At 47.0% G+C, this 71,643-nt stretch overlaps 5 protein-coding genes across 5 annotated transcripts; all 5 read right to left on the bottom strand.

Moving 5' to 3' along the window:
* Window positions 1-15,867: 15,867 nt before the first annotated feature.
* On the bottom strand, window positions 15,868-16,815 carry LOC120398187 (olfactory receptor 52K1-like). Its single transcript, XM_039525342.1, has one exon. It carries the CDS (start codon window positions 16,813-16,815, stop codon window positions 15,868-15,870), a length of 948 nt encoding a protein of 315 aa, XP_039381276.1.
* A 16,044-nt stretch (window positions 16,816-32,859) lies between these two features.
* LOC120394900 (olfactory receptor 52R1-like) lies at window positions 32,860-33,786 on the bottom strand. Its single transcript, XM_039519131.1, has one exon. The coding sequence runs from the start codon at window positions 33,697-33,699 to the stop codon at window positions 32,860-32,862; it is 840 nt and encodes a 279-aa protein (XP_039375065.1). The 5' UTR covers window positions 33,700-33,786.
* A 368-nt stretch (window positions 33,787-34,154) lies between these two features.
* On the bottom strand, window positions 34,155-35,102 carry LOC120371081 (olfactory receptor 52R1-like). The gene has a single exon (XM_039486575.1). It carries the CDS (start codon window positions 35,100-35,102, stop codon window positions 34,155-34,157), a length of 948 nt encoding a protein of 315 aa, XP_039342509.1.
* Window positions 35,103-47,456: 12,354 nt separating this feature from the next.
* LOC120371083 (olfactory receptor 52E2-like) lies at window positions 47,457-48,404 on the bottom strand. The gene has a single exon (XM_039486588.1). The coding sequence runs from the start codon at window positions 48,402-48,404 to the stop codon at window positions 47,457-47,459; it is 948 nt and encodes a 315-aa protein (XP_039342522.1).
* A 17,136-nt stretch (window positions 48,405-65,540) lies between these two features.
* LOC120394834 (olfactory receptor 52R1-like) lies at window positions 65,541-66,488 on the bottom strand. Its single transcript, XM_039519033.1, has one exon. It carries the CDS (start codon window positions 66,486-66,488, stop codon window positions 65,541-65,543), a length of 948 nt encoding a protein of 315 aa, XP_039374967.1.
* Window positions 66,489-71,643: the final 5,155 nt, after the last annotated feature.

The following is a 71,643-nucleotide window of genomic DNA, read 5'->3' on the forward strand; positions in this document are numbered from 1 at the left end:
TACATGAATGCTTTTACTAGGTACTCATGAATCAACACTAGAGAAGGTCCAGCCAATTCCACCCCGCCCCCAGCTCCCCAGCCTAGGACTCCAGAGCTGCACTGTCTTACCCTGGTCAGAAGCCAGGCAAGGGTAAGTTTATTACTCTGTCTGCCCCACCCTTAGTGTGGAGAGGACAATGCACCAGACAGTAAACTGGCAGTAATCCCATCACGCCTGAAACAAACTGGAGCCAAGAACTTTGCAATGGTTGTATGGAATTGATTCCACTGAACCCATTTTAACTCTCATCTATATTTCTTTCTTGTTATAAATAACCTCTAGATTTTAGATTCGAAAGGATTGACAACAGCATGATTTGTGGGTAAGATCTGGCTTTTGTACTGACCTGGGTCTGGGCTTTGGTCCTTTTGGATCGGGAGCAACATTTTTCTTTTATTGGGGAATTGTTTTTCATAACCATTCATGCCCGTAAGGAGTGGTGCTGGTGGTGATACAAGGGAACTGGAGTATCTGAGGGAATTGCTTGTGTGACTTCAGGTTAGCCAGTGGGGTAAAACCGAAGTCTTCTCTGTCTGGCTGGTTTGGTTTGCCTTAGGGTATGGCTACACTTGCAGCTGTACAGCACTGCCGCGGGAGCGCTTTGAAGTGCGAGTGTGGTCAGGACGCCTGCGCTGGGAGAGAGCTCTCCCAGCGCTGCACGTACTCCACCTCCCCGTGGGGATTAGCTTACAGCGCTGGGAGCCGTTCTCCCAGCGCTGGGGCGCTGTTTACACTGGCGCTTTGCAGCGCTGTAACTTGCTGCGCTCAGGGGGGTGTTTTTTCACACCCCTGAGCGAGAAAGTTGCAGCACCGTAAAGCGCCAGTGTAGCCAAGGCCTTAGTAGTGATTGAACCCCAGCCTTGGGCTGTGACTGCCCTGCTCTAAGCAATTAGTCCTGAATTGATACTCTCAGTAGTGTCCCGCCAAAGGCTGCCTCCTTACAACAGGCTAGAAATCCCTTCAGCCTGGGACCAAATCCCCAGTTCAGTCCTTGTTCCTGAGGTGTTTCCAGGTGTTGAGTTATGGGGGGAGTGAGGGCAAGTGATTTTATTACTTCCACCTTTTATGGCTCCTGTCATGTGGAGGGAACGTCATTTTTCCAAGCAAAAGCCCCCAGTGCAGTTAGTGGAAAAGTACAGGCACAAAAGGAGTCCAGTGTCACATGAACTGGTCACATGCCCTCGCACGCTTTCAGAACTTCAGGTGGAAAAATGCTACATGCATACAAAGAGGGTAATCATATTCAGCAAATCATAACTTTTTCATTGATACCTTACATGATATACTTTGTGTAAAATACATCATAATCACATCAACATGTTCAATATGGGAGTGCCAAGGTGTTGCTTTGGGCACAGAATGTCACACCTCCCCCCTTAATTTTCTGCAGGAGTGTTAGTCACTGACTAGTTCGGAGGCAGTGTGCCCAAGGCCTTCTTAAGGTTTGGAACATACAATGTTCAAGTGTTGCAAACATGTGTTTTTAAAAAGTTCTGTGTGCCTTCTCTGGGTCACTAGAAAGCCTCTCTTTGTATCTGTGCAGCATTTGTCAACCACTGAGCTTTTCCAACTGGTGACAACTGAATACAGATATTCACCAATGCCATGCAGTGGTGTGCCTCAGTTTCCCTTTCCCCTCACAGCAGACCAGATTTATTATGGTTTCCCTGCTGTGACGAGCTTTGAGCCTGTTTACACATGTTAGCTGAGAAGCCGTATCCCCATAGGGCTTCTTGTTTACTATTTGTAGCAGGTCCGAAAGCTTTTCCCCAAAATTGTGCATGTTACACCTTTTCATAGGATTTACCATCAGTATCAAATTCTTTGTTATAAGATTTCCCATTAGCAACAGACATTGCATCATGAGATTTAACAATAACACCAAATCTTTTATCACAGGTAGGTGTTTTCACATATTTTTATTACACCACACCTTCTGCTTGGACACTTTGATTTATTCAATACCCATTGTGTCTTTCAACTCCTCCCTGAACCTTAACATGTGTTTAGTTACTGGTTTTCCTTTCCCCTAAGTGTCCCCTTCAGTAGGGATCTCAGTCTAAGGTCATCTTTGGGGTCTTGGTATGCTGGGGTCTGGTGAGGTAAGGATGTAAGGAGACTTTGCATGGTGGATAACCCTCTGTGGAGCTGCTTCCCAACCCCAGGGTTATGCCCATGGAAAAAATCCACCCCTCTCTTGGACCTTCCCTGTGATTCCCCACTCCCAACACTTGGACTTTCCCCTCCCCCTTTCCTAGAGGGTTGTGATCTGTGCTGTCTGGGCTAACAGGTGTGTCTTTTCACAGCTGCTTTCTGTGTTTTCCCAGCCAGGGGAATTTCCTCCTCACCTCTTTCAGTTGGGTCATTAGCATTTCCGCAGACAGCCATTTATTCGGTTGGACCTGCATCCTGTCTTAAAGAGAAAGTTTTCACAAGCACATAGGGAACAGAGTCCTGAAAAATAGCTACCTAGATTGGTGTGCCCTCTCTCCGTCCCTGAGAGGTCAGGTGTGTCACAGCTCTGCTCCCAGAGGTCCGTTCCCTGTCAAAGCCTGAGTCACAGGTTGGGTGCCTGGGAGCACAGATGCTGAATCAGCCATTCTGTTCTGGGTATCCTCCCCCATGTGATCAGAGAGGAGCAGGGGCGGCTCTAGGCACCAGCAAAACAAGCTGGTGCCTAGGGCGGCAAAATCTAGGGGGCGTCCCCTGCGGCCGGGGGGGGGCGGCAGGCTGGGCCGGCGGACCTGCCGCAGTCATGCCTGCGGGAGGTTCACCGGAGCCCCGGGACGACTGGACCTGCCGCAGGCATGACTGCGGAGGGGGCGCTCGTCCCACGGCTCGGCTGGACCTCCCGCAGGCATGACTGCGGCAGCTCAAGCGGAGCCGCCGGACCCGCGAGCCGTCCGCAGCCGCGGGAGGTCCAGCCGAGCCCCGCGGGACCAGCGGTCCCTCTACAGTCATGCCCACGGGAGGTCCGCTGCTCCCGCGGCTCCGGGGCGCCTCCCGCGCATGACTGCTTGGGGCGGCCAAAAATGTAGAGCCGCCCCTGGAGAGGAGACATTCCTGTACCTCCACTATTCCTCCCCAGTTTCCTCCTCTGGGTCCCCTCTAGGACACATACCCCTATGCTCTCTAGAGGGGGAACTATCCCCTTGTCAGCCGGGAATGGCTCACAGCTAACAGCCTGGACAGTTGACTCAGGGGCAGGCTACACACCTCCCCTCCCGTCATCAGGTGGTGTTACCTCCTGCTGCAGTGTTAAAGGAACCCACACCCACCTCCTGAGTGGTTTCTATGAGTTTATCACACTTCTCTGGGCTCCCCTCTGGGACACATCTCCCTAGCATTGGGTTTGTCCCTTGTTTAGCAGCAACATGGACATTTTTCTCCCTGAGGCAGCGCTGCCTTCAGCTGAAGGGCAGGAGTTGGTCTCAACTACTCCTACCCCTGGAAGCATGCAGCTTCCCCCTCCTGCAGGGGAATCAAGGAGACTCTCTCTTTCCTTCAGCAGTTCCTGGGACTTTCCCCTTTCCCTCTGAGGGCCCAGCAGAACGCTCCTTCTTGCTGCAGACGGACACTTTAACAGCCTGAGCAATATGGAAGAAATTCATTGCCAATTAGCATGTCAATAGGGTTATCGTCTACAACCCCCACTGATCATACAGCTTCCAAACCCTCTGTTTTGATGTGCATGTGAGCCAAAGGCAAAAAGGTTTTGTAACCACCAAATAATAAAACCTCTGCCATCTGTCCTGTCAGTATGTCACCTTGTTGCACTACACTCCTCGTAACCACTGAAATTTCTGCCCCTTTATCTTCCCACGCAAGGTGTTCCCTGCCATTAATGCTGACAGTGCTTCATCCCTAGTTGTGCAGAGGCTAATTTTACAAACCTAGAATGATAAGTGACAGCTGCCTGAGGTGCTTGTGCGATCAGAATCTCAGCATTGACCTGGGCTATCTGCTGCCTGCTTCCTCTGAGCACAGGGAATTTATTCTTCAGGTGATCAGTGAATTACAATGGTAGCACCTTCTGGACTCTCTTGTTTTTGCATCAGATTAGGGTTGGGGATTAGAGGAATGGGGTAAAATGTGTCCATGCTTCCCACCCAGTATAAACCCCTCTGGCTGTAGTTTATTTACAATAAAGGTGTGTGTCTGCTCAAAATCATCAGCTAGAGAAGCCATCTCATCCACAGTTTTGGCCTTTTTGTCCCATAGACACTGTTTTACATCATCTTTATCTATATTTCAGAAGTGCTCCTGAGAAACAAGGTCAAACATTCCTTCAAAGCATGTAACACCTTGACCCCTTACCCATTTTCCCATCAAATCTTTCATTTTGTTTACATATTCCACTTTATATACCAGCACCCCTCTTAAGATTCCTAATTTTCACTCTATATGTTTCAGGGCTAATCTAAAATTGTTTCAATTTACAATAATTTACAATAATCTAAAGCACCATCATTTGGCATTTTATTGACTATATCCAGTGCTTTACCAGTTAAATCAGCAACTATAGTGGGCATCTTCTGGTCATGAGGAATCTTATGAATCACACACAGCCTCTCAAAGGTAGTCAAGTATTCAGCAATATCCCCTGCCTCATTGTATGCAGGACACAGCTGTTCCCATTTGAGGATTTTTGGAGAGCTGGGAATCAGTGGAGTGGGAAGGTTCTGGTTCTGCTTTTCTAGGAAGTCCAAATGGTGATTCCGTGCTCTCTCTTTCTCCTCAGTTTCTTGTTGTTTTGGTTCCATATCCCTTCTGTGTTCATCCTCTTCTCTGGCAGCCTCTGCTGGGTTTAGCTGCAAAATTCTCCAATGTTCTTTTTCTACTGCCTGCAATCTGAATAGCTCTGATTTCACAATCATTTTGCTGTTTTCACTCTTTTCACTTTGGTGCTTTCCTGTCTGTGTGTCCTTTTCCCAAAATAAGCAAACAGAAAATAACAAACAGATAACCTCTTTGACTGATCTCCAGCCACCACACTTAAAATCTCATTTAAAATCTCTACACCAGTGTAAGAAGTGCAAATCTCACTCAGAACAACAAAATTGTGCATTTCGTCCTGCTCGCTGTGCCGGACTTTCCTGGAGTGCAACCCTGAAATGGAGTACCGCTGAATCCTTTGGCACACTAATCTGAATCCCCTCTCACACTGTGATTATGTGAAAAGTTGCAGACCCCTCCAGGTCCTGCACTCAGCCAAACATTCACAGGCAGGGACACACCCGGATGAGTTGTATGAATGCTTTCGCCAGCCACTCATGAGCCAACAATAGAGGGGTTCCAGCCAATTCCCCCCAGCTTGCCATTCTAGGACCCCAGAGCTGTACCGTCCTGCCTTGGTCAGAAGCCTGACCAGTGTAAGGTTATTACCCAGTCTATCCCTCCCTCAATGTGGAGAGCACAATGCACCAGCCCCTCTACTTGAGCAGATTTCCCTTTTGCATTTCAAACAACACACTGTATTAGGTAAAAAATATAAAACAGATTTATTAACTACAGAAGGATAGATTTTAAGTGATTATAAGTAATAAATGTACAGATCAAAGTAGATTACCTAAGAAATAAAGCAAAATCGCAATCTGAGTTCTATGAAGTAGACAGGGTGTGAATCAAGCAGTATCTCAGTGATGGTACAAACAGTTCACCAATCTTCCATTCACAGGGCAGGATTTCTCCTTTCTCCTGGGACCAGCTCCCCAGTCAAAATCTTTTCCCTCTAGCCATGTTTTGAGGTGTTGAGTTGTGGGGGGAGTGAGCCCAAGTGATCATGTCACTTCCCCCTTTTATAGCTTCTGCCAGGTGCAGGGAATTTCATTGTCACAAACAAAGTCCCCAGCACAGTTAGTGGGAAAGTACAGGCACAAGATGAAGTCCGGTGTCACATGAGCTGGTCACATGCCCTTGCGTGCTTCAATAAGTCATAGCAGGGACCATACCTGTATACTGGCTACAACGTCTAGAGGAAAGTCCATCAGGTGGGGGCAAGCTTCTCCCATGGCCCATTGTGCTCACTGATGGGCCATCAACTTGAATAGTCCATTCACAGTGTGCTGGCTCGCCTGGATGTAAACTACCTTGTGGAAGTTACTACAGGAACAAACACATTTGAAATACAGGTACAGAGTCAATATTCAAAACTTCAGATAGAAAAATGAGACGTATACAAATAGGATAATCATATTCAGGAAACCACAGCTTTTCCATTCACACCTCACATGACATAGTTTGTACAAGTTTTGTGGCAACTATATAAAAGTGGTGAATATGGGGGTACCAAGGTGTTGTTCTGGGGTACAGCTTGTCACAGCAAAATATTTATCAAACCAGAAATCTCTGAGATCCAATTTTGTATTTTATCAAGGACATACATCCATGTCCTGAAAAAGACTACATTCTGGTCTGTACCAGAGTAGAAAAGCAAACCAAGCTACAGAGCAAAAACAACTGAGAGAGTGTTTTCCGCACTACCCATCACACACACAATATGTGACCCCCTGAAAATGTTCCTCTCACTTTCCTTGTTCAGCGAGTGTCACCTGTAGTTTCTGTTTGTCAGATCTCAGCCTCACACAAATTACTGGATCAACAGACCTTTTGCTACAGTATCTGGGGAACCATTCGTCCCATCAGGCATCATCATCATCATGGCAAATCCCAAAGGAACATAGTCTCCTTGCAAACTGAGCGCTGCCCGGATTGATCTTTGGGAAGGTGTTTAAGGGGGTCAGGTTGCATATTCACGCAATGGTAGGTCTGTTGTGCCACCAAAGCTTTTGGCACCCAGGTGATCAATGGCCATATTGTGGCATTTCTCGGTGTGCCCCACTTCAGGACTTGCTGGTCTTTCACTCTAGCAATGTGTTCCCAACAAGAAAGCTGCCAAAACTGACACAGTGCAGATGGGGGAAGTTGTGGGTTCAATATATCCTCGCTGCTGATCTTGATACAGAGAAGCTGCTGGTGTGTGTGTGTGGGGAGGGCGGGGGGGGGGGCGGTTAGAAAGGAAAGGAGAGAAAAAGAACCAAAATGCATGGAGGGGGGTGGGTGGGACGAAATCCAGTAGAACAGGGATTCCCTGCCTCTTCCATTCTGGGGAGCACTTTCCCAGGGAGAGACAAATCCTGTCCCTGACCCCAAACCAGCACTGCCTGGTTCAGGAAATGTTTCCTTCAGGGATTCTGGCTGGATCAGTCTGGGAACTGGAGCACTCGGGGAAACACTGAGGGCAGAGGAGAGTGGGCCACATTAGGGTGAAGAGAAGATCTTGTGTACACTTCCCTGCAGGTTTGGGATCACCCAGCTCCACTCCTGGTCAACTCCCAGTCCCCTAGCATCCATGCACCAGCTCCAGGTTTACTGTCACAGCCCCACTCAAGCTCCCGCACCCGGACACCTGCCAGGCAGCCGTGTTTGGGTCCCACACACTGGACCCAGGTGTTTTTGAGTTGGAGCAGGGTTCAGGCCCTACTCTAAGTCTTGTTTTATAGGCCCACTCTTGGGGTGCAGCTTATATCCTAGAACCTCCCTCTGGGAGCGGAGACCTGCACGCCAAGTGCCAAAGACATAAGGGTACAGATCGTTCATACAATCAAACACGAGTTAATAGGTGTGACATGTTGCATCGCAGGCGTATATGAACAAAGCTCTTCAGTCAGTTTGATTGGCAGCAAAGTCATTTATTTCTCTCCAGCATACATCTTTATACTCTTGAAGCAGGCAAGCAAGCAGTTGCTAATTGGTTAACAAAATTTACACAGCCGCAGCTGTAACCCCATAGGGTAATTATCATCCTAACACCTGTTTGACTTATCATCCTATTTACTGCCTACCAGCAGATAAAAACTAGCCTCGACCTTGAAGTCTAAACACTTCAGCTCTCACATACTTATCTGCCAAGTTCCCACATCTCCCGCCTTTTCTCAAAATAAAAAAATTAAAAAAAAAGAAAAAAGGCATAAGCAAAACATTCCCAACTCATAACATCATAACACTACAATCTATCACAAACCAAAATTAAAACTTTATAAAACCAACCTATATAACCATGCAATTCTTAACATAACCCCAACAACACCAAACAAAAACAAAGCACAACAAATAAATGGTGTAAATTCTACAGGATTCCCCCCTTCTCTATAGCACACCAACTTGTGGCAAACTTCTATTACCAAATCATCCCTCAGATGTCAGGCGATCAAACTGACACTGAGGGAGGGGGGGTCCTAGAAAAAACACAACATAAACCACATAAAATGCAAAAAACAATTCTGGCCAGAAACAAACAAAGAAACAAACAAACAAACATAAAACACATAACATAAATTTAACTCTGTAAACAAATGCATGGTATATCAAATACTAAGCAGCTAACATCCATATTGCTCAATTATCTAAAATACAAAAACAAATATACCCCTACTGGGCAATCAATCATTACTTAAAATACACAAATACCCTTATTAATTTCAGACAAAACAGGGGAATCACTTCATCAAGTAAATCATTTACAGGAATACAATTGCATCTTGGCTTACTTCTAAGTTCAAAGCTATTAACAGCTTAAAAATTTTTTACTTTTAACTTCTACTTTTAAACACAAACAAAAAACATCACCACTTATATGCCCTTAAGCCTAATACAATTTCAATTACATAGCACTATATACATTCTTCAGCTAATACAACAAAATTATTTATAACCAAACCATGACAAACTAATAACTTTACCTAAATTTATTTACAAACATTTCAAAAACACCAAAACTTTACTCTTTAGCAACTTTGCAAAATTCAACTGCTGTTCCCTCTAGCAATCACAGAGTTAACTTTTACTCTGCCTAACATTACTCGCTTGTAGTTAATTACCTTCTCTATCAACTACACCCTCAAGGTTATCAACCAGTTTTCGAAGCTTCTTGTCTGTTGCCCGCCGCCTGGGCCCGATCCTTTTTTCCTCTTCAAGTTCTCTATCTATCGCGTGCCTGCCTGGGCCCGATCCAAAGCACTTTACATAAAGGTATTTTGGGTCACATAAATTCAAAGCCATTCTCCCAAATTACCTAAATTTATGCCTAAATAACACCATAAACTCCCCCCCCTTTGAGAATACTCAACAAACCTTTTGGCTGAGTTTTCTCAAACTTTAAAAACAAAAAACAATTAGGCTCTAAAAAACAGGGGTAGTAATGGGGGGGGGGTAATACCATTTACAATCCAATTAGGGAGGGCAATACATGCTAAAAAAAATTCCACAACACAGGGCGCAGCCTGTAAAATAAACCCCAAAATCCAATCAATACCACATTTTTTAGCAGGAGTCCCAAATTTTTTCCTGCCAGTGTGCAATTCTTTGCTTCTTTACCAGGGTCAGTTCTCAATGCCCTTTTAGTCAGGAATTTCTAGACATTGGCAATATCAATGATGTGAGTGTTTTTTCTTCTGTTCCACCACCATCGTGGTTCAAGTTCTACGGGGGAAATTATCAGGATATCATCCTATACATTCAGGCAAAGCAAAAATTATTTCAATCAATTAAATCATTCAGGGAGGATCAAACAAAAAGGATCCTGGCACAGCTAACAAGCAGTTGTCCTCCAGGGGCTCAGGGTGTGTACATCTTGTTGCTTTCTCAGTCATTCCATCCACCATTGCAGCAGTCATCTCTGATACTGACACTGGTGCAGTTTCTTCAGTCCTACTGTTTGCAGCCTCAAATCCCGAATGAGCAGTGGTAATATCTTGGACTAGTTCAGGAAATAGTTTTCCAGGCACTGCTTCTAAAGGCTTTAAAGTTTCAGCTGAGGTTTCCATAGATGTTACAGTTTCTGCAATGATTTGTTCTTCAATTGCTGCAGCTGTAACAGGCACAAATGTTTTTTGAGCCCCAGAGCTTTCAATACTAAAAATGGGTGAGCCAGTATCTGCCAGCTGCACAGCTAAATTCTCTTGCTCCTCTTCGTCTCCCTTTCCACACACAGGCAGTTCTTGAGGACACATGGCGCTCTGTAGAGGGGCCCCATTTACAACTGCCCCTGGGCATTCTGATACTAGGTTAGATGGCGCATCTCCTACATCATTCTGCATGGGGGGCCTCAGCTGCAACCGCTCCAGTGGGCGCTGATTCCAAGGTAAACACAGGATCTTCTACCTCTGTCGTCACAGGTGCCTCAGTTACCCCACTCTGCATTGCATCCCCAATAAAAGCTCCCTGAGTGATCTGCCGCCCATCGGATCCCTGAAGCCGAGCAGTTCGGGTGGGCTTGCGCAAAGTGATGTCCATAGCAAAGGCAGTGTGGGGAGGGCCAGTGGATCCAAACCCTCGAGACCCGCGGTCAATCGGGGTCGATCGGGGCACACATCCCTTGAAAGGTATTAACTGAGCAAGACGTGTACCAGCAGTTATAGTCACAGGGGGACAAAGGGCACGTACCATTATCCCAATATTCCCCGTATAGTCGGCATCAATAAGGCCAGGCAAAACAAAAATACCTTGTTTTGATGTTGACGAGCGGCCAATCAAAAGGGCACTCAGGCCAAATCCTAATGGACCATCGGTGTTGGAAGGAAGAACTTGAACCTCGTCAGTCTCTAAAACTACATCTGTCGCTGTGGCCAAATCCACTCCGGCACTGCCACGGGTTGCTCCGGTGAGGTGTTCCAGGCAGCCGGGTTGGCGGGTGGAGGCACTTGTGTCGTCGCGCTCCTCCGAGGGGCGCTCCGTGATCCGTTTCCCGGCAGCGGTGTTCCATCCTTCTTGTAACGCGCCCAACAGTCGGTGGCGCGATGTCCAAACTTATCACATCGTGTGCAAGCGCCAGTTGCAGCTTCAGGTAACACATCAGAGGCCCGCTGCTCATTTTGCATAGGGCAGTCCCGCCGGAAATGCCCGGGTTTTCCGCAACCAAAACAGGGGCCGGCTGGCCGGGTCGGTTTTCTAGCCCCCCGCTGTCGCCCGAGCAGGGGTTGTAACGCCACGGCCAGTGCAGAGGCCTGTGCCTTAGCATGAATTGCTGCCTTATCCGTCTCCTCAAGCATAGCGGCCCTACCACATGCCTCAATCATTTCCATCAGGGTCGCAGTCTTGGGCAAGGTGGCTAATATACGGCGGCAAGTGGGATTTGCATTCTGGGTTGCAAGATCAAGTCCAACTGCAGTTCTGGCCTCTGGCGTCAGATTAGGAGATCTATCAATAGCCTCTCGAAGGCGATCCAAAAAGGTGGAATACGGTTCCGATGGGCCTTGCATAATTTTAGCGTAGGGAGGGCTCGGCTTTCCCATCTGGGGCACCGCTTTAAAGGCAGCCAAAGCCAGTTCCTGCGACTGCTGCAGGATCCGGGGATCGAGGCAGGCTTGCAAATGCGGGTCAACAAAGCGACCGGCTCCCAAAACATATCAGCAGTGGCCACGCGCCGAGGATCATCATCCGTAAATCCAAATTGCGGACAAGAGCCAAGTCAACTCTCTTAGCCCAATCATCTTTCCACAACAATTTCTGTGTAGGTGTAAGAAGCATGTCAGCTAGCTTAATCGCATCATACGGACACATTGCTTGGCCAGCAAATACCTGTTCAATGATAGACTGTACATACGGATTATCTAGTCCATAAGCCATGATCGATTTCTGTGCCTCACGGATCAACTTCCAGTCCAAAGGAGCCCACCGTCTATGATTAGGGTGTTGAGGGTCTGGCGTAATCACCGGAAAGGCCTCAGGTGTTAGACCTTCAAGGATGGCTTCTCTTAAAACTCCATGCCAGCGCTGTACCGGATCCGGAGGGTCCCCAGTTGGAGGGTCCCCGGGGCCAGGCGGGGCGGGGGGGCGAGTCGAATGAAAGCACTTGTGAAGATGCGATCGCGATGATCCAGGTGGAAGACCTTCCAATTGGTCCAACTTGTCACATATATGCTGCAGCTGTCGACCCTGGCGCTCCATCTCCTTATAGAAGGCATCAGACTGAGTAAACTGAGTAAACGTAGTCAAATCGGGATATGGGTTCGATGGCACATGTTCCACCCGAGCCTCCTCTGTCCCCCCGCAATCGTGGCACCCCCAGGCCCCATGGACATGGCATGGCTTTGGAGGGGGTGCATACGGCAAGGCTGTCTCCATAGGCTCGGGCGTATCGGGGGGTAACGGGACCGTAGCAGGATCAATCATGTCGGGGCCAATAGCCACATTGGAGGGTAGTGGAGCCGTAGCAGGGGCAACATCATCCATGGGGAAGGGGTCGGAAGACAAAGGTATCACCGTGTCCTCACCACCGAAAAACTCTCTGGCTCCAACCGGCAACACAGAAGGCATTCCGGGCGTTGGGCGGCAAAGCTCAGAAAGGGCCGCCTGCACTCCTGCCTCGGCCGTGAGAGTTTCTACTATCTCCTTCGCCTTATTCCATACTGGACTCAGGGAGAAGGCCTCCTTATCGCCCTGAGCCACCGACTTCCAAAGCTCGGAGCCTAGCCGCTCCCAAACAGTTTTATCAAAAATTGTACTTGGTTGAACAGAAAGTCCCCTTCTCCGTCCCCACCGCAGCAGACGGGATAACGTATTAGAGGGGAGCTTCTCTCCCTGCCGCTCCGCGATGCGCATCAAACATTCATGCACCGTCCTTTCTTCCGCTGATGCAGTGGTTCCCATATTAGCTGCTCACCTCTGGGCTGGGGTGTGCCTCCCTTTTCAGACGCCCTGCGGCTTGCCGCTCGACACTGAGCTCAGGTGCGCCCCTCTTTTCGGACGCCCTGCGGCTCCTAGCCGCTCAACACTGAACTCAGGTGCGCCCTTCTCTTCGGACGCCCTGCGGCCGCCGCTCGACACTGAGCTCAGGTGCGCCCCTCTTTTCGGACGCCCTGCGGCTCCTAGCCGCTCGACACTGAGACTCAGGTGCGCCTCCTTTTCTTCTTTTCAGTTCAGGCCACCAACACTGTCCTCATTCAATCACGTCGGGGTCACCATTTGTTGCATCGCAGGCGTATATGAACAAAGCTCTTCAGTCAGTTTGATTGGCAGCAAAAGTCATTTATTTCTCTCCAGCATACATCTTTATACTCTTGAAGCAGGCAAGCAAGCAGTTGCTAATTGGTTAACAAAATTTACACAGCCGCAGCTGTAACCCCATAGGGTAATTATCATCCTAACACCTGTTTGACTTATCATCCTATTTACTGCCTACCAGCAGATAAAAACTAGCCTCGACCTTGAAGTCTAAACACTTCAGCTCTCACATACTTATCTGCCAAGTTCCCACAGTGACAGACGGTCAGAAAGGGTTATGCAACTAGAAGGCTAATTGACCCAAATTCAACCTTTAAAGACATATTAGAGAAGTTTATAAATGGTAGTTAGGGCTATTCCTCATAGATAGCAATATAAATGGGAAGTGGAATAGAGCTTTGAAATGCAAACCTGTATTGTTAGAGAATTAGAGGTAATACTAACTTTATGTGTTTACTTATATCTTGTTAGATGTTAACCATGTAAACAGATGATTCCTGTCTGCTGGTATGTCAGTTGACTCAAAGATCAAAAGAAAATATTAATGTTTAAATTAAACTTATAGACTAACAGACGTTTTGCAGCATGAGCTTTCGTGGGTGAATACCCACTTCTTCGGATGCAAGGGAAGTGGGTATTCACCCACGAAAGCTCATGCTGCAAAACGTCTGTTAGTCTATAAGGTGCCACAGGATTCTTTGTTGCTTTTACAGATCCAGACTAACACGGCTACCCCTCTGATAAATTAAACTTGGGTGCAATAACTTCATTGTCTGTACTCTCTCTGACCTTTCTAGTAAATAACCTAGGAACCGCTTTATGGATAATTATCTTATGCTGATGAATGGAAGATTTACTTGTGTATACATAGGAACTAGGTAATTCTACTTCAAAGCAACTATTCTTCATTATCATAGCCTGCCAGTGGTCTATAAAAGTTTACCTGGGCCCTGATCCTATAATCTCAAATCTGCTTAAGCTTCATCAGGGGAAGCTCAAGTCCCAAGACTGAGGTCTCCAGTTCCATTCTGGATCACCCCGATATTGGACATTGGACTGCAACCTAAGGATTAATTCTGAAAGAACTCTTTGCAACTCTAAAGCTCACCATCTCTACCATGAAACTGACTTAAGAACTCTATACATATCTGCACGGTATAAAGATGTCGGTTTACTTCAGGGTTGGGGGAGGCATTGGGTCATTAATCGGGGCCACCTCCTACCTGCAGGCAGGCTCCTTGTCAGGCTGCAGCAGCTCCTGTCCCAGCCTTGGAGCACAGGGAGCCCAGCTTGGGAGGCTGAGTAGGAGGTGGAGATTTTGACGGGATGTAACCCCAGGGTACAGCCTGGAAGCTATTGGAACCGCTGTGCCCCCAAACCATTCAGCTGGGTTGGCATCTCCCCCTGCTCTCCTGGTGACACACATCCAGCCCCTCCAGGCCCTGTTATCACCTAACACGACAGCAAGTGGTTCCACACACCCAACTAAGTTACCTGAGTGCTTTACCTAAGCCACTCATGGACCAACAATGGAGGCACCAGCCAATTTTCCAGCTCCTCAGCCTTGCACCCCCACTGGAGCATAAACCCAGAATTAGACCATCTTGCACTGCACAGCGATCTGTACAGCGTAAACTCATTAATTAGCCTGCTCCCCCCTTGATGAGGAGAATATCTGCACCGGCCTTTGCTAACAGAGCTAAGATTCCCAAACACTTCTCTCAAAAATGCGCTGGTTAAGATAAAACATAAATCAGGTTTATTAACTACAGATGGACAAATGTTAATTGATTATAAGAGATAACAAACAGATCAAAGCAGGTTACCTTGGAAATCAAACAAACTTGCAACCTACGACTTGTACAGACTAGATAGGACTTAAATCATCAATATCTCGCCTTAACTGATGATACAAGCAGGCTTACAGAGTCTTGAGGCACAGGCTGCATCTGCTTTGCAGTCTGGGTTCCCCTCCCCCATTCAAAGTCTTTTGTCTTACAGAGCTTCTTGCATGTGTTGAGTTGTGCGGGAATGAAGACAAGAGATGATGTCACTCCCCATCCTTTATAGTTTCTTCCAGTTTGCTGGAAAGTCTATGTATGTGACATGGGTGGACAAACATTCTCCATTGTCTCCGTACTCCCTCCGAGTAGGCTTTCTTATACAGAGTTTCTGAGCTAGTGGTTTCTTCCCTGGATGAGTGTTGACAACAGCAATTAACAGTGTCTTGCGACTGCTTTGACATACCTAAAAGGCTGGTTTTGGGTGTTTCCAGCCAAATATAACACTTAGTAACTCACACATAGCAGGATTTCATAGCTTCACATACAATGAGAGTGCATACAATCGGAGGGGATATCAAAGTTTGGCAGATTAAGACTTTAAGAATGATACCTCATAGGGCATATTTTGTACAAGACATACCATAATTACATCACCATGGTAAATATGGGGTGCTTTGGGGTGCAGAGTGTCACAGGGATGATCCAGAGAGTGACAGGGGGTGGGAAGGAGAGGAGTGAGTGAGGGGTGGGGCCTTGAGGGGAAGAGGCAGAGCAGGGGCGGAACCTGGGGGAAGAGGCAGGGCAGAGAGGTGGGGCCTGAGGCTTCCAGTTACCAGCAATTAGAAAGGTGGCAACCCTGTGAGTTGTACATAGGCAGATTCGCCAGTTTGTCAGGCTGACACAGCACAGTAAGGTCAGGAAAGGATTTAATGTCTCTTTGACTGGCCAGTCAGTGATTCAGGGAAAAGGGCCCAGTGCCGTGTCACCAGCCAGCTCTGCATGGAGCTCAGTCTGAGATCCAGAGACCCAAGAGAAAACTTTAGGTCCATTTATGAGTAAAGAGCTGGAGCAGCCTATCCTGAATCTGTTGGGTCCTCACTCCATAGATGATGGGGTTTAAGATGGGGGGCACCAGGAGGTACACATTGGCAATGAGAACACGCAAATGCAGGGCCATGTTTTGCTCAAACCGTTGTGTGAGGGTGGCGAAGAGATGTGGGATGTAAGAGGCTAAGATGACACAGAGGTGGGAGCCGCAGGTCCCAAAAGTCTTGAGCCGGGCGTCCTTTGTTGGGAGGCTGAAGATGGCCCTGAGGATCTGGATATAGGACATGGTGATAAAAAACACATCCAGACTGATCACCAAGAATGCCACAGAGAGGCTGTAGTAACTACTGAGGCTGATGTCGGCGCAGGCCAGCTTCACCACAGCTATGTGCTCGCAGTACGTGTGGGGAATGATGTTGGTTCTGCAATATGGCCACCTCCTCGCCAGCAAGGGATAGGGCAGTATGAGCATGATGCCGCGCAGCACCAGAGCCAGGCCAATTTTGGCCACCATGGGGTTTGTCAGGATGGTGGAATGTCTCAGGGGATCGCAGATGGCCACGTAGCGATCAAACGCCATGGCCACGAGGATCCCAGACTGCATTGCAGAGAAGCTGAGAATGAAGTACATCTGGGTGAGGCAGGCACTGAAATTGATCTCCCTGGAGTAGAACCAGAAGATGCTCAGCATTTTGGGCACAATGGATGTAGACAGGACCAGGTCGGTGATGGCCAGCATGCAGAGGAAATAGTACATGGGCACATGGAGGCTCGGCTCTGTCTTTACGATGAACAGGATGGTGAAGTTCCCCAAGATGGCTATAGTGTACATGGTGCAGAAGGGGATGGAGATCCAGACATGGGCTGCCTCCAGGCCAGGAATACCCAGCAGGATGAAGGTGGAGGGGTTGGTGAAATCGCTTGAGTTGGAATCTGACATGGAGTAGGGGAGAAGGTGTCCAATGTTGAGGCAGAACATCATCTCCTGCATGTACCAGACGTTCCCCTGATTTCCTGTATGTGCCCAGGGTCTTGGGTGAAGGTCGTAGGACAAACACCTGGATGGAGAATAAATGTTAATAGCTTTTTATGCAAAAGTTTTGTTGCCGAAGTGCCAGTGTAGACAGCTGTCATAGGTTTTTCCCCCACTTGGAGCTTTTGGGTTCACAAGATGGGGACCTGCATGGACTCCCCTAAACTAAAATCCTAATTTAGATCTGATACGCTGCCACCGGTCAGTTTTCTAAGTGTCTGACACACTGCCTGTTTCCCCAAACTTTCCCTGTGGAACACAGATTCAATCTCCCTGAATCTCTACACACAGGGAAGCAGCCCACTTCCCCCCTCCCTCTCTCCTAGCCACTCTGGAGAGATACACACCGATTCAACTCTGTGAATCAACCTCAGGAGGAACTCACTCTTCCCCCCTCCCCTTCCCTTGAATCTCCACAAGAGATGGAATTAACCAAGTCCAAAGAAAAGAAAAGAATTTATTAAAAAGAACAAAAAAAAAAGAAAGTACACTATCTCTGTCATACCAGGATGGAACAATACACAGAGTCTAAATTATAAACCTGGAGAGAACTCCCCCTCCCCCTTTCTTTCTCAGTAAAAGCAAAGTACAGCAATAGAAATAAAGAAATTACTTCAGCAAAACACACAATTGCCAATGCAGAAATAAAAGTAAAAAAAATACTAGTTCGCCATTCTAATACTCACTAGACTGAATAGAAGAACAATACTGCAGAAACCTGGGAGGACTTGATTAAGATGTCTGGACTCCCTTAACTCCCAAGAGAGAAACTCTAAAACAAAGAACAGAAAGAAAAACTTCCCTCCACAGAGATTTGAAAATATCTTGTCCCTGATTGGTCCTCTGGTCAGGTGGTCATCAGGTACTGCTTGTTAACCCAGTACAGGTAAAAGAGACCTTAACCCTTAACTAACTGTTTATGACAACATCATACTTGATTTCATCACTTTAACTGGTGTCTGGAAGGCACCCCGCAATGCCCATCCTAATCACTGTGGTCAGGACTTTCAACTCTTCCCCCTTTAAAGGCCCAGGAATTTTGAAATTCCCCTTCCTGTTTGCTCGGCATGGAGTGTTCACATCACATCTTCCGAGGTGGCCATGGTGGCTCCATGCAGCAAATGGTCTCTCGCTTGGACCACTGTGGAACTGCTGGATCTGCTCAGTATTTGGGGAGAGGAGGCTGAGGAGTCTCAGCTGTGCTCCAGCTGTAGGAATTTCAATACCTCTGGGCAGATTTCTTGCAGCTTGCGGGAAAAGGGCTATGATTGGGACAAGCTGCAGTGCAGAGCAAAGGGGAAAGAGCTGAGGCCTGCGTACCAGAAGGCAAGGGAGGCAAAAGGTGACTCTGGTCCTGTGCCCCAGACCTGCCATTTTTCTAAGGAGTTCTCTGCGACCCCATTTCCACCACCAAAAGCCCCGTGGATACTTCAGTGGGCTGGAGCTCATGGAATCTGGACCTAACCCAGAAGAGGTCGTTGATGAGGAGGTGGAGACATTAGAAGATGTGGTGCCCATGCTGGGGTTGCCCAGTGCTGCATCCAGCCAGGAGCTGTTCTCCACTCTGGAGGTGTCCAGCCAGTCTCGGCAGTCACAGTCAGGTGAGCCAGAAGCACGGGAGGAGACCCCCGGTAAGCGGTTTTCCTCTGTGAAGTGCAGAGGTGGGTGGAGGACAGAGAAATGTACAAGGCTGGCTTTGTTTGTGTGTGCTGGGCATTTCCCCGTGCAATCCTCTGCTGGAGGTTCCTTGCAGAGTTTCTTTGTTCCTTCCCCCATTGAGGGAGCCTTTCTCGTGCCATTCTGCAATTATTGGGGGAAAGACCAAAGCAGCACACAGGCGAGCAGCATAGGGACCGGGGCGGAAACTGCAAGCATGTAGTAGATGCACCTTTGCTTCCTTGTTTACCCTCAGGAGAGAGATATCTGCCACAATGTCCCCCATCTGTGGAAAAACGTGGGAAACTTTAGAGTGTTGTCCCCTGAGAAGTGCCCCGCGACCCCTTTCACACTGCTTTTCTCTCACGCACAACGTCCCCCGCCCCTGAGAACACTCACCATGCTTGTAGTGTTCACCGGCATGTGTGCTTGTCAAGGGTCAGCAGGAAAGTGATAGGAGTGTTACCAGCAGTGTATTTTAATGTAGCGTTTCAATGCTGCCCGTGTACTTAACAATAATGCTTCTGTTTATTGTTACTTGTGCTTCACCAGATATGTCCTTGAAAGGAGGCAGCCCCTCCACTCCAGCCAAGTGTCTCCGCTGGATAAGAAAGTGCCCAAGACGGAGCAAGGAAGATACGTTCCGGGAGGTGCTGCAGTACTCTGATGCAGACAAGGCAGAATGCAGGCAGTGGAGGGAACGTGACAATTAGGAAAGAAAAGAAAATGAGGCATGCACTAGAGATGCAATGGAGATGCTGATAAAAGTTTGGGAGTGGCAAACCACCATGCTGCAGTCACTCCTGCTGCTCCAATCTGAGCAGATGGGTGCCTGCCCTCCCCTTCAGCACATTCACAACTCTTTCCCATTTCCTTCCCAAACTCCACCCGCACATTCCTTTCCGATTTCTGGGACTTCTCACTTTACTGTTCACTCCACCTCCACAGACACCTTTTCAAATGAAAACTGGACTTACGCTCAGCTGTGTGTGTGTGCATGGTGTGGTGGGTTTTTTGGCAATAAAAGCAAAGTTATTTGACTATTAATCAGTCTTGATTTGTTTCCGCTGAAGTTATGATAGCAGATGGCAGCAGCAAAGCAGCAGGCAGTTGTATCATTTCCTTACATTGAACTCTGGGCCTGAACAATCACAACTGCTTCCCACCTACCAAAACTGGACTTCATTCTGCATTACAATCCCAAGCATAGCAACAAACATTACTCGTTCTCATTTTAAAAACAGAAAGCCTCCCTGATTCGACTTGCCCCCCATCGTGCCCCTCTAATAGCCTTGGTATCTGGCTGCTCAAAATCAGCAGCCAAGTGTTCTACTCAGCAGTGCACCCTGAGCAAACTTTGCACCCTTACTGTGACGGGTTGGATCACAGAAACCCTCTTGGGAGCTGCCACCCGATGTGCCGACTACTTCTACCCCTGCTTTCCCTGCCAGCTCAGGACCCCAGCACCCTGTTTTGCTGAGCCAGACACACCCGTCTGCTCCAACAAAGACCCAGGGTCTGAATTACTTGCCCCAAAGCTGCAGATTTACCTGAGAGCAGCTCACAGAAATGTTCCTGTCTTTAACACTCAGATGCCCAACTCCCAATGGGGTCTAAACCCAAATAAATCCATTTTACCCTGTATAAAACTTATGCAGGGTAAACTCATAAATTGTCCGCCCTCTATAACACTGATAGAGAGGGGGGTCTGGAATATGCGACAGACTGAAAAATCTGGGACTCTTTAGTGTAGAGAAGAGACAAATAAGGGAGCACAGGATAGAGGAGAACAAAATAAAAGAAAGGAACCAATTACATTGAAATGGACAAACAGAGAACAGCTCCCAACCAGTAGTAGCGATCTACAGATACCCTTCCAAAGGGCTAATTCCCCAAAGCTGGGACAAATTATGATTGGGAGGAAAAATTTAGACAAAAAAATGGGAATTAAACTCGAGAGTTCTTTAAGAAGAGTTTATGAGAGACCTAAAAAGCCACGATTCCACAATCAAGAAAGTGGAGAACTTTGGTTAAAAACCCAGTTCAGTAGCAAAGTGAAGGCAGGAATTAAGGGCGGAAAAGCAACATATAACAAATGGGAATAAGGGAAAATAGCTAGTAAGCAATACTAGCTGGAAGTTATGAAAATTGATACAGGACGTTAAAGACATTAGGGAAATCCATGCTTTGCAGGGCTAAGGAGAACAAAAAGGAGTTAAGTATTTTAAGAACAAAAGAAATCCTAGGAAAGGTAAAGGCCAATCCCTAGAGGGAGAAAGGAAAGTTGCTAATGTTGCGGAAAAGGTAGATGTGTTCAAGAATTATTTTTGTTCTGCATTTGGAAAGAAGCAGTATGAGGAGTGCTGTGTGCAATTCTGGTCACCGCTCTGTAGAGAAACCGGAAAGGATCCAGAGGTGAGCGACAAAGATGATCCAAGGGATGGAATGCAAACCATGGAGGAAAGGCTGAAGGAATTGGGTATATTTAGTTTGGGAAAGAGGATATTAAGGAGGGACATGATAGTGGACTTCAGACACTTGAAAGGTTGCCATTAAAAAATGGAGAAAAGTTGTTCTCTCTTGCCACAAAGGTTAGGACAAGAGGCAATGGGATCAAACTCCAGCAGAGCAGATTTCAATGAAATCTCAGGAAAAACTTCCTAACCGTAGGAACAGGAGGACATTGCAACAGTCACCTAGGCAAGTTGTGGAAGGTCCTTCACTGGAGGTTTTCCAAAGGAGGCTGGAGCCGTCTGTCCTGGATGGTTTAGACACAACAAACCCTGCATCTTGGCAGGGGGTTACACTAGCTGACCCTTGCAGGTCCCATCTCACCCTGTCTACATCTATATGTACAATGTAAAATCTTAGTGTAGACCAGGTCTTAGCCAAACACAAGTTATGGTGCTCAATACAAGAGTAACTGGGTTAAAAGTAATGGCTTGTGTTATACAGGTGGTCAGACAGGATGATCTAATTGTCCCTTCTGATCTTAAACCCTATGAATCTATTGATAAAGAAAGTAGATGAGGCATTTGTATTTGCTCTGTCTCATAACACACGAACAGGGGAACATTCGATTACATTGCACATCTGAACATCTGAACATATAACACTGAGAAAAGACTTGTTTATATAATCCATATTTGGAACTCCTTGCCACAGACTTTATTGGCGCAGAGAGCATAGCTGAATGGGATTCACAAATGGATTGGCCATTGTAGGTGGTGCTGGTGGCTAGTTAAGGCTGTCTGACACCTTCAATTAGGAGACTTCATTTTCAGTTGGTTATAAATTTGCCAAACTTTAACTGTTTGGACTGAAATTTCTCACACTGGGTGTCTGCTTCCGGGTGAATTGTTTTTTGAAAGTTTCAGCCATAAAGGTTCAGCTAACATTTCGAATGAAGTCAAGAGAAAAGACGTCTTACCCATGTTGAAAAATTCATACCATTATTACAGTGAGGAGCCCTAGCACCTCCATGCTTTCCATCAGAAAGTCAGGCGAGAGGCCCCTAGGCGGAGGTGAGAGTCCCTGTGCATTAACTCACACACAGCTGGCTCCTGAGGTCTTTACTCAGTTCTTACTCCAAGGGGATATTTGCCTCAGTGGGGCGTGAGAACATATGGGCCATGGCCTCAGAATCCCAAGTATTGTCCATCTACTACAACCTTTCATCCTGAAGGATTCTCTGTGCCACTGAAATGCAGCCACCTCGGGGCTGGAGCCCATCAGCCAGGGGCAGAGCAAAGAGAAACATTTTGGCCAGTGATATTGGAGCAAACTCATCCCCTGTGGCAAGGGCCCTGGGCTGGTTAATGGCTGTGCAGAGTGGAAAGGACCACGGACTTACTCTCTATCCCATCACACCCACATTGCACTGGGTTTGTCGAGCAGGTGAGCTCCTCAGCAAGAGCTGGGTACCTGTGAATTCTGAGCCAGACGTGTCTTCCGTGGGAATCCCCTGCAGGCAGCTGTTTCCCACACCTCTCTCACCCCAGCAGCTGCAGCAGCTGCCCACGCCGAGAGCTGACACAGCAGGGCTGCACTGTTTATAATATAGCTGTGTGCAATCCCCGGGGGGGTTTATTCAGTCTCTCGGGGGGAAGCGGCATCTGAATGGAAACTGTCTGGAGATCGGAGACACTCTAGCCAATGTCTCGCTTTCAATGTCTGTACTTCTGTGCTATTTATCCAGCTTTAGGAGTAAACAGTAATTAAGGGACCTTCCCAAAGGAGGTGAAAACTCTTGGGCTCTCCTCTGAGTCAGAAAGGAATTGGCTGCTCTGTGTATATTTTAAAAGTGTTTTTGATTAGTAAGAAAACCAGGGATAATGGCCAGCTCTCCATAGGGTCTAATACTCTGTAAATACCCAGTATTAATGGGTAGCTAGTAGTCAGAGAGATCTGGAGATGGATGGCTGAAGGGAGATACGAACACTTTCTGCAGGCAAATGGGGCTATCGCTAAGGGATCAGAGATCAGTAATTCTCATCAGTAACTATCATCATACTGTGCAGCACCTTAAATCGAAGGCTCTTCAAAACATCTAGGAAAGGAAATTTGCTATGAACATATAGCCATTATACTGATAGGTAAACTGAGGCAAAGGGAGACGTGACTTGGTGAAGGTCACACAGAGAATGACAGACAGAACCCAGGAGTCCTGGCTTCCTTGCTGTAACCACGGTCTCTCTGTTAGTAACTGAGCACATGACAAGAAGAAAATGGACTTGCAGTCTATCAGGGATTGTTCGTTAGGTGGGTGTGATGGACTTGCCCAGGATGCAACCTGGAAAGCTGAGCCCTCTGGCAAACCAACATGGGCTCCCCCTCACACTGTGAGGCTGTGACAAGCTGCAACCCTCTCCAGGTTTTGCACGTCCAAATGTCATCAATGAGGAGACATTCCTGTACTCCCACTATTCCTCCCCTGGGCCCCCCTCTAGGACACATACCCCTGTGGTCTCTAGAGTGGGAGCTCTCCTCTGGTCAGCCGGGAAGGGCTCACAGCTAACAGCCTGGACAGTTGTCTCAGTGGCAGGCTCCACACCCCCCTCCCTTCATGAGGTGGTGTTACCTCCTGCTGCAGTGTTAAAGGAACCCACACCCACCTCCTCAGTCGTTTCTATGATTCTATCACACTTCTCTGGGCTCCCCACTGGAACACATCTCCATATGCGCCCTAGCATTGGGTTTGTCCCTTGCTTAGCAGCAACATGGACATTTTTCTCCCTGAGGCGATGCTGCCTTCAGCTGAAGGGCAGGAGCTGGTCTCAACCACCCCCACCCCTGGAAGCATGCAGCTTCCCCCTCCTGCAGGGGAATCAAGGAGACTCTCTCATTCCTTCAGCAGTTCCTGGGACTTTCCCCTTTCCCTCTGAGGTCCCAGCAGAACGCTCCTTCTTGCTGCAGATGGACACTTTAACAGCCTGAGCAATATGGAAGAAATCATTGCCAATTAGCATGTCAATAGGGTTATCGTCTACCACCCCCACTGATCATACAGCTTCCAAACCCTCCTTTTCTATGTGCACTTTAGCCAAAGGCAAAAGGGTTTTGTAACCACCAAATAATAAAAGCTCTGCCATCTGTCCTGTCAGTATGTCACCTTGTTGCACTACACTCCTCCTAATCACAGAAATTTCTGCCCCTGTATCTTCCCATGCAAGGTGTTCCCTGCCATTAATGCTGACAGTGCTTCATCCCTAGTTGTGCAGAGGCTAATTTAACAAACCTAGTACGATAACTGACAGCTGCCTGAGGTGCTTGTGCACTCAGAATCTCAGCATTGACATGGGCTATCTGCTGCCTGCTTCCTCTGAGCACGTGGAATTTATTCTTCAGGTGATCAGTGAATTACAATGGTAGCACCTTCTGGACTCTCTTGTTTTTCCAGCAGATTAGGGCTGGGGATTAGAGGAATGGGGTAAAATGTGACCATGCTTCCCACCCCGTGTAAACCCCTCTGTCTGCAGTTTATTTACAATAGAGGTGTGTGTCTGCTCAAAATCATCAGCTAGAGAAGCCATCTATCCACAGTTTTCAACTTTTTGTCCCATAGACACTATTTCACATCATCTTTGAGGATTTTTGGAGAGGTGGGAATCAGTGGAGTGAGAAGGTTCTAGTTCTGCTTTTCCAGGAAGTCCAAGTGGTGATTCTGCACTCTCTCCTTCACCCAGTTTCTTGTTGTTTTGGTTCCATAGCCCTTGTGTGTTCATCCTCTTCTCTGGCAGCCTCTGCCGGATTTAGCTGCAAAATTCTCCTATGTTCTTTTTCTACTGCCTGCAATCTGAATAGCTCCGATTTCACAATCATTTTGCTGTTTTCACTCATTTTGGTGCTTTCCTGTCTGTATGTCCTTTTCCCAAAATAAGCAAACAGAAAATAAGACACAGATAACCTCTTTGACTGGTCTCCAGCCACCACACTTAAAATCTCACTTAAAAGCTCTACACCAGTGTAAGAAGTGGAAATATCATTCAGAACAACAAAATAGTGCATTTCATCCTACTCGCTGTGCCAGAATTTCCCACCGTGAAACCTGAACTGGAGTACCACTGAGCCCTTTCGCAGACTAATCTAAATCCCCTCTCACACTGTGATTATGTGAAAAGTTGCAGACCCCTCCAGGTCCTGCATTCACACAAACATTCACAGGCAGGGACACACCCGGCTGAGTTACATGAATGCTTTCACCAGCCACTCATGAGCCAACAATAGAGAGGCTCCAGCCAGTTCCCCCCCAGCTCTCCAGTCTAGGACCCCAGAGCTGTACCATCCTGCCCTGGTCAGAAGACTGACCAGAGTAAGGGTATTACCCAGTCCGTCCCTCTCTCATTGTGGAGAGCACAATGCACAAGGATAGATTTTAAGTGATTATAAGTAATAAATGTACAGATCAAAGTAGATTACCTAAGAAATAAAGCAAAATCGCAATCTGAGTTCTATGAAGTGGACAGGGTGTGAATCAAGCAATATCTCATAGATGGTACAAACAGTTCACCAATCTTCCATTCATGAGGTGGGGTTTCTCCTTTCCAGCCTGGGACCAGCTCCCCAGTCAAAATCCCCAATCAAGGGGCGGCTTTTCCCTCTAGCCGTGTTTTGAGGTGTTGAGTTGTGGGGGGAGTGAGCCCAAGTGATGATGTCACTTCCCCCTTTTATAACTTCTGCCAGGTGCAGGGAATTTCATTGTCACAAACAAAGCCCCCAGCACAGTTAGTGGGAAAGTACAGGCACAAGATGGAGTCCGGTGTCACACGAGCTGGTCACATGGCCTGGAGTGCTTTATTGAGTCATAGCAGGGGCCATTACCCGTATTCTGGCTACAATGCCTAGAGGAAAGTCCATCAGGTGGGGATACGTTTCTCCCATGGCCCATTGTGCTCACTGATGGGCCATCAACTTGAATAGTCCATTCACAGTGTGCTGGCTCGCCTGGATGTAAACTACCTTGTGGAAGTTACTACAGGAACAAACGATGTGATGTCGAGACTTGCGCGTGAATTGGATTAAAGTGAGGGAGAGTTGCGCAACGTCAACCTCACTCTCTCTTCCCAGTTCCTATCTGTATCCAGTGGCAGGACAAGAGTCGAGACGGCTGGAGATAGGGCAGGGCGCAGTGGATGACCAGGACGCCTATGTGTCTTGTCGTGCTCTTGAGCGTTCCACAACGCTTGCTGTCACCGCCTTCCTGACCATTGAACCAGGTTTCCTCAGTCAGCCGGATCCAGCCTTCGCATGCAATGGGTAGACAGGCCCTAACTCACCGAGGGTCTGCCCCAGGTTGCAGTCAATGACTCCATGGATGCTTCACCAGAAGAGGACGAAGTGAAGAAAGCCATCAACCAGCTGTCAAGTGGCAAATCCCCAGGGTCAGATGCCATACCAGTAGAGGTGTACAAAGTCGGTGGACCAGTGCTGCTACGGAAACTCACTGAGCTGTTTCAGTCCTTCTGGAAGCAGGGATCCATTCCACAGGAATTTAGAGACGTGTCCATCGTGCACCTCTATAAGAGGAAGGGCAATCACCAGGTATGCGACAATTACCGTGGAATCTTGCTGCTCTCTACAGCGGGGAAAGTTCTTGCACGGGTTTTGTTGAACCGACTGATCACTCACCTGGAGCAGGGCTTACTGCCAGAATCACAGTGCGGCTTCCGCAAGGGGCGTGGGACTATTGACATGATCTTCGCTGCGCGTCAGCTACAGGAGAAATGTCAAGAGCAGATCCGTGAACTCTACACAACTTTTGTGGACCTCACGAAAGCATTCGACTCTGTCAGTCTCCAGGGCCTGTGGAGGATCATGTCCAAATTCGGCTGTCCAGACCGATTCATACGAATGGTACGTCAATTTCATCACGGTATGATGGCTCGTGTCCTGGATAACGGTGAAACATCTGAGGCCTTCCCAGTCACCAACGGCGTCAAGCAAGGGGGTGTTTTAGCACCCACTTTGTTTAGCATGATATTCTCTGCCACTCTGACTGATGCCTTTCAACACTGCACTGAAGGAGTAGGCCTGAAGTACAGAACCGATGGGAAACTATTCAATCCGAGGCGACTGCGTGCCATCACCAAGGTGAAGGAAACTGTACTTCGAGACTTTCTCTTTGCCGATGATTGTGCTCTGAATGCTAGTACAGAGCCAGAAATGCAAGCCAGTATGGACAAGTTTTCATCTGCATGCAACAGCTTCGGCCTCACCATTAACATCAAGAAGACTGAGGTCATGCACCAGCCAGCTCCCCACACTCTGTACTCAGAACCGTCCATCACTGTAAATGGACAGAGACTTCAGGCAGTGGACCACTTCACGTACCTGGGCAGTACCCTTTCTCGAGCAGTGTCAGTCGATGAAGAAGTAAAGTGCAGAATTGCTAAAGCCAGCTCTGCATTTGGCCGATTGCGCTCCAACGTCTGGGAACGTCGAGGGATCAGCCTACCAACGAGGCTGAAGGTCTACCGAGCAGTGGTGCTTCCAACTCTGCTGTACGCCTGCGAGACGTGGACTGTCTATCGGAGTCATGCACAAAGGCTCAATCATTTCCACACTTCCTGTCTGCGAAAGCTTCTAAAAATCAGAAGGCAGGACAAAGTGCCAGATACTGAAGTCCTTATCAGAGCCAGTCTGCCGTCAGTTCACACACTGCTGATGAGAGCCCAGACCAGATGGGCTGGACATGTCATGAGAATGTCAGACGAGCGCATTCCTCTTCTACGGAGAACTCGCCCAGGGAAAGCGCTCCCATGGAGGACAAAAGAAGCAGTTCAAGGACACGCTGAAGACCTCTCTGAAGTCCTTTGAGATTAACACCACCACATGGGAAACCCTCGCACTGAACCATCCAGCATGGCGCAGCCTCATTCACACAGGCAGTAATACCTCTGAGGCGAGGCGTACTTGCTGAGGCTGAAAGAAAGCGTGAGCTGCGCAAGTCCAGAGCTGCCCGCACATCATCGACAGTGCCATCACATGTCTGCCCAACGTGTGACAGGACGTTCCATGCCCGAATCGGACTGATCAGTCATCTTCGGACGCAGAGACCGGTCATCGAAAGAATGAGTTGTTGAGGTCTTCATCGACAACGATGGACGAACATCATCACAGGAACAAACACATTTGAAATACAGGTACAGAGTCAATATTCAAAACTACAGATAGAAAAATGAGACATGTATACAAATAGGATAATCATATTCAGCAAACTGCTGCTTTTCCATTTTCACCTCACATGGCAACTATGTAAAAGTGGTGAATATGGGGTGCCAGGTGTTGTTTTGGGGTACAGCTTGTCACAGCAAAATATCTATCAAACCAGAGCTCTCTGAGATCTAATTTTGTATTTTTATCGAGGACATACATTGTGTCCTGAAAAAGACTAATGCAGACCGAGCGCCTCCCGGATTGATCTTTGGGAAGGTCTTTCACTCTAGCAATGTGTCCTCAGCAAGAAAGCTGCCAAAAACTGACATAGCGCTGATGGGGGTGGTTGTGGGTTCAATATATCCCCACTCCTGATCTTGTGCTGCTGATCTCAATACGGAGAAGCTGCTGGGGACCATGAGCATTGAAAACATCAGCCCAGAGTTCCTCAGCCTCCCACAGTTTTCTTTCCCCATTGTTCTATAGAGCTGCAGCTTGGTAGCCTCATTCAGCCATGACATCCCCCCAAAGGCAGCACTGTATGAACAGAGCACCCACATCTTTCAAGCAGCCTCCAGCCCTGTCTATGTAGCTACCATCTGCCCAGCAATCCCTCTAGACAGGTTAATACTGAGCTGGTTGCAGTTTGCACTTGCAGGCTGCTTGATGGTAATGGCCAGGGACTTAGTTTTACCTGGTTAATAACCAGACTAATGCGCCCGGCTTCTTGCCCAGCCAGATCAGCGCTCAGCGGCAGCGGTTCACAGTGCTACACCTGCACTTGCCACTGAAGTGGACGGAATAACAGACCCTTGAGTGTTTGTAACTGGCACCTAGGGTAGGATGCACATTAGAAGCGGCAGAGAGAGGGAGGCATGTGTGTGTGGGGGAAGTTAGAAAGGAAAGGAGAGAAAAGGAACCAAAATGGATGGAGAGAGTGAGAGAGAGAGAGATGGGACGATATCCAGTAGAACAGGGACTCCCTGCCTCTTCCATTCTGGGAAGCACTTTCCAAGGGAGAGACAAATCCTCTCCCTGACCCCAAATCCTCTCCCTGACCCCAAACCAGCACTGCCTGGTTCAAGAAACGTTTCCTTCAGGGATTCTGGCTGGATCAGTCTGGGAATTGGAGCACTGTGGGAAACACTGAGGGCAGAGGAGAGTGGGCCACATTAGGGTGAAGAGAACATCTTGTGGACACCTCCCTGCAGGTTTGGGATCACCCAGCTCCACTCCCAGTCCTCTAGCATCAGTGCACCTACTCCAGGTTTGCTGTCACAGCCCCACTCAAGTTCCTGCACCCGGACACCTGCCAGGCAGCTGTGTTTTGGTCCCACACACTGAACCCAGGTGTTTGTGAGTTGGAGCAGGGTTCAGGCCCTACTCTAAGTCTGGTTTTATAGGCCCACTCTTGGGGTGCAGCTTCTATTCTAGCACCTCCCTCTGGGAGAAGGGCCCTGCATGCCAAGTGCCAAAGACATACGGGTACAGATGGTTCATACAATCAAACATGAGTTAATAGGTGTGACAGATGGTCAGAAAGGGTTATGCAACTAGAAGGCTTATTGACCCAAATTCAACCTTTAAAGACATATTAGAGAAGTTTATAAATGGTAATTAGGGCTATTCCTCATAAATAGCAATATAAACGGGAATTGGAATAGAGCTTTGAAATGCAAACCTGTATTGTTAGAGAATTAGAGGTAATACTAATTTTATGTGTTTACTTCTATCTTGTTAGATATTAACCATGTAAACAGATGATTCCTGTCAGTTGGTATGTCGGTTGACTCAAAGATCAAAAGAAAATATTAATATTTAAATTAAACTTGGGTGCAATAACTTCATTGTCTGTACTCTCTCTGACCTAACTAGTAAATAACCTATGAACCGCTTTATGGATAATTATCTTATGATGATGAATGGAAGAGTTACTTGTGTATACATAGGAACTAGGTAATTCTACTTCAAAGCAACTATTCTTCATTATCATAGCCTGCCAGTGGTCTATATAAAAGTACTTGGGTCCTGATCCTATCATCTCAAATCTGCTTAGGCTTCATCAGGGGAAGCTCAAGTCACAAGACTGAGGTCTCCAGTTCCATTCTGGATCACCCTGATGTAGTAAGAGGAGGCCCTAAGACATAAACCTTGGTATCAGCGGCCCGGTATGAGGCCTGAGGCCTGAACTAAAGTAATGGTCAAGACTTTGCTAACATAAAGCAAAGTTAAGCTGTGAGCCAGAGTCAGGCCCTGCTCACAGAAGCTGGCAAGGAAAGGGCTGATGCTGCAAGAAGATATGTACCTAAAAGGTACTGAACATTCACATACTTGCACATTCCACACAGATAACAAAGAACAGGCTGGCCCATCCCAATGACAGGAGCAAAAGGGTACTATGATGGATAGAGTTGTTTTGATCGAACCAACATGTACAAGGTGAGAGGCGGCACCTTACTATGTAGAGGGTTTTTTCCTTGCTGCGTAGCGGGGTTGCACCTCAATACGTCAGGTGTGATGTGTAACTTGTTTGTATCTGTGTATAAGAACGCATCCCTGGGGCGGTGTCTTTGACCGGCCTAGGGGGCAGTGGAAAGTCCCACCACTGACTGAGCCGGATCCATTGCCAAGAGGCACATAGTAGTAGTATGCCCGGTAGACTAAGTACTCTACAGGGAACTGCAATCTGTGTCCGAGATCGCAATAAACCTGATCGACGTGACTTCGTACCTTACTAGACTCTGTGGTTATTGGGGGTTCTCGTCGGGTCTGCTGTGTCAGCTATCTGCAGAGCTGGGTCAGCACACAGAGGGAAAACACGCACACAGCCGAGTGATATCAACAAGGAGAAAGCAGAGCACCACACCGGTAGCACTCTGACAACAAACTTCTGACAACACCTGATATTGGACATTGGACTGCAACCTAAGGATTAATTCTGAAAGAACTCTTTGCAGCTCTAAAGCTCACCATCTCTACCATGAAACTGACTTAAGAACTCTATACATATCTAGTGTACGGTATAAAGATGTCGGTTTACTTCAGGGTGGAGGGAGGCATTGGGTCATTAATCGGGGCCACCTTCTGCCTGCAGACAGGCTCCCTGTCAGGCTGCAGCAGCTCCTGTCCCAGCCTTGGAGCAGAGGGAGCCCAGCTTGGGAGGCTGAGTAGGAGGTGGAGATTTTGACGGGATGTAACCCCAGGGTGCAGCCTGGAAGCTATTGGAACCGCTGTGCCCCCAAACCATTCAGCTGGGTTGGCATCTCCCCCTGCTCTCCTGGTGACACACAGCCAGCCCCTCCAGGCCCTGTTATCACCTAACACAACAGCAGGTGGTGCCACACACCCAGCTAAGTTACCTGAGTGCTTTACCTAAGCCACTCATGGACCAACAATGGAGGCACCAGCCAGTTTTCCAGCTCCTCAGACTTGCATCCCCACTGGATCATAAACCCAGAATTAGACCGTCTTGCACTGCACAGCGATCTGTACAGCGTAAACTCATTAATTAGCCTGCTCCCCCCTTGATGAGGGGAAGATCTGCACCAGCCTTTGCTAACAGAGCTAAGATTCCCAAACACCTCACTCAAAAACGCGCTGGTTAAGATAAAACATAAATCAGGTTTATTAACTACAGATGGACAGACGTTAAGTGATTATAAGAGATAACAAACAGATCAAAGCAGGTTACCTTGGAAATCAAACAAACTTGCAACCTAAGACTTGTACAGCCTAGATAGGATTTGAATCATCAATATCTCGCCTTAACTGATGATACAAACAAGTTTACAGATTCTTGAGGCGCAGGCTGCATCTGCTATGCAGTTGTGGGGGAATGAAGACAAGTGATGATGTCACTCCCCATCCTTTATAGTTTCTTCCAGCTTGCTGGAAAGTCTGTGCATGTGACCTGGAGGGGTCTTCCCGCATTGGCCAAACATTCTCCATTGTCTCCATACTCCCAATGAGGAGGCTTCCTTATACAGAATCCTGAGCCAGTGGCTTCGTCCCTGGATGAGTGTTCATGACAGCAATTAACACTGTCTGGCTACTCCTCTGACATACCTGAAAGGCTGGTTTTGGGTGTTTCCAGCCTCACATCACACTTTAATAACTCACACATAGCAGGATTTCATAGCTTCACATACAATGAGAGCGCATACAACCCCAGGGGATATCGATGTTTAGCAGATTAAGACTTTTAGAATGATACCTCACAGGGCATACTCTGTACAAAACATACCATAATTACATCACCATGGTAAATAGGAGGTGCTTTGGGGTGCAGAGTGTCACAGGGATGATCCAGAGATTGACAGGGGGTGGGAAGGAGAGGAGCAAGTGAGGGGAGGGGCTTTGAGGGGAAGAGGCAGAGCTGTGGCAGAACCTGGGGGAAGAGGCAGAGCACAGGGGCAGGGCCTGAGGCTTCCAGTTACCAGCAATTAGAAAGGGGGCAACCCTATGAGTTGTACATAGGCAGATTCCCCAATTTGTGACGCTGAAAACCACAGTAACTTCAGGAAAGGGTTTAAAGTCTCTTTTACTGGCCAGTCAGTGATTCAGGGAAAAGGGCCCAGTGCCGTGTCACCAGCCAGCTCTGCATAGAGCTCAGTCTGAGATCCAGAGAACCAAGAGAAAGCTTTAGGTCCCTTTATGAGGAAAGAGCTGGAGCAGCCTATCCTGAATCTGTTGGTTCCTCGCCCCATAGATGATGGGGTTTAGCATGGGGGGCAGCAGGAGGTACATGTTGGCCATGAGAATGTGGAAATGCAGGGGCACATTGTGCCCAAAACGGTGTGTGAGGAAGGAGAAGAGAGCTGGGATGTAAGAGGCTAAGATGACACAGAGGTGGGAGCCGCAGGTCCCAAAAGTCTTGAGCCGGGCGTCCTTTGTTGGGAGGCTGAAGATGGCCCTGAGGATCTGGGTATAGGACATGGTGATAAAAAACACATCCAGACTGATCACCAAGAATGCCACAGAGAGGCTGTAGTAACTACTGAGGCTGATGTCGGCGCAGGCCAGCTTCACCACAGCTATGTGCTCACAGTACGTGTGGGGAATGATGTTGGTTCTGCAATATGGCCACCTCCTCGCCAGGAAGGGATGGGGCAGTATGAGCATGATGCCGCGCAGCACCATAGCCAGGCCAATTTTGGCCACCATGGGGTTTGTCAGGATGGTGGAATGTCTCAGAGGATCACAGATGGCCACGTAGCGATCAAAAGCCATGGCCACGAGGATCCCAGACTGCATTGCAGTGAAGCTGAGAATGAAGTACATCTGGGTGAGGCATGCAGTGAAATTGATCTCTCTGGAATTGAACCAGAAGATGCTCAGCATTTTGGGTAGGATGGATGTAGACAGGACCAGGTCAGTGATGGCCAGCATGCAGAGGAAATAGTACATGGGCACATGGAGGCTCGGCTCTGTCTTTACGACGAACAGGATGGTGAAGTTCCCCAAGATGGCTATGGCGTACATGGTGCAGAAGGGGATGGAGATCCAGACATGGGCTGCCTCCAGGCCAGGAATACCCAGCAGGATGAAGGTGGAGGGGTTGGTGAAATCGCTTTGGGGTGCCGAGTGTCACGGGGATGATCCAGAGATTGACAGGGAGTGGGAAGGAGAGGAGCGAGTGAGGGGAGGGGCTTTGAGGGGAAGAGGCAGAGCAGGGGTGGAACCTGGGGGAAGAGGCAGGGCACAGGGGCAGGGCCTGAGGCTTCCAGTTACCAGCAATTAGAAAGGGGGCAACGCTATGAGTTGTACATAGACAGATTCCCCAGTTTGTCACACTGACACAGCACAGTAAGGTCAGGAAAGGATTTAATGTTTCCTTGACTGGCTAGTCAGTGGTTCAGGGAAGAGGGCCCAGCACCATGTCACCAGACAGCTCTGCATAGAGCTCGGTCTGAGATCCAGAGAACCAGGAGAAAACTTTAGGTCCATTTATGAGTAAAGGGCTGGAGCATCCTATCCCGGATCTGTTGGTTCCTCGCCCCATAGATGATGGGGTTTAGCATGGGGGGCACCAGGAGGTACATGTTGGCCATGAGAATGTGGAAATGCAGGGGCACATTGTGCCCAAAACGGTGTGTGAGGAAGGAGAAGAGAGCTGGGATGTAAGAGGCTAAGATGACACAGAGGTGGGAGCCGCAGGTCCCAAAAGTCTTGAGCCGGGCGTCCTTTGTTGGGAGTCTGAAGATGGCCCTGAGGATCTGGGTATAGGACACAGCGATAAAAAACACATCCGGAGCGGTCACGAATAATGCCACAGAGAGGCTGTAGTAACTACTGACACTGATGTCGGTGCAGGCCAGCTTCACCACAGCTATGTGCTCGCAGTACGTGTGGGGAATGATGTTGGTTCTGCAATATGGCCACCTCCTTGCCAGGAAGGGATGGGGCAGTATGAGCATGATGCCGCGCAGCACCACGGCCAGGCCAATTTTGGCCACCATGGGGTTTGTCAGGATGGTGGAATGTCTCAGGGGATCGCAGATGGCCACGTAGCGATCAAAAGCCATGGCAACAAGGATCCCAGACTGCATTGTAGAGAAGCTGAGAATGAAGTACAGCTGGGTGAGGCAGGCACTGAAATTGATCTCCCTGGAATTGAACCAGAAGATGCTCAGCATTTTGGGCACGATGGATGTAGACCGGACCAGGTCGGTGATGGCCAGCATGCAGAGGAAATAGTACATGGGCCCATGGAGGCTCGGCTCTGTCTTTACGATGAACAGGATGGTGAAGTTCCCCAAGAGGGCAATGGCGTACATGGTGCAGAAGGGGATGGAGATCCAGACATGGGCTGCCTCCAGGCCAGGAATACCCAGCAGGATGAAGGTGGAGGGGTTGGTGAAATCGCTTGAGTTGGAATCTGACATGGAGTAGGGGAGAAGGTGTCCAACGTTGCGGCAGTACAGCGTCTCCTGCATGTACCATACGTTCCCCTGATTTCCTGTATGTGCCCAGGGTCTTGGGTGATGGTCGCAGGACAAACACCTGGATGGAGAGAAAATGTTAATAGCTTTTTATGGAAAAGTTTTGTTACCAAAGTGCCAGGGTAGACATCGTAGTTGATTTCATCACTTTAACTGGTGTCTGGAAGGCACCCCACAATGCCCATCCTAATCACTGTGGTCAGGACTTTCAACTCTTCCCCCTTTAAAGGCCCAGGAATATTGATATTCCCCTTCCTGTTTGCTCGGCGTGGAGTGTTCACATCACATCTTCCCAGGTGGCCATTGTGGCTCCTTGCAGCAAATGGTCTCCTGCTTGGACCACTGTGGAACTGCTGGATCTGCTCAGTATTTGGGGAGAGGAGGCTGAGGAGTCTCAGCTGTGCTCCAGCTGTAGGAATTTCAATACCTCTGGGCAGATTTCTTGCAGCTTGCGGGAAAAGGGCTATGATTGGGACAAGCTGCAGTGCAGAGCAAAGGGGAAAGAGCTGAGGCCTGCGTACCAGAAGGCAAGGTAGGCAAAAGGTGACTCTGGTGCTGCTCCCCAGACCTGCCATTTTTATAAGGAGTTTGATGATATCCTTGGCTGCGACCCCACTTCCACCACCAAGAGCCCCGTGAATACTTCGGTGGGGCTGGAGCTGACAGAAACTGGACCTAAACCAAAGGAGGAAGTCATTGATGAAGAGGTGGGGACATTAGAAGATGTGGTGCCCATGATGGGGTTGCCCAGTGCTGCCCGTGTACTTAACAATAATGCTTCTGTTTATTGTTACTTGTGCTTCACCAGATATATCCTTGAAAGGAGGCAGCCCCTCCACTCCAGCCGAGTGTCTCTGCCAGATAAGAAAGTGCCCAAGACGGAACAAGGAAGATATGTTCTGGAAGGTGCTGCAGTACTCTGCTGCAGACGACAAGCAGGAAAGAAAAGAAAATGAGCATACGCTAGAGATGCAATGGAGATGCTGATAAAAGTTTTGGAGTGGCAAACCAACATGCTGCAGTCTCTCCTGATGCGCCAGACTGAGCCATCTGTCACCCCTCTGCAGTTGGGGAAATCCATTTCTGCAAAGCCATCTACAATGTCATGCACGTTGCCAAGAGTCACGGTCTTGCGCAGCAGGATGTGATTAATGGCCCAGCACACTTGCGTTAACGCAGCCCTAATGGTCAACTTTCCAACTCCAAACTGATTTGTGACTGATCAGTAGCAGCCTGGAGTCACCAGCTTCCACAATGTGATCGCCATGCACTTCTCCACCGACAGCACAGGTCTCCTTTGGGTGTCCATGCACCATAAGGCTGGGATGAGCTCAGTACCCAATTCCAGGAAGGTGGCTTTCCACATCCAAAAGTTCTGCAGCCACTGCTCGTCTTCCCAGACCTGCATAACCATGCGATTCCACTAGTTTCCTGAGCCCAAAAGCAACATTCCACCATGCTCACCCATTCTGTGAATGCCAAAAGCAATCTAATGCTGCTGTTATCCATGTCAAACACCACGCCAGGCAACTGTGACTCCCGTTGCCTTCACAACTTCAAAACTTATTCCACAGCCATTCATGATGTGCTACTGACAGCTGGCAGAGCAGTGCCAGATCCATTCCTGCAGATGGAGGTGCCGAGCTAAGCAGAAAACAAGGGACATTGAAAAATGCCGTGAACTGGAGACGGAAACACATGGAATGCTGGGATGGAAAACAATGCATCATGGGACATTGAGCCCAGAGCCATGATGTACCGTTATCCGCTCTGCCTTCCCACAACACCTATGTGCACAAGATGCAGAACTGAATTGTGTGATAGCTACCCACAGTGCATTGCTCTCACTGTCGCTGTGACTGCCCCACGTGTGGACACGCTACGCCGAAAGAGAAAGACAATGTGAACGTGCTTTTTTTGGTCGTTTTTCAAACTTTCAGAAAAAAAATCTGCCAGTGTACATGGAGCCTTAGTGCAATGAAAGCCAGGCTACAGAGCCATGCTGTAGGGAGTCTCCCATTCACCTAGTTACTGAAAATCTGACAATGGGGAAAAAATCTTTGCCAAGACATGTGCCGGGGGAAACATTCCAACTAGAACACACCTCAGGGAAAAGGCTATGAGAAGGGTGGGGGGTCTGGAATATGTGACAGACTGAAAAGTCTGGGGCTCTTTAGTTTAAAGAAGAGACAAATAAGGCAGCACAGGATAGAGGAGAACAAAATAAAAGAAAGGAACCAATTACATTGAAATGGACAAACAAAGAACAGCTCCCAACCAGTAGTAGCAATCTACAGATACCCTTCCAAAGGGCTAATTCCCCAAAGCTGAGACAAATTATGATTGGGAGGAAAAATGTAGACAGAAAAATGGGACTGGAACTCGAGAGTTCTTTAAGAAGAGTTTATGGGACCTAAAAAGCCACGATTCCACAATCAAGAAAGTGGAGAACTTTGGTTAAAAACCCAGTTCAGTAGCAAAGTGAAGGCAGCAATTAAGGGGGGAAAAGCCACATATAACAAATGGGAAAAAGGGAAAATAGCTAGTAAGCAATACTAACTGGAAGTTATGAAAATTGATATAGGACGTTAAAGAAATCCATGCTTTGCAGGGTGCTAAGGAGAACAAAAAGGAGTTATTAAGTATATTAAGAACAAAAGAAATCCTAGGAAAGGTAAAGGCCAATTCCTATAGGGAGAAAGGAAAGTTGCTAATGTTGCGGAAAAGGTAGATGTGTTCAAGAACTATTTTTGTTCTGCATTTGGAAAGAAGCAGTATAAGGAGTGCTGTGTGCAATTCTGGTCACCGCTCTCTAGAGAAACGGGAAAGGATCCAAAAGTGAGCGACAAAGATGATCCAAGGGATGAAATGCAAACCATAGAGCAAAGGCTGAAGGAACTGGGTATATTTAGTTTGGAAAAGAGGAGATTAAGGAGGGACATGATATTGGTCTCCAGACACTTGAAAGGTTGCCATAAAAAATGGAGAAATGTTGTTCTCTCTTGCCACAAAGGAAAGGACAAATGGCAATGGGATCAAACTGCAGCAGAGCAGATTTCAATGAAATCTCAGGAAAAATTTCCTAATTGTAGGAACAGGAGGACAATGCAACAGTCACCTAGAGAAGTTGTGGAAGGTCCTTCACTGGAGGTTTTCCAAAGGAGGCTGGAGTCATCTGTCCTGGATGGTTTAGACACAACAAACCCTGCATCTTGGCAGGGGGTTACACTAGCTGACCCTTGCAGGTCCCGTCTCATCCTGTCTACATCTATATGTACAATGTAAAATCTTAGTGTAGACCAGGTCTTAGCCAAACACAAGTTTTGGAGCTCAATACAAGGGTAACTGGGTTAAAAGTAATGGCTTGTGTTATATAGGAGGTCAGACAGGATGATCTAATTGTCCCTTCTGATCTTAAACCCTATGAATCTATTGATAAAGAAGGTAGATGAGGCATTTATATTTACTCTGGCTCATAACACACAAACAGGGGAACATTCAATTACACTGCACATCTGAACATATAACACTGAGAAAAGAAACTTGTTTATATAATCCATATTTGGCCATGGAACTAATTGCCACAGACTTTATTGGAGCAGAGAGCATAGCTGAATGTGATTCACAAATGGATTGGCCATTGTAGATGGTGCTGGTGGCTAGTTAAGGCTGTCTGACACCTTCAATTAGGAGACTTCATTTTCAGTTGGTTATAAATTTGCCAAACTTTAACTGTTTGGACTGAAATTTCTCACACTGGGTGTCTGCTTCCAGCTGAATTGTTTTTTGAAAGTTTCAGCCATAAAGGTTCAGCTAACTTCTCAAATGAAGCCAAGGGAAAAGGCGTCTTTCCCAGGTTGAAAAATTCATATAATTATTCCAGTGAGGAGCCCTAGCACCTCCATGCTTTCCATCAGAAAGTCAGGCGAGAGGCCACTTCCCCCCACCCCGTTAACAGCCAGAGCCCTGAAATGCAAGAGGAGGAGGTGAAAGTCGCTGTGCATTAACTCATACACAGCTGGCTCCTGAGATCTTTACTCAGTTGTTACTCCAAGGGGATATTTGCCTCAGTGGGGTGTGAGAACATATGGGCCACGGCCTCAGAATACCAAGTATTGTCCAGCTACTAAAACCTTTCATCCTGAAGGATTCTCTGTGCCACTGAAATGCAGCCACCTCGGGGCTGGAGGCCATCAGCCAGGGGCAGAGCAAAGAGCAACATTTTGGCCAGTGATATTGGAGCAAACTCATCCCCTGTGGCAAGGGCCCTGGGCTGGTTAATGGCTGTGCAGAGTGGAAAGGACCACAGACTTACTCTCTATCCCATCACACCCACGTTGCACTGGGTTTGTTGAGCAGGTGAGCTCCTCAGCAAGAGCTGGGTACCTGTGAATTCTGAGACAGACGTGTCTTACCTGGAAATCCCCCACAGGCAGCCGTTTCTCACACCTCTCTCACCCCAGCATCTGCAGCAGCTGCCCACGCCGAGAGCTGACACAGTTATAATATAGCTGTGAGCAATCCCAGGGGGGTTCGCTCAGCCTCTAGAGGAGAAGCGGCATCTGAATGGAAACTGGCTGGAGATCGGAGACACTCTAGCCAATGACTCCCGTTCAATGTCTATGCTTCTGTGCTATATATCCAGCTTTAGGAGTAAACAGTAATTAATGGACTTTCGCAAAGGGAGTTGAGAACCCTTGGGCTCTCCACTGAGTCAGAGAGGAATTGGCTGCTCTGTGTATTTGTGTATATATTAAAGGTGTCATTGATTAGTAAGAAAACTAGGGATAATGGCCAGCTCGCCATAGGGTCTAATACCCTGTAAGTACCCAGTATTAATGGGTAGATAGAAGTCAGAGAGATCTGGAGATAGATGGCTGAAGGGAGATACAAACACTTTCTGCAGGCAAATGGGGCTATCGCTAAGGAATCAGAGATCAGTAATTCTCATCAGTAACTATCATCATACTGTGCAGCACCTTAAATTGAAGGATCTTCAAAACACCTAGGAAAGGAAATTTGCTATTATACTGATAGGTAAACTGAGGCAAAGGGAGACATGACTTGGTGAAGGTCACACAGAGAATGACAGAGCAATATAGAAGAAATCATTGCCAATTAGCATGTCAATAGGATTATCTTCTACTACCCCCCACTGATCATACAGCTTCCAAACCCTCCGTTTCTATGTGCACTTTAGCCAAAGGCAAAAGGGTTTTGTAACCACCAAATAATAAAAGCTCTGCCATCTGTCCTGTCATATGTCACCTTGTTGCACTACACTCCTCCTAATCACAGAAATTTCTGCCCCTGTATCTTCCCACGCAAGGTGTTCCCTGCCATTAATGCTGACAGTGCTTCATCCCTAGTTGTGCAGAGGCTAATTTTACAAACCTAGAATGATAAGTGACAGGTGCCTGAGGTGCCTGTGCACTCAGAATCTCAGCAGTGACCTGGGCTATCTGCTGCCTGCTTCCTCTGAGCACAGGGAATTTATTCTTCAGGTGATCAGTGAATTACAATGGTAGCACCTTCTGGACTCTCTTGTTTTTCCAGCAGATTAGGGTTGGGGATTAGAGGAATGGGGTAAAATGTGACCATGCTTCCCGCCCAGTGTAAACCCCCCTGTCTGCAGTTTATTTACAATAGGAGTGTCAAGTATCACTGCAGTTTATTTACAATAGGAGTGTCAAGTAATAGGAGTGTGTGTGTCTGCTCAAAATCATCAGCTAGAGAAGCCATTTATCCACAGTTTTGACCTTTTTATCCCATAGACACTGTTTTATATCATCTTTATATATATTTCAGAAGTGCTCCTGAGAAACAAGGTCAAACATTCCTTCAAAGCATGTAACACCTTTATCCCTTACCCATTTTCCCATCAAATCTTTCATTTTGTTACATATTCCACGTTACACACCAGCACCCCTCTTAAGATTCCTAATTTTCACTCTATATGTTTCAGGGGTAATCTGAAATTGTTTCAAAACCATTTCTTTGAATTGACAATAATCTAAAGCACCATCAATTGGCATTTTATTGACCATATCCAGTGCTTTACCAGTTAAATTAGCAACGATAGTGGGCATCTTCTGGTCATCAGGAATCTTATGAATCACACACAGCCTCTCAAAGGTAGTCAAGTATTCAGCAATATCCCCTTCCTTGTTGTATGCAGGACACAGCTGTTCCCATTTGAGGATTTTTGGAGAGGTGGGAATCAGTGGAGTGAGAAGGTTCTGGTTCTGCTTTTCCAGGAAGTCCAAATGGTGATTCCGTGCTCTCTCTTTCTCCTCAGTTTCTTGTTGTTTTGGTTCCATAGCCCTTCTGTGCTCAGCCTCCTCTCTGGAAGCCTCTGCTGGGTTTAGCTGCAAAATTCTCCTATGTTCTTTTTCTACTGCCTGCAATCTGAATAGCTTCGATTTCACAATCATTTTGCTGTTTTCACTCATCTTGGTGCTTTCCTGTCTGTATGTCCTTTTCCCAAAATAAGCAAACAGAAAATAACAAACAGATAACCTCTTTGACTGATCTCCAGCCACCACACTTAAAATCTCATTTAAAATCTCTACACCAGTGTAAGAAGTGGAAATCTCACTCAGAACAACAAAATAGTGCATTTCATCCTACTCACTGTGCCAGAATTTCCCACCGTGAAACCTGGAACTGGAGTACCCATGAGCTCTTTCGCAGACTAATCTGAATCCCCTCTCACACTGTGATTATGTGAAAAGTTGCAGACCCCTCCAGGTCCTGCACTCACACAAACATTCACAGGCAGGGACACACCCGGCTGAGTGACATGAATGCTTTCACCTGCCACTCATGAACCAACAATAGAGAGGCTCCAGCCAGTTCCGCCAGCTCCCCAGTCTAGGACCCCAGAGCTGTACCGTCCTGCCTTGGTCAGAAGCCTGATCAGAGTAAGTTTATTACCCAGTCCGACCCTCCCTCCATGTGGAGAGGACAATGCACCAGCCCCTCTACTTGAGCAGATTTCCCTTTTGCATTTCAAACAACCCACTGTATTAGGTAAAAAACATAAAACAGATTTATTAACTACAGAAAGATAGATTTTAAGTGATTATAAGTAATAAATGTACAGATCAAAGTAGATTACCTAAGAAATAAAGCAAAATCGCAATCTGAGTTCTATGAAGTAGACAGGGTGTGAATCAAACAGTATCTCACTGATGGTACAAACAGTTCACCAATCTTCCATTCACGAGGTGGGATTTCTCCTTTCCAGCCTGGGACCAGCTCCCCAGTCAAAATCTTTTCCCTTTAGCCGTGTTTTGAGATGTTGAGTTGTGGGGGGAGTGAGCCCAAGTGATGATGACACTTCCCCCTTTTAAAGCTTCTGCCAGGTGCAGGGAATTTCATTGTCCCAAACGAAGCCCCCAGCACAGTTAGTGGAAAAGTAGAGGCACAAGACGGAGTCTGGTGTCACATGAGCTGGTCACATGCCCTTGCGTGCTTCAATGAGTCATAGCAGGGGCCATACCTGTATTCTGGCTACAACGTCTAGAGGAAAGTCCATCAGGTGGGGATAAGCTTCTCCCATGGCCCATTGTGCTCATTGATAGGCCATCAACTTGAATAGTCCATTCACAGTGTGCTGGCTCGACTGGATGTAAACTACCTACAGGAACAAACACATTTGAAATACAGGTACATAGTCAATATTCATAACTTCAGATAGGAAAATGACATGTATACAAATAGGATAATCATATTCAGCAAACTGCAGCTTTTCCATTAATACCTCACATGGCAACTATGTAAAAGTGATGAATATGGGGTGCCAGGTGTTGTTTTGGGGTACAGCTTGTCACAGCAAAATATTTATCAAACCAGAGCTCTCTGAGATCTAATTTTGTATTTTTTATCGAGGACATACATCATGTCCTGAAAAAGACTATGTTCTGGTCTGTACCACAGGAGAAAAGGAAGCCAAGCTACAGAGCAAAGGCAATTGAAAGAGTGTTTTCCCCACTACCCATCACATATGCAATATGTGACCCCCTGAAAATGTCCCTCTCACTTTCCTTCTTTAGTGAGTGGCACCTGCACTTCTTGTTTGTCAGATCTCAGCCTCACACACATCACTGGATCAACAGACCTTTACCACAGTATCTGGGAGCCGTTCGTCCCATCAGGCATCATCATCATCTTCATGGCAAATCCCAAAGGAATGCAAACCGAGCGCCTCCCGGATTGATCTTTGGGAAGGTCTTTCACTCTAGCAATGTGTCCTCAGCAAGAAAGCCCAGAGTTCCTCAGCCTTTCTCAGTCTCCTGCAGTTTGCTTCCCTGCGCTGGAGCTGGGGGACCCATTGTTCTATAGAGCTGCAGCTTTGTAGCCTCCTTCAGCCATGTCATCCCCCCAAAGAGCTACATATGAGCAGAGCACCCACATCTTTCAAGCAGCCTCCAGCCCTGTCTATGTAGCTACCAACTGCCCAGCAATCCCTCTAGACAGGTTAATACTGAGCTGGTTGCTTTGCAGTTGCAGGCTGCTTGATGGTAATGGCCAGGGACTTAGTTTTACCTGGATTAATAACCAGACTAATGCGCCCGGCTTCTTGCCCAGCCAGATCAGCGCTCAGCGGCAGCGGTTCACAGTGCTACACCTGCACTTGCCACTGAAGTGGACGGAATTACAGACCCTTGAGTGTTGTAACTGGTACCCAAGGTGGGATGCACATTAGAAGCGGCAGAGAGAGGGAGGAGCATGTGTGTGTGGGGGAAGTTAGAAAGGAAAGGAGAGAAAAGGAACCAAAATGGATGGAGAGAGTGAGAGAGAGAGATGGGACGATATCCAGTAGAACAGGGACTCCCTGCCTCTTCCATTCTGGGAAGCACTTTCCAAGGGAGAGATAAATCCTCTCCCTGACCCCATATCCTCTCCCTGACCCTAAACCGGCACTGCCTGGTTCAGGAAATGTTTCCTTCAGGGATTCTGGCTGGATCAGTCTGGGAATTGGAGCACCCTGGGAAACACTGAGGGCAGAGGAGAGTGGGCCACATTAGGATGAAGAGAAGACCTTGTGGACACCTCCCTGAAGTTTTGGGATCGCCCAGCTCCACTCCCAGTCCCCTAGCATCCGTGCACCAGCTCCAGGTTTGCTGTCACAGCCCCACTCAAGCTCCCGCACCCGGACACCTGCCAGGCAGCCGTGTTTGGGTCCCACACACTGGACCCAGGTGTTTTGAGTTGGAGCAGGGTTCAGGCCCTAGTCCAGGTCAGGATTTCTAGGCCCACTCTCGGGGTGCAGCTTCCATTCTAGCACCTCCCTCTGGGAGCAGAGACCTGCAGGCCAAGCGCCAGGGCCCTGAGACTAGTTTTGGCTGGGCTCCCCCAGACTCTCCCATTGCTTCAACACACCCTACGAGAGCTCCTCCTTGGGCGTGCTCTGTTCTCAGTTTCTCTCTTTCATGGCACAGGATCATTAAAGCGAACAGCCCCCGGCCTTGCAAAAGGGGTTGTAAAACAATCCCTCTGCTTTAGAGAGCACAAGAGATACCCAGATCCAGTTAAACACAACACAACACCTGCCCACCATTCCCTGCTTCAGTGCCCTTGCTGCCCTGGGAGCGTTCTTTGGGATTTGGTCAGATCTCTCTAAGGTGTCTAGGAGCCACCTCCTGCAACTGCTGGCTTCTCTCCATCTGGAGTGTGTCTCTCAGCTGCAGCCATAGCTCTGAAACCAAAGAGACCCCTCTGCCGTTCTTGTGCCATTCTCCTGCCCCAGCTTCTTCTGACTCATCCAGGTTCTGTATTTTTAAAGGGCTGGACAAACCACTCCTATCTCTGTTCCCTCTTCTGGGGAGGTTCCATTCTTCCAAGCCCAGCCCTCAGCAGAGAAGCTGGAGAAAACTGGTTTTATCTAGAATGCAGTTACTCCTTCCTTCTATCCGGGCAAGATCTTGTTAGGGCTGATAGTCTTAAATGACCAACCTATCTATAGATAGATACCTCCGACCCAGCCTCTTGCCTCTGAGCACAAGGAACCTGTGTGAAGAGTACAGTAAAACCCAAAGACATAAGGACACAGATGGTTCATACAATCAAACATGAGTTAATAGGTGTGACACAGGGTCAGAAAGGGTCGTGCAACTAGCAGGCTAATTGACTCAAATTCAACCTTTAAAGACATATTAGAGAACTATATAAATGGCAATTAGGGCCATACTCTATAAATAGCAACATAACCTCGGTAAATGTAACCTCGGTAAATTAGAGGTAATGCCAACTGCAAGTGTTTACTTATATCACGTTAGATATTAACCATGTAAACAGATGGTTCCTGTTTGTTGGTATATCTGTTGATTCAAAGATCAAAAGAAAATATTAATATTTAAATTAAACTTGGGTGTAATAACTTCATTATCTATACTTCCCTTTGAAACAACTATTCTTAATTATTATCATAGCCTTCCAGTGGTCTATAAAAAAATACTTGGGTCCTGATCCTGTCATCTCAATACTGCTAAAGCTTCATCAGGGGAAGCTCAATACCGAGGTCTCCAGTTCCATTCTGGATCACCCCGCTATTGGACATTGGACTGCAACCTACAGATTAATTCTGAAAGAACTCTTTGCAACTCAAAAGCTCACCATTTCTACCATGAAACTGACTTAAGAATTCTATTCATATCGCTATGTATAATGATGTCCGGCTACTGCAGGGCAGAGGGAGATGTTGAGTCATTAATCGGGGCCACCTCCTACCCACAGACAGGCTCCTTGTCAGGCTGAAGCAGCTCCCATCCCAGCCCGGGAACAGAGGGAACCCAGCTGTGGGGGCTGGATGGAACGTGGAGATTGTGATGGGATGTACCCCCAGGGTGAAGCCTGGAAGCTGTTGGAACCGCTGTGCCTCCAAACCATTCAGCTGGATTGGCCTTTCCCCCTGCTCTGCTGGTGACCCACAGCCAGCCCCTCCAGGAGCAGTTATCACCCAACACAACAGCAGGTGGTGCCACACACCCAACTGAGCTACCTGAGTGCTTTACCTAAGCCACTCATGGACCAACAATGGAGGCATCAGCCAATTTCCCAGCTCCCCCACTTTGCACCCTGCTAGAGCATAAACCCAGAATTAGATTGTCTTGCACTGCAGAGGAATGTGTACAACACAAGCTCATTAAATAGTCCACTCCTCCTCAATGGGGGAAGATATGCACCAGCATTTGCTAACGGAGCTAAGAGTCCCAAACACCTCACTCAAAAAACACACTGGTTAACATAAAATATAAATCAGGCTTATTAACTACAGAAGGATAGGTGTTAAGTGAATATAAGTGAGAACAAAGATAAAAGCAGGTTACCTTGGAAAGCAAACAAACTTGCAGTCTAAGACTTGTACACATTAGATAGGATTTGAATCAACAGTATATCACCCTGACCGATGATACAAGCCTTACAGATTCTTTAGGCACAGGCTGTATCTGCTTTGCAGCCTGGGCTCCTCTCCCCCGTTCAAAGTCCTTTGCCTTTCAGAGCTTCTTGCAGGTGTTGAGTTGTGGGGGACTGAAAACAAGTGTTGATGTCACTCCCCATCCTTTATAGTTTCTTCCAGCTTGCTGGAAAGTTGATGTATGTGACATGGGGGGGGTGCCCTCCGAGGAGGCTTTTATATCCTGTGCTAGTGGTTTCTTCCCTGGATGGGTGGTCATGACAGCAATTAACACTGTCTGGCTACTCCTTTGACATACCTGAAAGGCTGGTTTTGGGTGTTTCCAGCCTCACATCACACTTTAGTAACTCACACATAGCAGGATTTCATAGCTTCACATACAATGAGAGTGCATACAACCCCAGGGGATATCAATGTTTAGCAGATTAAGACTTTTAGAAGGATACCTCACAGGGCGTACTTTGTACAAGACATACCATAATTACATTGCCATGGTAAATATGGGGTGCTTTGGGGTGCAGAGTGTCACAGGGATGATCCAGAGAGTGACAGGGGGTGGGAAGGAGAAGAGCGAGTGAGGGGCGGAGCCTTGAGGGGAAGAGGCAGAGCAGGGGCGGAACTTCGAGGAAGAGGCAGGGCAGAGAGGTGGGGCCTGAGGCTTCCAGTTACCAGCAATTAGGAAGGGGGCAACCCTGTGAGTTGTACATAGGCAGATTCCTCAGTTTGTCAGGCTGACACAGCACAGTAAGGTCAGGAAAGGATTTAATGTCTCCTTGACTGGCTAGTCAGTGATTCAGGGAAGAGGGCCCAGCACCATGTCAATAGACAGCTCAGCACGGAGCTCGGTCTGAGATCCAGAGCACAACGAGAAAAGTTTAGGTCCCTTTATGAGTAAAGGGCTGGAGCAGCCTATCCCGGATCTGTTGGTTCCTCGCCCCATAGATGATGGGGTTTAGCATGGGGGGCAGCAGGAGGTACATGTTGGCCATGAGAACGTGGAAATGCAGGGCCACATTGTGCCCAACACGGTGTGTGATGAAGGAGAAGAGAGCTGGGATGTAAGAGGCTAAGATGACACAGAGGTGGGAGCCGCAGGTCCCAAAAGTCTTTAGTCGAGCGTCCTTTGTCGGGAGTCTGAAGATGGCCCTGAGGATCTGGGTATAGGACACGGCGATAAAAGACACATCCAGAGCAGTCACGAAGAATGCCACAGAGAGGCCATAGTAACTACTGACACGGATGTCGGCGCAGGCCAGCTTCACCACAGCTATGTGCTCACAGTATGTGTGGGGAATGATGTTCGTTCTGCAATATGGCAAACTCCTCGCCAGGAAGGGATAGGGCAGTTCGAGTATGACGCCGCGCAGCACCAGAGCCAGGCCAATTTTGGTCACCATGGGGTTTGACAAGATGGTGGAATGTCTCAGGGGATCGCAGATGGCCACATAGCGATCAAAAGCCATGGCCACGAGGATCCCAGACTCCATCGTAGAGAAGCTGACACTGAAGTACAGCTGAGTAAGGCATGCAGTGAAATTGATCTCCCTGGAATTGAACCAGAAAATGCTCAGCATTTTGGGTAAGATGGATGTAGACAGGACTAGGTCGGTGACGGCCAGCATGCAGAGGAAATAGTACATGGGCACATGGAGGCTCGGCTCTGTCTTTATGATGAACAGGATGGCAAAGTTTCCCAAGAGGGCTATGGCATAGATTGCACAGAAGGGGATGGAGATCCAGACATGGGCTGCCTCTAGGCCAGGAATGCCCAGCAGGATGAAAGTGGAGGGGTTGGTGAAGTCGGATGAGTTGGAGTCTGACATGGTGAAGGAGAGAAGGTGTCCAACACTGAGGCAGAATGGTGTCTCCTGCATGTACCGTACGTTCCCCTGACTTCCTGTATGTGCCCAGGATCTAGGGTGATGGTCGCAGGACAAACAGCTGGATGGAGAGACAATGTTAATATGAGACACTACATGCACAAGTGGAGGCTGTTCTGACGGATGAAGCAGATTGGTCAGTCTTCAAACACTGAAAAATGACATTTTCATTATTCAGATGAATGAATTATGAACAACTGACCCTACTAATGTAATTTCATATTTTATGGTGCTTCCTTCATCAATAATTCCTACACATCAGAGTGTGAGAATCCTTAATAGGTGCCAGCAGGAAACATGAGAGAATATTGGTTATCCCTCTTTGTTCCTTAGGTCTTGTCTACAGTGCCACATTTTCGCCAAAAAGCAGCATTTGGTGAAGAAATAGTGGAGGTGTAAACACTACAAAGCCACTTTTGACGACAGAACTCCTCGGGTTCAGTGATGTAATAAAGGCACTTTGATGAGACTTGTAAGGCTTTTTACACAAAAGTTTTGTCACCAAAGTGCCAGTGTAGAACCTGTGATTGATTTCATCAGTGTAATTGACCTCTGGCAGGCATCCCACAATGCCCATCCTAACCACTCTGGTCAGGACTTTCAACTCTTCTGCCCTGCATCCAGGTAAATATTTTCCACTCCTCCCCCTTTAAAGGCCCAGGAATTTTAAAATTCCCCTTCCTGTTTGCTTGGCGTGGAGTGTTCACATCACATCTTCCCAGGTGGCCATGGCAGCTCCATGCAGCAAATGGTCTGGACCACTGTGGAACTGCTCAGTATTTGGGGAGAGGAGGCTGAGGAGTCCCAGCTGTGCTCCAGCTGTAGGAACTTCAATACCTATGGGCAGATTTCTTGCAGCTTGTGGGAAAAGGGCTATGATTGGGACATGCTGCAGTGCAGAGGAAAATGAAGGAGCTGAGGCATGAGTACCAGAAGGCAAGGGAGGCAAATGGCCATTCTGGAGCTGCGCCCGAGACCTGCCATTTTTATAAGGAGTTGGATGATATCCTTTGCGGCGACTCACCTTCCACTACCAAGAGCCCTGTGGATACTTTGGTGGGGCAGGAGCTGACGGAAACTCAACGTAACCCAGAGGAGGAAGTCATCGATGAAGAGGTGGAGGCATTAGAAGATGCGGAGCCCATGCCAGGGTTGCCCAGTGCTGCGTCCAGTCAGAAGCTGTTCTCCACTCTGGAGGTGTCCAGCCAGTCTCGGCAGTCACCATCAGGGTGAGCCAGAAGCAGGAGAGGAGACCCCTGGTAAGTGGTTTTGCTCTGTGAAGTGAAGAGGTGGGTGGAGGACAGAGAAATGTTCAAGGCTGGCTGTGTTTGTGGGTGCTGGGCATTTCCCCGTGCAGCTAGGCAGTATGGCAGAACAGGGTGTTGATGCACACCGAGATTTCACTGGAATCCTCCAGAGAGACCTCTGGGAAACCTTCCTGCAGGTTCTCTGCAATCCTCTGCTGGAGGTTCCTTGCAGAGTTTCTTTGTTCCTTCCCCCATTGAGGGACATTTCCTCCCGCCATTCTGCAATTACTTGGGCAAGGACCAACGCAGCACACAGGTGATCAGCATAGGAACCGGGGCAGAAACCACAAGCATATAATAGATGCACCCTTGCGTCCTTGCTAGCCCTCAGGAGAGAGATATCTGCCAGAATGACCCCGCCTGTGGAAAGCGGTGGGAAACTTTAGAGAATTGTCCCCCGAGAAGTGCCCCGCGATCCCTTTCTGTGACAAGGTTGGAACTCACCACCACAGCGCCTTCTGCTGGTGGTCTCTGGGAATTAGCTCAGTCCAGTGGAGCGCCCTCTCCTGGTGGTGTCCTGCCTGCTATCTCGCCCCTGGTTGGCGTCTGAGCCCACATCACTCTCCAGCTCACGGCATCCTCTTCAGGACCACTGCCCTCCGGCAGTGCCCCTCCATCCAGCCACACCCCCTTCCGGGGTGGTGGGGTGATCAGCAGTCTCTTTACACCCCAGCCACCATGTCCAACCACACACCCCAAAGCCTAATCCCTCCTGTCAGGGATCTGGTGTAGTCTGTAATGGCCGCTCCCTATGGCCAATGACTGGGTGTACTGAAAGGGGGGGAACGAGGAGACCCAGGCCCACCCTCTACTCTGGGTCCTGGCCCAAGGACCCTCTGGCAGCAGCCTTGCTGTCCTCCTTCTCTCCCCTCGTCTGTCCACTTTCCTGGGCTGCTTCCCCTACGGCCCCTTGCACCCGCTAGGCCCTTCCCTTCAGGGCCTGCAGCCTGGCAGACTACGGGCTAGAGCTCCCTTCTGCTCCCTGAGCCTGGCCAACACTGTGCTGTCCGTGGTGCTAACCTCCCAGCTTTGGAGACTGACCTTCCCCTGTTGAAGGCCTGGGACAGACTGACTCTCCTCTCCCTGAGCAGCCTTTTTATAGGGCTGAGCCTGGCCCTGATTGGCTGTCTCCAATCTGGGCCCTGATTGGCTCCCAATAAGTCCTTCTCTCATTGGCTGTCTGTCTGCGCAGGCGCGCTGGCCTGCTGCATCCCACATCTCAGGGAGTGGGGTAGCAGCCCCACTACACTTTCATATTGCTTTTCTCCCACGCACAATGTCCTCTGCCCCTGGGAACACTCACTATGCTTGTAGTGTTCGCCAGCATGTGTGCTTGTCAAGGGTCAGCGGGAAAGAGTCTGGTGCGTTGCCAGCAGTGTATTTTAATGTAGTGTTTCAGTGCTGCACATGTAGTGAACAATAATACTTCTGTTTATGTTACCTTTGCTTCTCCAGATATGTCCTTGAAAGGAGGCACCTCTTTCCACTGGATAAGAAAGCACCCAAGACAGAGTAAGGAAGATATTTTCTGGGAGGTGCAGCAGTACTCTGATGGATGGAAAGCAGAAAAGAAAAGAAATGAGGCATACACTAGGGATGCAATGGAGAGGCGGATAAATTTTTTCTTGTGGCAAACCAACATGCTGCAGTCCCTCCTGATGGTCCAGACTGAGCAGATGGGTGCCCGCCCTCCCCTTCAGCACATTCACAACTCTTTCCCATGTCCTTCCCAAACTCCACTTGGACATTCCTTTCCGATTTCTGGGACGTCTCACTTTACCGTTCACTCCACCACCGCAGACACCTTTTCAAATGAAAGCTGGACTTACGCTCAGCTATGTGTGTGTGCATGGGCACTCTTTATTTGTTTTCACTGAAGTTATGATAGCAGATGGCAGCAGCAAACCAGCAGGCAGTTGTATCATTTCCTTACATTGAACCCTGGGCCTGAACAATCACAACTGCTTCCCACCTACCAAAACTGGACTTCATTCTGCATTACAAACCCAAGCATAGCAACAAACTCTCTTTCTCATTTTCAAAGTGTTGCCACAAAGCCTCCCTGATTCGAATTGCCCCCTCATTGTGCTCCTCTAATAGCCTTGGTGTCTGGCTGCTCAAAATCAGCATCCAAGTGTTCTGTCTCAGCAGTGCACCCCGAGCAAACTTTTCACACTTACCTTCACATATATTATACAATGTACGTCACATGTCTCTGACCATGGGAATATTTTCCTTGAATAAATACAGGCCAGTCCTTGCTTACAGATAGCCTCCCAATATGAAGCAAATACCAGCAACTACACACCAGACAACAAAAACACTAACCCTGGAACCAGTCCCTGCAACAAACCATGTTGCCAACTCTGTCCACATATCTAGTCAAGGGACACCATTGTAGGACCTAACCACATCAGGGACACCATCAGGGGCTCATTCACCTGCACATCTACCAATGTGATATATGCCATCATGTGCCAGCAATGCACCTCTGCCTTGTACATTGGCCAAACTGGACAGTCTCTGTGCAAAAGAATAAATGGACACAAATCAGACATCAAGAATTATAACATTCAAAAGCCAGTAGGAGAACACTGCAACCTCCCTGGACACTCAATAACAGACTTAAAAGTGGCCATTCTTCAACAAAAAAACCTTCAAAAACAGACTCCAATGAGAAACTGCAGAACTGGAATTAATTTGCAAACTGGACACCATCAAATTAGGCCTGAATAAAGACTGGGAGTGGATGGGTCACTACAAAAACTAATTTCCCCCTGCTGATACTCAAACCTTCTTATCAACGGTTTGATTTTTTCTCCTGTTGAGAATAGCCCACTACCACTTTAATTGAATTGTCTCATTAGCACTGACCCCCAACTTGGAAGGCAATTCTCATCTTTTCATGTACTGTGTATATATACCTGCTAATTGTATTTTATACTCCATGCATCTGATGAAGTGGGTTTTAGCCCACAAAAGCTTATAGCCAAATCAATTTGTTAGTCTCTAAGGTGCCACAAGTACTCCTCGTTGTTTCTGCTCTGGAGATGCACTCAGTTTTGGTCACCCAGTCTCTATAAAGGATATAACAGATAGAAACGGGGTTTGAGAAGGGGAGAGGCTGGCATATATGGACAGACTGAAAAGTCTAGGACTGTTCAGTGTAGAGAAGAGACAAATAAGGGAGCACAGGATAGAGGAGAACAAAATAAAAGAATGGAACCGATTAAATTGAAATGGACAAACAGAGAACAGCTCCCAACCAGTAATAGCGATCTACAGATACCCTTCCAAAGGGCTAATTCCCCAAAGCTGAGACAAATTATCAGCAAAACTGATTGGGAGGAAAAATTTAGACAGAAAAATGGGAATGAAGAATGGGAGTTCTTTAAGAAGATTTTATTAGAGAGCTAAAAAGCCACGATTCCACAAACAAGAAAGTGGGGAACTTTGGTTAAAAACCCAGGTCAGTAGGAAAGTGAAGGCAGCAATTAAGGGAGAAAAAGCAACGTAGAACAAATAGGAATAAGGGAAAATAGGTAGCAAGCAATACAAATTGGAAATTATGAAAATTGATACAGGAGGTTACAGATATCAGGGGGGAATCCATGCTTTGCAGGGCTAAGGCGAACAAAAAGGAGGTTATTAAGTATATTAAGAACAAAAGAAATCCTAGAAAAGGTAAAGGCCAATTCCTAGAGGGAGAAAGGAAACTTGTTAATGTTGCAGAAAAGGTAGGTGTGTTCAAGGAATATTTTTGTTCTGCATTTGGAAAGAAGCAGTAGGAGGTGCTTATATGACATGCGGTGATTAAACACTTTCCAGTCCATTAGCAGTCATGGAGGATGTTAAACAACATCTACAGTAGAACCCGTAGAACCAGTAGAGTTACAAACAACAGAGTTATGAACTGACCCATCAACCACACATCTCATTCGAAAGCAGAAGTAGAAGTAGGCAATCAGGCAGCAGCAGAGCCCCCCACCCCTGCCTCCCACAAAGGAAAAAACAAGAAAGTTCTGTGTTAAACGTAAAGTATTAAAAAAATAAAGGGAAAGTTTTTTTAAAAAAGATTTGACAAGATTAAGAAACAATGGAAAAGCTGATATGAGATTAGTTAAAAAAAAGTCTAGGAGTATAATTAATGACAGTCAACAGCATGGTTTATGGAAAACACATCTTGTCAAATAAATCTAATTTCATCCTTTCATGAGAGTACACATTTGCTTGATCTAGGGAACCAAGCAGATGCAACAGACTTAGATTTTTCTGAGGCATTTGATTTAGCAGGGGAAAACATTCAGTTAAAAAAATGAACACTATACAGTATCAGTAGAGCACATGTTAAATGGACTAAAAGCTGGCTATCTGACAGATCTCAGAAAGCAGTTGTCAATGGGCCATTGTTAGCGAATGGGGGTGTTTCTAGTGGGGTTCTGCAGGGATCAGTTCTAGGCCAGATGATATTCAATTTTTTCATCAATGATCTGGAAGCAAATAGAAAATCATTGCAAGTAAAAAGGATGTTGAAAAACTGGAGAGGGTGCAGAAATTGGAGATGGTGCGGGAAAAAACCCCACAAAAATGATTGGAGAAAATGCCTTACAGAGAGAGAGAGAGAGGTTTAAAGAGCTTCATCTATGTATCTCATCAAAAAGACAATCAAGCACAGACTTCCATGGGCAGAAAACCATGGGTGCTAATGGGCGCTGTAATCTAGCTTAGAAAGGCAGAGGAAGACTGAATGGCTGGAAGCTGAAGCCAGAAAATTCTGATTAGAAATAAGGGCCAGATGATTAACAATCAGGGTGATTAACTGTTGGGACAAACTACAAAGGGAAGTGGTGGATTCTCCAACTCCCCATGTCTTCAGATCCAGACTGGATGCTTTTGTGGAAGATCTACTTGAGGGCTTGTCTACACTTAAAACATTACAGCAGCGCTGCAAAGCACTTACATGTAGACACTATTCACTGCGATGGCAGAGGTTGTCCCGATAGTGTAGGTAATTCACCTCCCTGAGAGGTGGTAGCGAGGTCGATAGAAGAATTGTTCTGGTGACCTCATGCTGTTTACATCGGGGTTAGGTAGATATAACGACAGCTATCAGGGGTGTGGATTATTTTGCTGTTGCAAAAAAAGCAAATGCAATTTTGGGTTGCATTAACAGGCATAGCACGCAAGTCATGGTACTCAGCACTCTCTCTACTCAGCACTGGGTAGTTCTCAGTTGGAGTGCTGTGTGCAATTTTGGTCACCTCTGTCTAGAAACGATGTAGAGAAACTGGAAAGGATCCAGAGTTGAGTGACAAAGATGATGCAAGGGATGGAATGCAAACCATAGGAGCAAAGGCTGAAGGAACTGGGTATATTTAGTTTGGAAAAGAGGCGATTAAGGAGGTACATGATAGTGGACTTCAAATATTTAAAAGGCTGCTATAAAAAAGATGGAGAAATTTTTGTTCTGATACTCATACTCATAACAGATTTAGATTAAATCTCAGAAAAAAACTCCCTAACTGTAAGAACAGGAGGACAATGGAACAGTCGCCTAGGCAGGTTGTGGAAGCACCTTCACTGGAGGTTTTCCAAAGTAGGCTGGAGTCATCTGTTCTGGATAGTTTAGACACAACAATCTCTGCATCTTGGCAGGGGTTAGACTAGCTGACCCTTGCAGGTCCCTTCTCACCATGTGGCTCTATGATTCTACAATGTAAAATCCTAGTGTAGACCAGGTCTTAGTTAAACACAAGTTTTGGAGCTTAATACAGGGGTAACCCTAACCCTAAATTTAATGGCTTGTGTTATACAGAAGGTCAGACAGGATCATTTAATTGTCCCTTCTGATCTTAAACCCTATGAATCTATTGATAAAGAAAGTAGACCAGACATTTATATTTACTCTGTCTCATAATACACGAACAAGGAATCATTCAATTACATTGAAAGTCTGAACATATAACACTGAGAAAAGAAAATTGATTACATTATCCATATGTGGCCAGTGGAACTCCTTGCCGCATTATTGGAGCAAAGACCATAGCTGAATGGGATTCACAAGTGGATTGGCCATTGCAGGCGATGCTGGTGGCACCATGGTTAGTTAAGGCTGTCTGAAACCTTCAATTACGAGACCTCATTTTCAGTTGGTTATAAGTCTATCAAACTTTAACCATTTGGACTGTTGTTGGAGAGCTTATCCCTTCACCCTCCCTTTCCCTGGCCCTTGTCATGTTTATTGGGGTGAACTTCCAGCAAGCATGATTCCAGTTTCCTTCCTTAGTGTCCCCCTTCCCAGCTCTGACACCACAGAGCCTTGCCTGTGTCCCTGTTTCCATTCCCCCCTTTAGCAAAACATGATCCCAATTCCCTCACCCCCATTCCCTCTTTCCATCCCCCCTCCACTTCCTGATTGACTGCAGACTATATAGTAAAACTTGAGTTCTGCTTAGCTTAACATTGTAATATGGTTCTTTAACCAGTTATATCCCACCACCTTAATTGGTTTACACCCAACAAAATTAATTATACAGCAGACAGAAACAATCACAGAACCAGACAGAGATTATACAGACAAACAACAGGGAACTGCAGACTACAGTGACAGAACAATACAGAAATGAGGATTTCACCCCAGCTATTGATAAGTGAGTTTTTGCAGGACAGGATGATCTCAAACTAAGTTTCCTTTTACATCTTCTAGGCTCTTCCCTTCCTCTGGAGGTGATCGATTAATCACCTTTTTAACAGCCCAAAACTGCCTTATTTCAGTGTGACTGGTGAGGACGTGACCATTCGCTTCCCAGCTTAAGGCTGCCCCTGCTGTTTAGCCAAAGGCCTTAGGCTAAGAACAAGGCCTCAGACTATCCTAGTGAGAGAAGACCTATAAACTGGCAGGCTGATTTTGATCCTTCTTTTGTACCTCTATAACTAGCTAACTGATAATGCACCTAAATTCTTAAAGTATGGGCCTTTGCAGACAGGCCTGACTAGCTATATCCTAACAGCTGCCTGACACCTTCAATTAGGAGACGTCATTTTCAGTTGCTTATAAGTTTGCAAAACTTTAACCATTTGGACTGAAATTTCCCACACTGGGTGTCTGCTTCTGGCTGAATTGTTTTTTGAAAGTTTCAGGCATCACAGTTCAGCCAGGAGAAGCCTGAAGCCAGGAGAAAAGACGTCTTGCCCATGTTGAAAAATTCATATAATTATTCCAGTGAGGAGCCCCAGCACCTCCATATTTTCCATCAGAAAGTCTGGTGAGACCCTGTTAATAGCCAGAGCCCCGAAATGCAAGAGTCCCTGCGCATTAACTCACACACAGCTGGCTCCTGAGGTCTTTACTCAGTTCTTACTCCAAAGGGAGTTTTACATTAGTGGAGCCTGAGAACATATGGGCCACGGCCTCAGAATTTGGCCTTGTATTGTCCATCTACTAAAAGCTTTTATCCTGAAGGACTCCCAGTGCCACTGAAATGCAGCCACCTCGGAGCTGGAGGCCATCAGCCAGGGGCAGAGCAAAGTGGGACATATTGGCCAGTGCTATTGGAGGAAACACATCCCCTGTGGCAAGGGCCCCAGCATGTTTAATGGCTGTGCAGAGACGAAAGGACCACAGACCTATTCTCCATCCCATCACGCCCTCCTTGCACTGGGTTTGTCGAGCAGGTGAGCTCCTCAGCAAGAGATGGTGTCAGGGTTCCTTCCCCACTCTGAACTCCGGGGTACAGATGTGGGGACCCACACGAAAGACCCCCTGAGCTTATTTTTACCAGCTTAGGTTAAAAACTTCCCCAAGGCACAAATTCCTTTCTAGCCTTAGTATTGCTGCCACCACCAAGTGATTTAAACAAACATTCAGGGAGGGCCACTTGGAGCCCTACCTTCCCCAAATATCCCCCCAAACCCCTACACCCCCTTTCCTGGGAAGATTTGAGGATAATATCCTCACCAATTGGTACAGGTGAACACAGACCCAAGCCTGTATTCTGGATCTTAAGAACAATGAAAAATCAATCAGGTTCTTAAAAGAAGAATTTTAATGAAAGAAAAGGTAAAAGAATCACCTCTGTAAAATCAGGATGGTAAGTACTTTACAGAATAACAAAAGACTCAAGAACACAGAGGATTTCCCCTCTAGGCAAAACCTTAAATTTACCAAAACAGGGAAAATTCACAAGCTAAAAAAAAGGTAATCTAATGCATTTCTTTTCTGCTATTACTTACTACTTCTGCAAGACTAGATGCTTAGTTCAGATATATTTTCCCCTGCCGTTTCCTGGCTGGCTCTGAGAGACACAGACAGAAAAACGTCTCCCCCTATTGGTCCTTTTGGTCAGGTGCCACCCCGGTAATCTGAGCTTCTTAACCCTTTACAGGCAAAAAAGGAATTACCCTTTTACAGGGTAAAGAGGGATTTTATACTGCCCTTAGCTGTATGTTTATGACAGATGGGTACCTGTGAATTCTGAGACAGACGTGTCTTCCCTGGGGATCCCCCGCAGGAAACCGTTTCCCACACCTCTCTCACCCCGGCATCTGCAGCAGCATCCCACACTGAGAGCCAACACAGTGGGGTGCACCGTTTATAAAATAGCTGTGCGCAATCCCAGGGGGGTTTGCTCAGCCTCTAGGGGAGAAGCAGCATCTGAATAGAAACAGGCTGGAGACTGGAGACACTCTAGCCAATGTCTCTCTTTCCTTGTCTGCTCTTCTGTGCTATTTATCCAGCTTTAGAAGTAAACAGTCATTAAGGGACTTTCCCAAAGGGAGATGAGAACCCTCGATCTCTCCGTTGAGTCAGAGAGGAATTGGCTGCTCTGTGTATTTGTGTATTTTTAAAAAGTAGTTGATTAGTAAGAAAACTAGGCATAATAGTCTGATACCCTGTTAAGGCCTAGTATTAATGGGTAGATAGTAGCCAGAGAGATCTGGAGAAAGGTGACTGAGGGCAGACCCGAACACTTTCTGCAGGCACACGGGGCTATCGCTAAGGGATCAGAGATCAGTAATTCTCATCAGTAACTATTATCATACTGTGCAGCAGGTTTCATTGAAGGATCTTCAAAACACCTAACAAAGGAAAGTCACTATGAACATATCGTCATTATACTGATAGGTAAACTGAGGCAAAGGGAGATGTGACTTGATGAAGGTCATACAGAGAATGACAGACAGAACCCAGGAGCCCTGACTTCCCTGCTGTAACCACGGTCTCTCCATTAGTAACTGAGGGCATAACAAGAAAGAAATGGTGTAGCAGGGCTTGTTCGTTAGGTGGATGTGACAGACTTGCTCAGGATGCAACCTGGAACTGGGGTACTGCTGAGCCCTCTGGCACACCATCCTGGGCTCCCGCTCACACTGTGAGGCTGTGACAAGCTGCAATCCTCTCCAGGTTTTGCACTTCCACAATCAGACACAGCCAGGGATGCACCCAGCTGCAGTTACATGAATGCTTTCACTAGTTACTTATGAACCAGCAATAAAGAGGCTCCAGCCAATTCCCCCCCACCCCAGTTCCCCAGCATAGTACCCCAGGACTGTACCATCTTACCCTGGTCAGAAGCCCGGTGAGTGTAAGTTTTTACCCAGTCCGCCCCTCCCTCAGTGTGCAGAAGACAATGCACCAGCCTTTCTCTGGGCACGTTTCCCTTTTGCATTTGAAAGAACACACTGTATTATGTAAAAAATATATAAAACTGATTTATTAACTACAGAAGGACAGATTTTAAGTGATGATAAGTAATAAGTGTACAGATCAAAGTAGATTACCTAAGAAATAAAGCAAAATGACAATCTGAGTTCTAGAAACTAGACAGGATTTGAACCGTACAGTGTTTCACCCTGATGGTACAAACAGTCCACCTGCCTTCCATACACAGGCTAGAAATCCCTTCAGTCTGGGACCAAATCCCGAGTATGGTCCTTGTTCCTAAGGTTTCTCCAGGTGTTGAGCTATGGGGGTGGGAGTGAGGGCAAGTGATTTTGTTACTTCCACCTTTTATGCCTTGTTTCATGTGGAGGGAACTTCATTTGTCCAAGCAAAAGCCCCCAGAGCAGTTAGTGGAAAAGTACAGGCACAAATGGAATCCAGCGTCACATGAGCTGGTCACATGCCCTCGCACACTTTCAGAACTTTAGGTACAAAAATGATATATACATACAAATAGGGTAATCAAATTCAGCAGACCATAACTTTTTCATTGACACCTTACATGGCATACTTGGTATAAAATATATCATAATCATATCACCATGGTAAACATGGGAGTGCCAGGGTGTTGCTTTAGGCACAGAATGTCACAGGAGTGTTAGTCATTGACTAATTTGGAGGGAGTGTGCACAAGGCCTTCTTAAGGTTTGGAACGTACAACACCTAAGTGTAGTGTTCTCCATATGTGTTTTTAAAAAGTTCCGTGTGCCTTCTCTGGGTCACTAGAAAACCTCTCTTTGTAGCTGTGCAGCACTATACAACCATTGAGCTTTTCCAACTGGTGATAACTGAATACAGATATTCATCAATGCCATGCAGTGGTGTGCCTCAGTTTCCCCTTCCACACAGAAGACCAGATTTATTATGTATCAGAGGGGTAGCCGTGTTAGTCTGGATCTGTAAAAGCAGCAAAGAATCCTGTGGCACCTTATAGACTAACAGACGTTTTGGAGCATGAGCTTTCGTGGGTGAATACGTGCATCTGACGAAGTGGGTATTCACCCACGAAAGCTCATGCTCCAAAACGTCTGTTAGTCTATAAGGTGCCACAGGATTCTTTGCTGCTTTTACAGATTTATTATGGTTTCCCTACAGTGACGAGCTTTGAGCCTGTTTACAGGTGATAGCTGATAGGGCTTCTTGTTTACTATTTGTAGCATGTCAGAAATCTTTCCCCCAAAATCGTGCATGTTACACCTTTTCATAGGATTTACCATCAGTACCAAATTCTTTGTTATAAGATTTCTCATTATCAACAGACCTTTCATCATGAGATTTAACAATAACCCCAAATCTTTTATCACAGGTAGGTGTTTTCAAGTATTTTTATTAAACCACATCTTCTGCTTGGACACTTTGATTTGTTCAATGCCCATTGTGTCTTTCAACTCCTCCCTGAACCTTAACATGTGTTTAGTTACTGGCTTTCCTTTCCCCTCAGTATCCCCTTGTAATGGGAGGCGGACTTTGGCGGGACACTACTGAGAGCATCAATTCAGAACAAATTGCTTAGATTAGGGAAATCAGAGCTGAAGGCTGGGGGTTCTTTACATTTAAAAGATCTAAGTTATAATTGGACTGAGTGTGTGACTGATCCTTTGGGATTGGAAAAACCTTTTCTTTTATATGATGAGATAAGATTTTCAGTAATCATCATCATATCTGACAGGTGTGTCTGGACGGAGGCCTGAGGCTGGGCACTTTAAGGGAACTGCGTTGATTGGACTTCTGAGTAACCAGCTTCTGGGGTTTGTCTGCCCCATTTTGTTTGCAGTTCACCCTAATTGAGTGACCTCAGCTGGCTCCCACTGGCAGCACCGTCACAGGGGTACTGCCGAGCCCTCTGGCACAGTAATCTGATTCCCCTCTCACACTGTGATTATGTTACAAGTTGCAGACCCCTCCACGTTCTGCACTCACACAGATATTCACAGTCAGGGATACACCCAGCTGAGTTACATGAATGGTTTCACCAGCCACTAATGACCCAACAATAGAGAGGATCCAGCGAATTTCCCCCAACTTAGGACTCCAGAGCTCAACCATCTTGCCCTGGTCAGAAGTCTGACCAGTGTAAGTTTATTACCCAGTCTGTCCCTCCCTCCGTGTGGAGAGTACAATGCACCAGCCCCTGTTCCTGAGCAGATTTCCCTTTTGCATTTCAAACAACACACTGGTTTAGGTAAAGAACTACATTTATTAGATTTACTACAGAAGGATAGATTTTAAGTGATTATAACTAAGTGTAGAGATCAAAGTAAAATACCTAAGAAATAAAGTGAAATCACAATCTGAGTTCTATAAACTAGACAGGATTTGAATCAAGCAATATCTCACCCTGATGGTACAAATAGTTCATCAAACTTCCATACATGGGCCGGGAATTCTCCTTTTCAGCCTGGGACCACCTTCCCAATCAAAATCTTTTCTCTCTAGCCGTGTTTTGAGGTGTTGAGTTGTGGGGGGGAGTGATGCCTAGGGCTGATGTCACTTCCCCCTTTTATAGCTTCTGCCATGTGCAGGGAACTTCATTGTCCCAAACGAAGCCCCCAGCACAGTTAGTGGAAAAGTACAGGCACAAGATGGAGTCTGGTGTCACATGAGCTGGTCACATTCCCTTGCGTACTTCAATGAGTCATAGCAGGGACCATTACCCATATCCTGGCTTGAATGTTCTCAGGAAAGTCCATCAGGTGGGGACAAGCTTTTTCCATGGCTCATTGTGCTTTCTGATGGGACATCAACATGAACAGTCCATTCACAAAGTTCTGGCTCGACTGGATGGAAACTACCTTGTGGACGTTAGCACAGAAGCAAACACATTTGAAACACAGATATATAGTCAATATTCATAACTTCAAGCACAAATGAAACATGCATACAAATAGGATCATCAAACCATAGCTTTTCCATTGACACCACATGACATAGTTTCTACAAGATTTGTGGCAACTATATAACAATGGTGAATATGGGGGTGCCAGGGTGTTGTTTTGGGGTACAGCCAGGCAGCTGATGGAACCGCTCTGCCCTCAAACCATTTAGCTGGGTTGGCCTCTCCCCCTGCTCTGCTGGTGACATATAACCAGCCACACCCTCCGGGCCCTGTTATCACTCAATACAACAGCAGGTGGTGTCACCCCCAATAGAGTTACCTGAGTGCTTTACCTAATCCACTCATGGACCAACAATGGAGGCACCAGAGAAGTTCCCAGCTCCCAGTCTTGCACCCCTACTGGAGCATACACCCAGAATTAGACCGTCTTGCACTGCACAGAGATCTGTACAGCGTAAACTCATTAAATAGTCTGCTCCCTCCTCGATGAGGGGAAGATCTGCACCAGGGTTTGCTAACGGAGCTAAGATTCCCAAACACTTCACTCAAAAACAAACTGGTTAAGATAAAACATAAATCAGGTTTATTAACTATAGAAGGATGGATGTTATGTAATTATAAGAGATAGGAAACAGATCAAAGCAGGTTACTTTGGAAATCAAACAAACTTGCATTCTAAGACTATACACATTAGATAGAATCAGAGAATATCAGGTTGGAAGGGACCTCAGGAGGTCATCTAGTCCAACCCCCTGCTTAAAGCAGAACCAATCCCCAACTAAATCATCCCAGCCATGGCTTTGTCAAGCCTGACCTTAAAAACCTCTAAGGAAGGAGATTCCACCACCTCCCTAGATAACCCATTCCAGTGCTTTACCATCCTCCTAGTGAAAACGTTTTTCCTAATATCCAACGTAAACCTCCCCCACTGCAACTTCAGATAATTACTCCTTGTTCTGTCATCTGATACCACTGAGAACAGTGTAGGTCCATCCTCTTTGGAACCCCCTTACAAATAGTTGAAAGCAGCTATCAAATCCCCCCTCATTCTTCTCTTCTGCAGATTAAACAATCCCAGTTACCTCAGCCTCTCATGTGCTCCAGTCTCCTAATAATTTTTGTTGCCCTCCACTGGACTCTTTCCAATTTTTCCACATCCTTCTTGTAGTGTGGGGCCCAAAACTGGACACAGTACTCCAGATGAGGCCTCACCAATGTCGAATGGAGGGGAATGATCACGTCTCCCAATCTGCTGGCAATGCCCCTACGTATACAGCCCAAAATGCCGTTAGCCTTCTTGGCAACAAGGGCACACTGCTGACTCATATCCAGCTTCTCATCCACTGTAACCCCTAGGTCCTTTTCTGCAGAACTGCTGCCCAGCCATTCGGTCCCTAGTCTGTAGCAGTGCATGAGATTCTTCCATCCTAAGTGCAGGACTCTGCACTTGTCCTGGTTGAACCTTATCAGGTTTTTTTTGGCCCAATCATCTAATTTGTCTAGGTCCCTCTGTAGCCTATCCTATCCCTACCCTCCAGCATATCTATCACACCTCCCAGTTTAGTGTCATCTGCAAACTTGCTGAGAGTGCAGTCCACAGCATCCTCCAGATCATTAATGAAGATATTGAACAAAACCGGCCCCAGGACCAACCCTTAGGGCACTCCGCTTGGTACCGGCTGCCAGCTAGACATGGAACCATTGATCACTGGCCGTTGAGCCCGATGATCTAGCCAGCTTTCTATCCCCTTATAGTCCAGTCATCCAGCCCATACTTCTTTAACTTGTGGGAAAGAATACTGTGGGAGACCAAATCTAAAGCTTTGCTATAGTCAAGGAATAACACAGCCACTGCTTTCCCCTCATCCACACAGCCAGTTATCTCCTCATAGAAGACAATTAGGTTAGTCAGGCATGACTTGCCCTTGGTGAATCCATGCTGACTGTTCCTGATCACTTTCCTCTCCTCTAAGTGCTACGGAATCGATTCCTTGAGGATCAGCTCCATGATTTTTCCAGGGACAGAGGTGAGGCTGACTGCCTGTTGTTCCCCAGATCCTCCTTCTTCCCTTTTTAAAAGATGGGCACTACATTAGCCTTTTCCCAATCATCCGAGACCTCCCCTGATCGCCATGAGTCTTCAAAGATAATGGCCAATGGCTGTGCAATCACATCCGCCAACTCCTTTAGCACCCTCGGATGCAGCACATCCGGCCCCATGGACTTGTGCTCTTCCAGGTTTTCTAAATAGTCCTGAACCACTTCTTTCTCCACAGAGGGTTGTGAATTAGAATTGTCTATATCTCACCCCGACTGATGATACAAGCAGGCTTACAGAGTCTTGAGGCACAGGCTGCATCTGCTTTGCAGTCTGGGTTCCCCTCCCCATTCAAAGTTCTTTGTCTTACAGAGCTTTTTGCACGTGTTGAGTTGTGTGGGAATGAAGACAAGAGATGATGTCACTCCCCATCCTTTATAGTTTCTTCCAGCTTGCTGGAAAGTCTATGTATGTGACATGGGTGGTCTGCCTCCATTGGACAAACATTCTCCATTGTCCCCATACTCACTCCGAGTAGGCTTTCTTATACAGAGTTCCTGAGCTAGTGGTTTCTTCCCTGAATGAGTGTTGACAACAGCAATTAACAGTATCTGGCTACTCCTTTGACATACTTAAAAGGCTGGTTTTGGGTGTTTCCAGCCTCACATCACACTTTAGTAACTCACACATAGCAGGATTTCATAGCTTCACATACAATGAGAGTGCATACAATCCGAGGGGATATCAATGTTTAGCAGATTAAGACTTTAAGAATGATACCTCATAGGGCATATTTTGTACAAGACATACCATAATTACATCGCCATGGTAAATATGAGTGCTTTGGGGTGCAGAGTGTCACAGGGATGATCCAGAGAGTGACAGAGGGTGGAAGGAGAGGAGTGAGTGAGGGGCAGGGCCTTGAGGGGAAGAGGCAGAGCAGAGAGGTGGGGCCTCAGGCTTCCAGTTACCAGCAATTAGAAAGGTGGCAACCCTATCAGTTGTACATAGGCAGATTCACCAGTTTGTCACGCTGACACAGCACAGTAAGGTCAGGAAAGGATTTAATGTTTCCTTGACTGGCTAGTCAGTGATTCAGGGAAGAGGGCTCAGCACCATGTGACCAGACAGCTCTGCATAGAGCTCGGTCTGAGATCCAGAGAACCAGGAGAAAACTTTAGGTCCATTTATGAGTAAAGAGCTGGAGCAGCCTATCCCAGATCTGTTGGTTCCTCGCCCCATAGATGATGGGGTTTAGCATGGGGGGCAGCAGGAGGTACATGTTGGCCATGAGAACGTGGAAATGCAGGGCCACATTGTGCCCAAACCGATGCGTGAGGAAGGAGAAGAGAGCTGGGATGTAAGAGGCTAAGATGACACAGAGGTGGGAGCCGCAGGTCCCAAAAGTCTTGAGCCGGGCGTCCTTTGTTGGGAGTCTGAAGATGGCCCTGAGGATCTGGGTATAGGACAGGGTGACAAAAAACACATCCAGAGCGGTCACGAAGAATGCCACAGAGAGGCTGTAGTAGCTACTGAGGCTGATGTCAGTGCAGGCCAGCTTCACCACAGCCATGTGCTCACAGTACGTGTTTGGAATTATGTTGGTTCTGCAATATGGCCACCTCCTCGCCAGGAAGGGATGGGGCAGTATGAGCATGATGCCGCGCAGCACCATGGCCAGGCCAATTTTGGCCACCACAGGATTTGTTAGGGTGGTGGAATGTCTCAGGGGATCACAGATGGCCACATAGCGATCAAAAGCCATGGCCACAAGGATCCCAGACTGTATCACAGAGAAGCTGAGAATGAAATACATCTGGGTGAGGCATGCACTGAAATTGATCTCCATGGAATTGAACCAGAAAATGCTCATCATTTTGGGTAGGATGGCTGTAGACAGGACCAGGTCGGTGATGGCCAGCATGCAGAGGAAATAGTACATGGGTACATGGAGGCTCTTCTCTGTCTTTACCATGAACAGGATGGTGAAGTTCCCCAAGATGGTTATGGCGTATATGGTGCAGAAGGGGATGGAGATCCAGATATGGGCTGCCTCCAGGCCAGGAATGCCCAGCAGGATGAAGGTGGAGGGATTGATGAAGTCGGTTGAGTTGGAATCTGACATGGTGAAGGGGAGAAGGTGTCCAACACAGAGGCAGAATGGTGTTTCCTGCATATACTGTATGTTCCCCTGACTTCCTGTATGTGCCCAGGGTCTTGGGTGATGGTCGTAGGACAAACACCTGGATGGAGAGACAATGTGAATATGAGACATTACATGCACTACTGGAGGCTGTTCTCATGGATGAAGCAGATTGGTTGCTCTTCACACACTGAAAAATGACATTTTCATTATTCAGATAAGTGAATTATGAACAACTGACCCTACTAATGCCAATTCTATATTTTATGGTGCTCCTTGCATCAATAGTTCCTCCACATCGTGGTGTGGGAAAACATAGGAGGCACCAGCAGGAAACATGAGTGTATACTGGTTATCCCTTATTGTTCTCTAGGTCTTCTCTACACTGCCAAGTTTTTTCACCAAAAAGCAACATTTGGTGATAAAATAGCGGAGGTGTAAACATTATAAAGCCACTTTCGATGACGGAATTCCTCAGTTTCAGTGACGTAATAAATCCATCTTGATGAGAGTTGCAATGTTTTTACGCAACATTTTTGTCTCCAAAGTGCCAGTGTAGACACTGTTCTTGATGTTATCACTGTAATTGGCCAATTGCTTTTCTCCCATGCCCAATGTCCCCCACCCCTGGGAACACTCACCATGCTTCCAGTGTTCACCAGCATGTGTGCTTGTCAAGGGTCAACCGGAAAGTGACTGGTGTGTTATCAGCAGTGTGTTTTAATGTAGTGTTTCAGTGCTGTACGTGTACTTAACAATAATGCTTCTCTTTATTGTTACTTGTGCTTCTCCAGATATGTCCTTGAAAGGAGGCACCCCCTCCACTCCAGCCGAGGGTCTCCACCAGATAAGAAAGTGCTCAAGACGGAGCAAGAAGATATGTTCTGGGAGGTTCTGCAGTACTCTGATGCAGACAAGACAGAATGAAGGCGGTGGAAGGAAAGTGATAAGCAGGAAAGAAAAGAAAATGAGAGATTCACTAGGGATGCAATGGAGAGGCTGATAATTTTTTTCTAGTGGCAAACCAACATGCTGCAGTCCCTCCTGATGCTTCATACTGAGCAGATGGGTCCTTGCCTTCCCCTTCAGCACATTCAGAACTCTTTCCCATGTTCTCCCCAAACTCTACCTGCACATTCCTTTCCGATTTCTGGGATGTCTCACTTTCCCGTTCACTCCACTGCCACAGACACCGTTTCAAATGAAAATTAAAGGAAATTAATGGAGATATCCTATCTCCTAGAGCTGGAAGGGACTGTGAAAGGTCATTGAGTCCAGCCCCCTGCCTTCTCTAGCAGGACCAAATCTAGGAGTATAATTAATGCCAATCAACAGCATGGTTTATGGAAAACAGGTCATGTCAAAGCAATCTGATTTCATCCTTTCATGAGAGTACATGTTTGGTGGATCAAAGGAACCAAGCAGATGCAATAGACTTCGATTTCTATGCGGCATTTGATTTAGTAGGGAAAAACAATCAGTTAAAAAATGAACACTATACAAAGAGCACATGTTAAATGGACTAAAAGCTGGCTAACTGATAGCTCTCAGAAAGCAGTTGTCAATAGGCCATTGTCAGTGAATGGGGGTGTTTCTAGTGGGGTTCTGCAGGGATCAGTTCCAGGCCAAATGCTATTCAATTTTTCTCGTCAATAATCTGGAAGGAAATAGAAAATCGTTGCAAATAAAATTTGCTAACGACTCAAAGCTTGGCAGAGTGGTTACAATGAGGCAGCCAGGGTAGACATAACAATTGATCTGGAGCATTTGTTGAGCTGGGCCCATGCAAACAAAATGTTTTAATACAGTGAAATGCAACATGATCCTTTTGGAACAGGGAATGCAGGCCCGACTCCCAGGCTAGGGCACTGTACTATGGAACGCAGGGACCCTGAAAAGGATTTAGGGGTCATTTTGGAAAAGAAACTCATCGTGAGCTCCCAGCATGATGCTCTGGCCAAAATGGCTAATGCAATCCTTGGATGCATAATCAGGGGAGTAATGCATTGGAGCAGGAGAAGGATTTTACCTCTGCAAATGGCATTGATGAAACCAACTGCGTCAAGTTCTGGGATTCACATTTCAAAAAGGACATTGAAAAATTGGAGACAGTGCAGAAAAAAACCACAAAAATGACTGAAGACTGGAGAAGATGCTTGACAGAGAGAGAGATTTGAAGAGCTTCATCTATTTATCTCATCAAAAAGACAATCAAGCAGAGACTGCCATGGGGAAAACACCATGGGTACTAACAGGCTCTGTAATCTAGTTTAGAAAGGCAGAGGAAGACCCAATGGTTGGAAGCTGAAACCAGACAAATTCCAATCAGAAATAAGGGCCAAATGATTAGCACTCAGGGTGATTAACTGTTGGGACAAACTGCAAAGGGAAGTGGTGGATTCTTCAACCCCCCCATGTCTGCAGATCCAGACTGGATGCTTCTCTGGAAGATCTGCCTGAGGGCTTTTTTACACTTAAGCACTTTGCAGTGCCACAGTAGTGTTTTAAGTGTAGACGTGACTTACATGGACAAGAGGAGTTCTCTCATCAGTGTAGGTAATTCACCTCCCCGAGAGTTGGCAGCGAGGTTGATGGAAGAATTGATCCATCGACCTCATGCTGTTTACATCGGGGTTAGGGTGATATAGCAACAGCTCTCAGGGGTGTGGATTCTTTTGCTGTTGGAAAAAAAGGAAATGCAATTTTGGGTTGCATTAACAGAGGCATAGCGCAAGTCATGGTAGGTGATAGTACCGCTCTACTCAGCGCTGGTTATGTCTCAGTTGGAGTGCTGTGTGCTTTTGTCACTGCTGTCTGGAAAGGATGGAGAGAAACTGGAAAGGATCCAGAAGTGAGCGACAAAGATGATCCCAGGGATGGAATGCAAACCATAGAGCAAAGGCTGAAGGAACTGGGTATGTTGAGGGTGGAAAAGAGGAGGAGGGTCATGATAGCAGTCTTCAAGTATTTGAAAGGCTGCCATAAAAAAGATGGAGAAAAATTGTTCTCTCTTGAGACAGAGAGCAGAACAAAAGGCAATGGGTTCAAACTCCATGTAACGATACTGTCCATGTGAGCCATTCAATTAGGTCATTCAAACCCCAAATGCTGGTGGATATTCCAATATTTAGATTTACCAAGGCAGTCCAAAACAGCCCCTGTTACCTCACTGGCTACTCAGTCCAAATAATGAAGTTCCCTTAAAGTGCCCAGTCTCAGGCCTCCATCCAGATACAAATGGCAAACATATGATGATAAATTCTGAAAATCTGATTTCATCACATAAAACAAAAGGTTTTTCCAATCCCAAAGGATCAGTCACACACCCAGTCCAATTATAACTTAGATCTTACCCAAAATACACGCTTATAGCCAATTCTTCTTAATTAAACTAAAAATGTATTAAAAAAGAAAAGAGGTAGAATGTTAGTTAAAAGATCAATATACAGACAGACTTTAATTCAATTCTGGAGGTTCAGATACAAGCAGAGATGAGTTTGTAGTTTCCAAAAGTCCGTTTAGAAATAGTCCACAGGTTATAGTCCAATGTTCATATTCAGGGTGACTTCAGTCAGTGATTGGGGATCTCAATTCTTATGGCTGAGGGTTTCCCCTTCTTGAAACTGTAAGCAGATCTGAGATGAAGAAAGATCGTGTCCCAGGGTTTTTATACATTTCCAGCAGCCTTTTGGCCTGAGAAAACAATAGGCTTAACTTTCCTTCACCCAAACATCCTGGCAATTAGCACAGGGTCATTTATCCATTAAACAGTTCAGATACAGGTTACTACAACCTTCAAAGAGACATATAGACAATAATACTATTTCACTCAAGTGTCTCCCTAAATATTAATACTCCTTTCTTATCTTTGAATCAAAGCCATAGTAATAGACAAGACTTGTTTCCTTACATCACAACATGTGAGCAAACAACTACTCTTCTATCTCTAACAATGCAGACTTGCATTGCAAAACTCTATTCATTTACATTTCTTCCTAACAAGTCTTTAAAGTTTGGCAATGGGTCAGATCAGTCTGTGAGTCAATTAAGTTTTTCTGGCCCTGTGTCACCTTTCAATGATATATTATATTACACTCATAACGTCATACTACAGCAGAGCAGATTTAGATTAAATCTCAGAAAAAACTCCCTCACTGTAAGAACAGGAGGACAATAGAACAGTCGCCTAGGCAGCTTGTGGAAGCTCCTTCACTGGAGGTTTTTCAAAGGTGACTGGAGTCATCTGTCCTGGATGGTTTAGACACAACAAACCCTGCATCTTGGCAGAGGGTGAGACTAGCTGACCCTTGCAGGCAGGGGCGGCTCTACAAAGTAGGCTGCCCCAAGCAGCGCGGAGCGCTGCGCCGCCCTTCCCCAGTCCCGCGGCGGGTCCCCTCTTCCCGCGTGGGGCGGCATCCTGGGGAGGGCGGCATTTGGCTCGGTGGAGCTCGCCGCATGCCTGCGGCAGGTCCACCGGAGCCCGGACGAGCGGACCTGCCGCAGTCATGCCTGCGGAGCTCAACCGGAGCAGCGGGAAGACGGGACCCGCCGCAGTCATGCCTGCGGCAGGTCCGCTCGTTCCGGGCTCCGGTGGACCTGCCGCAGGCATGCCGGCGGGAGCTCCACCGGAGCCAAATGACGCCCTCCCCAGGATGCCGCCCCAAGCGGGCGCTTGGCCCGCTGGTGCCTAGAGCCGCCCCTGCTTGCAGGTCCCTTCTCACCCTGTCTACATCTACATGTACAATGTAAAATCGTAGTGTAGACCAGGTCTTAGTCAAACACAAGTTTTGGAGCTCAATACAGGGGTAACTGGGTTAAATTTAATGGCTTGTGTTATACAGGAGGTCAGACAGGATGATCTAATTGTCCCTTCTGATATTAAACCCTATGAATCTATCAATAAAGAAAGTAGATTAGACATTTATATTTACTCTGTCTCATAACACACGACAAGGGAACATTCAATTATATTGCACATCTGAACATGTAACATTGAGAAAAGAAAATTGTTTACATAATCCATATTTGGCCTGTGGAACTCCTTGCCACAAACTGTATTGGGGCAAAGATCATAGCTAAATGGGATTCACAAATTAATTGGCCATTGTAGATGGTGCTGGTGGCTAGTTAAGGCTGT

The sequence above is a fragment of the Mauremys reevesii genome, linkage group 1 (genome assembly GCF_016161935.1).
Source record: "Mauremys reevesii isolate NIE-2019 linkage group 1, ASM1616193v1, whole genome shotgun sequence".
NCBI classification, from domain to species: domain Eukaryota; kingdom Metazoa; phylum Chordata; order Testudines; family Geoemydidae; genus Mauremys; species Mauremys reevesii.

Bases quoted from the DNA above. Each gene is read 5' to 3' on its own strand.
- LOC120398187 (XM_039525342.1), bottom strand. From the start codon at position 16,815: ATGTCAGATTCCAACTCAAGCGATTTCACCAACCCCTCCACCTTCATC.
- LOC120394900 (XM_039519131.1), bottom strand. From the start codon at position 33,699: ATGTACGCCATAGCCATCTTGGGGAACTTCACCATCCTGTTCGTCGTA.
- LOC120394834 (XM_039519033.1), bottom strand. From the start codon at position 66,488: ATGTCAGATTCCAACTCAACCGACTTCATCAATCCCTCCACCTTCATC.
- LOC120371081 (XM_039486575.1), bottom strand. From the start codon at position 35,102: ATGTCAGATTCCAACTCAAGCGATTTCACCAACCCCTCCACCTTCATC.
- LOC120371083 (XM_039486588.1), bottom strand. From the start codon at position 48,404: ATGTCAGACTCCAACTCATCCGACTTCACCAACCCCTCCACTTTCATC.